Source organism: Rhinoderma darwinii, chromosome 5, assembly GCF_050947455.1.
Source record: "Rhinoderma darwinii isolate aRhiDar2 chromosome 5, aRhiDar2.hap1, whole genome shotgun sequence".
NCBI classification, from domain to species: Eukaryota; Metazoa; Chordata; class Amphibia; order Anura; family Rhinodermatidae; genus Rhinoderma; species Rhinoderma darwinii.
In genome coordinates, this window is record NC_134691.1 from 154,724,990 (window position 1) to 154,797,078 (window position 72,089).

Sequence of the window (72,089 nt, forward strand, 5' to 3'; positions counted from 1 at the left end):
AGACTAATTCCAATGAATTCAGCAAAACAACTGTGGGGTCAAAATGCTAACTTTACCCCTAGAAAAATTCCTTGAGGGGTGTAGTTTCCAAAATGGGGTCACTATTGGGGGGGGTTTCCACGGTTTTCATCCCTCCAGTGCATTGCAAACGCGACACGGCACTGAAAACTATTCCAGCAAAATCAGAAATCTAAATCCAAATGGTGCTCCTTCTCTTCTGAGGCCTGCTGTGGGTCCAAACATATGGGGTATTGCTATAATCGGAAGAAATTGCTTTACATATCTTTGGGTGTTTTTTCTACTTTATTCCTTGCAAAAATTAAAAATTTCTACGTTTTTTCACAAAAAAAGCTGATTTTCATCTTCACATACTAATTCAAATAAATTTAGCAAATAAACTGTGGGTTCAAAATCCTAACTATACCCATAGATAAATTCCTTGAGGGGTATAGTTTCCAAAATGGGGTCACTTTTGGGGGGTCTTTACTGTTTTGGTACCACAAGACCTCTTGAAACCTGACATGGTGCCTAAAATATATTCTAAAAAAGAGAGGCCACAAAATCCACTAGGTGCTCCTTTGCTTCTGAGGCCTGTGTTTCAGTCCATTACCGCACTAGGGCCACATGTGGGATATTTCTAAAAACTGCAGAATCTGGGCAATAAATATTGAGTTGCATTTCTTGGGTAAAACCTTCTGTGGTACAGAAAAAATGTATTACAAATGAATTTTCGAAAAAAAAAATTACATTTGTAAATTTCACCTCTACTTTGCTTTAATTCCTGTGAAACACCTAAAGGGTTAAAACCACTTTCTGAATGCTATTTTGAATACCTTGAGGGGTGCAGTTTTCAAAATGGGGTGATTTATGGGGACTTTCTAATATATAGGGCCCTCAAAGCCACTTCAGAACTGAAGTGGTCCCTGAAAAAATAGGCTTTTGAAATTTTCTTGAAAATATGAGAAATTGCTGCAAAAGTTCTAAGCCTTGTAACGTCCTAGAAAAATAAAAGAATGTTCAAAAAACGATGCCAAACTAAAGTAGACCTATGGGAAATATAAACTAGTAAGTATTTTGTGTGGTATTACTATCTGTTTTACAAGTAGATACATTTAAATTTAGAAAAATGCAAATTTTTGCTAATTTTCTCTAAATCTTGGTGTTTTTTACAAATAAATATTGAATTTATCGACCAAATTTTTTCCCTAACATAAAGTACAATATGTCACGAGAAAACAATCTCAGAATCGCTTGGATAGGTAAAAGCATTCCGGAGTTATTACCACATAAAGTGACACATGTCAGATTTGAAAAATCGGCTTCGTCCTGAAGGCCAGAACAGGCTCAGTCCTAAAGGGGTTAAGGGGTTAATGCGCACTGTGAACGCCGTAGAAAGTGAAAAATACAAAACGGCGAAATCATAGTTTTTTGGTCACTTAATGCCCCCAAAACAATTTAATAAAAAGTGATCAAAAAGTCTCATGTAGCCCAAAATGGTACTACTAAAAACTAGAGCTCGTCCTGCAAAAACGGAGCCCTAATACCGCTCAATCGACTGAAAAATTAAAAAAGTAATGGCGACAAAACACAAATTTTATTTTTAACAATTAGTTTCTTCCTTATAAACATAGTAAAACATGAAAAAATAAATATAAGTTTGCTTTCGTGGTAATCGTATTGACTGGTAGAATAGAGATGACATTCCATTTTTACCGTATGGTGAAAGCCGTAAAAACAAACCCCTCAAAAGAACGAGGAATCTCAGGTTTTTTTCTATACCACCCCACAAATAATTTCTTTCCAGTTTCCCAATACATTATATGGTACAATAAATAGTGCCTTGAAAAACTGCAACTCATCCTACAAAAAACTAAGTCCTCATATAGCTATATAGACAGCAAAAAAACAACAAAATTATGACTTTTGGAAGGTGGGGAGCAAAAAATTAATATGAAAATCTAAAGAATGGCTGCGTCCTGAAAGGTTTAATCTGTTAGAATTATTGGATTATTTTATTCCCAACTATACAGTACAGGCATTTGTTTCCCTGGGGTACATTTTTGACCTTTGGCAGTATAGAGCCAGGCTTGTAGCGAATTGTGGGTACAGGAGGTAAGGGAGGTTTTGTATACAAGGCATGTACCAGCAGGAGAGAAACCAAGGTGCACCCCCCTTTAGATTGTTGGTATATGAGAGGCCAACTAGAGCAACAGGGACCATCAGGGGCGAAGTAGGTTGAGAATCAAGGGTTTGCGATAGCCAACCAAGATAGGTACCCCCATTACCCCTTCACTTCCGATGACAAAACAAAATAGATGATTCTATGGCTGCCTCATTATTATTATTATGGCCACTGATCTCCATATATTGGGTGGAGTTAACGATCATTACTATGGCTGCTGGTTTCTTTATACTGGGTGTAGTAACCGGTTGTTACTATGGCCGCTGATCTCCATATACTGGGTGGAGTTAACGATCATTAATATGGCCGCTGATCTCCATTTACTGGGTGTAGTAAATGGTTGTTACTATGGCTGCTGATTTCTTTATACTGGGTGGAATAACCGGTTGGTAATATGGCCACTGATCTCCATATACTGGGTGTAGTAAACGGTTGTTACTATGGCTGCGGATTTCTTTGCACAGGGTGGAATAATCGGTTGGAATATGGCCGCTGATCTCCATATACCGGGTGTAGTAAACGGTTGTTACTATGGCTGCGGATTTCTTTATACTAGGTGGAATAACCGGTTAGTAATATGGCCGCTGATCTCCATAAACCGGGTGTAGTAAACGGTTGTTACTATGGCTGCTGATCTCCATATACTGGGTGGAATAACCGGTTAGTAATATGGCCGCTGATCTCAATATACTTGGTAAAGAAAAAGATAATTTTTATGGCTTGCTGAATTCTGTATGCTAGGTGAAGTAAAGGGTCTTAACCCCTTCGCGCTCAGGTCAGTAATAGTACGTCCTGCTAAGTAGAACGTTCGCGCTCAGGTCAGTACTATTACTGACCTGAGTAAACACGGCGCCATTTAATCCCGGCGCGTGTTTGAGCTGTGATACCTGCTGTTTCCGACAGCAGGCTATCACAGCTTAGTGTGCAGGGACCGATCGCCGTGGTCCCCGCCGATTAACCCCTTAGAAGCCGCGTTCAATAGCGATCGCGGCTTCTTAGGGGTTAAGCTGCCATCGCCGGCCTGCTACACGATAGCGGGCCGTGATGGCTACTATGGCAACCAGAATCCTAACAATGGACTCTGGCTACGCCATCGACGGAAGCCTAGTGGGTCCCGACAAAGTCAGGACCCACTATGCTTGCTGTCAGCGAACAGCTGACAGCTCTAATACACTGCACTACGTATGTAGTGCAGTGTATTAGAATAGCGATCAGAGCCTCCTGCCCTCATGTCCCCTAGTGGGACAAAGTAAAAAAAGTGTAAAAAAGTAAAAAAAAGTTGTGTAAAAATAAGAAAATAAAAGATTTAAAAGTAATAAAAGTAAAAGTCCCCCTTTTTCCCTTATCAGTTCTTTATTATTAATAAAAATATATAAATAAACAAATAAACTATACATAATTGGTATCGCCGCGTCCGTAACGACCTGAACTACAAAACGATGTCGTTATTTATCCCGCGCGGTGAACGCCGTAAGAGAAAATAATAATAAACCGTACCACAATCACAATTGTTTGGTCACTTCAACTCCCAAAAAATGGAATAAAAAGAGATCAAAAAGTCGCATGTCCCTAAAAATGGTACTGATGGAAACTACAGTTCGTTACGCAAAAAATAAGTCCTCACACGACTTTCCTGATGGAAAAATAAAAACGTTATGGCTCTTAGAATAAGGTAACACAAAAAGTAAATGATTTTTTACAAAACGTATTTTATTGTGCAAACGCCATAAGACATAAAAAAAATATAAACATCTGGTATCGCCGTAATCGTATCGCCGCGCAGAATAAAGTGAATGTGTCATTTATAGCACACGGTGAACGCTGTAAAAAAAATTGAATAAAAAACAATAGTAAAATTGCTGTTTTTTTAGTCCCCACGCCACCTAAAATTAGAATAAAAACTGATCAAAAAGTCGCATGCACCCCAAGAAAACTACAATGGATTCCTCAAGGTCTCTAGTTTTCAAAAAGGGGTCACTTTTAGGGGGTTTCCACTGTTTTAGCACCACAAGACCTCTTCAAACCGGACATGGTGCCTAATAAATTAAATTAAATTAATTAAATGTCACCTCTACTTTGCTCTAAATTCCTGTGAAACACCTAAAGGGTTAATAAACTTTTTAAATGCTGTTGTGAATACTTTGAGGGGTCTAGTTTCTGAAATGGGGTGTTTGATAAGGGTGTCTAATATATGGGCCCCTCAAAGCAACTTCAGAACTGAGCTGGAAACTAAAAAATAAAATAAAAATGAGGCAATACTTCGCTTCTTACATTATACTCATAATGAGCCGTACCCACCCCGAGATAACCCCAGTTTTGACCGTTTGTATAAACGGAGACCCCTATTAGACCATTTCAGTGCCCGGTTTTCCCAGCATTCACCCCCGAGAAGTGTATTTCTATAGATGAATCCCTGGTACATTTGAAAGGGAGGCTTCAATTCCGCGAGTACCTGCCGGGTAAGAGGGCAAGGTATGGCGTGAAGATGTATGAGCTGTGCGAGAGTGCATCAGGGTATACCTACAAATTTAGGATATATAAAGGGAAGGACACCAGTGCTCAGCCCCCAGAATGCCCCCCCTTACTGGGAGTTAATACAAAAATTGTGTGGGATTTGGTGCACCCACTGCTGGACCAGGGTTACCACCTCTACCTGGATAATTTTTATACCAGCGTCCCACTCTTCAACTGCCTCGCTTCCAGAAGTCCTGCGGCATGCGGCACTGCTAGAAGAAACCTGAGAGGCCTCCCTAAGACTCTGCTTGGGCAAACACTCAGAAGAGGTGAGAGCAGGGCACATTCTAGCAGCAACATATTGTGTGTCAAGTACAAGGACAAGAGAGATGCCACACCAGTACCCATGTACCTGTACGAGGTACCAGTACAGAGACCCCCAAACCAGACTGCATCCTGGACTACAATAGGTACATGGGAGGGGTGGACTTGTCAGATCAAGTCCTGAAGCCTTACAGTACTTCTGGAAGCGGGGCCACAGGCATCGTACCAGGGCAACACTTTTTAGGAGAAGTTCCCCAAACTGGCAAGAAGGGAAAAAGTCAAAAGAGGTGCAGAGTCTGCTATAAGAGGGGGATAAGGAAGGACACAATATATCAATGTGACGCGTGTCCCGAAAAACCAGAGCTCTGTATGAAAGAGTGTTTTAAAATTTATCATACATCCCTTTATTTTTAATTTACCCCAGTTTTACTCGCTCTGATCCACTTCGCACAGCTTACCCCTCCTCATCTTTCCCCTCTGAGCCCTGCTGTGTGCCCAGGCAGCTGATAACAGCCACATGTAGGGTATTGCCGTACCCGGGAGAGCCAACATTACAGTTTATGAGGTGTATATCTCCGGTGGCGCATGCTGGGCACAATATATCGGACACTGAATTGGCATATATGTTTAGAAAATTGCAAATTTCACTCTGTACCAACTGCTGCACATTATCTTTTACACAATACCTGTGGGGTCAAAATGCTCACTACACCTCTAGATGAATGCCTTAAGGGGTGTAGATTTTAAAACAGGGTCACTTCTTGGGGGTTTCAACTGTACTGGTACCTTAGGGGCTTCTGCGTACAAGACTTAGCACCAGAAAAGCTCCAGTAGGCCAAATGGTGGTCCTTTCCTTCTGAGCCCTGCCGTGTGCCCAGGCAGCTAATAACAGCCACATGTAGGGTATTGCCGTACCCGGGAGAGCCCACATTACAGTTTATGGGGTGTATGTCTCCGGTGGCACATGCTGGGCACAATATATCGGACACTGACATGGCATATATATAGAAAATTGCAAATCTCACTCTGCACCATCTGCTGCGCATTATCTTTTACACAATACCTGTGGGGTCAAAATGCTCACTACACCTCTAGATGAATTCCTTAAGGGGTGTCGTTTTTAAAATGGGGTCACTTCTCGGGGGTTTCAACTGTACTGATACCTCAGGGGCTTCTGCACACTCGACTTAGCACCAGAAAATTTCCAGTAGGCCACATGGTGGTCCTTTCCTTCTGAGCCCTCCCATGGGCCCAAACGGCAGTTTATCACCACAAATAGGGTATTGCCACACTCAGGACAAATTGGGCAACAAAATGCGGTATTTTATTCCTTGTGAAAATAAGAAATTTTGAGCCAAAACTACCTCTTATTGGAAAAAATTTTTTTTTTTTTAATTCACAGCCCAATTCAAATAAATTCTGTGAAAAAACTGTGGGGTCTAAATGGTCACAACACCCATAAATAAATTCTTTGAGGGGTGTAGTTTCCAAAATGGGGTCACTTCTGGTGGGTTTCCATTGCTTTGATACCTTTGGGGCTCTGCAAATGCGACATGGCACCCGAAAACCAATCCAGCAAAATCTGGGCTCCAAAGAACACATAGCGCTCCTTTCCTTCTGAGGCCTCCCATGGGCCCAAACGGCAGTTTATCACCACAAATGGGCTATTGCCGCACTCAGGACAAATTGGGCAACAAATTGGGGTATTTTACTCCTTGTGAAAATAAGAAATTTTGAGCCAAAACTACCTCTTATTGGAAAAAATTTCATTTTTTTGAATTCACAGCCCAATTCAAATAAATTCTGTGAAAAAACTGTGGAGTCTAAATGGTCACAACACCCATAAATGAATTCCTTGAGGGGTGTAGTTTCCAAAATGGGGTCACTTCTGGTGGGTTTGCATTGCTTTGATACCTTTGGGGCTCTGCAAATGCGACATGGCACCCGAAAACCAATCCAGCAAAATCTGGGCTCCAAAGAACACATAGCGCTCCTTTCCTTCTAATACCTCCCATGGGCCCAAACGGCAGTTTATGGCCACAAATAGGGTATTGCCGCACTCAGGACAAATTGGGCAACAAAATGGGGCATTTTGTTCCCTGTGAAAATAAGAAATTCTGATCAAAAATGACATCTTATTGGAAAAATTGTCATTCTTTTAATTTCACAGCCCAATTCAAATACGCGCTGTGAAAAAACTACGGGGTCAAAATTGTAACAATAACCATAAATTAATTCCTTGAGGGGTGCAGTTTCCAAAATGGGGTCAGTTTTGGGGGATTCCTACTGTTTTGGCACCTCAACACCTCTTCAAACCTGGCATGCTGCCTAAAATATATGCTAATAAAAAAGCACCACCAAAATGCACTAGGTGCTTCTTTGCTTCTGGGGCTTGTGTTTTAGTCCACGAGCGCACTAGAGCCACATGTGGGACATTTCTAAAAACTGAAGAATCTGGACAATACATATTTAGTTGTGTTTCTCTGGTAAAACCTTCTTTGTTACAGAAAAAAAATAGAATAAAATTGAAATTCAGAAAGAAAAACGAAATTTGCAAATTTCACCTCCACTGTGCTTTAATTCCTGTGAAATGCCTGAAGGGTTAAAAAACTTTCTAAATGCTGTTTTGAATACTTTGAGGGGTCTAGTTTTTAAAATGGGGTGCTTTATGGGGGATTTCTAATACATAGGCCCCTCAAAGCCACTTCAGAACTGAAGAGGTACCTTAAAAAAATGGCTTTTGAAATTTTCTTAAAAATATGAGAAATTGCTGTTTATGTTCTAAGCCTTGTAACGTCCAAGAAAAATAAAATAATGTTCAAAAAACGATGCCAATCTAAAGTAGACATATGGGAAATGTGAACTAGTAACTATTTTGGGTGGTATAACCGTCTGTTTTTCAAGCAGATGCATTTAAATTCTGAAAAATGCTATTTTTTCTAAATTTTCTCTAAATTTTGCAATTTTTCTCAAATAAAGACTGAATATATCGACCAAATTTTACCACGAACATGAAGCCCAAAGTGTCACGAGAAAACAATCTCGGAATCGCTTCAATAGGTTTAAGCATTCCGACGTTATTACCACATAAAGTGAAATATGTCAGATTTGAAAAATGGGCTCTGAGCCTTAAGGCCCAAACTAGGCTGCGTCCTTAAGGGGTTAATATGGCCGGTTATCTCCTCGTACTGGGTGAAGTAATCGGTCAATATGTTCTAGGTGGAGAAAACAGTCAATAATATGGCTGCCGCTCTCCTTATATTGGGTGAACTAAACGGTCATTAATATGGCCGCTGATCTCAATAAACTGGATGATGTAACTTGTCTGTAATATAGCCGCTGCTCTCTTTATACTGGGTAAGTAAATGGTCATTAATATTGTATCTGATCTCCTTATACTGGGTGGAGTAAACAGTAATTAATATGATCGCTGATCTCCTTATACTGGGTGGAGTAAACAGTAATTGATATGGACGCTGATCTCCTTATACTAGGTGGGGTAAACAGTAATTGATATGGACGCTGATCTCCTTATACTAGGTAGGGTACATGGTCATTAATATGACTCCCATTCTCCTAGTACTGGGTAGAATAAATGGTCATTAACATGGACGCTGATCTCCTTATACTGGGTGGAATAAACGGCCATTAATATGTCCCCTGATCTTCTTATACTGGATCAAGTAAGCGGTCAATAATATGGTCACCGTTCTCCTAATACAGAGTGGAGTAAACGGTCATTAATATGGCTGCTGATCTTTTTATATAAGATACAATATAGGATATAAGTGTATTATATTATTATTGTAAATTACACTCGGTCTAAAGCCACACCCCAAAATTAACACCCTTTTTTTTTTACCAGGACCAGTATTTTTTTGTGAAAAAGGTGCCATCCCTGGTCCCATAGTCAAACCTTTATTGGGGCCACACTCTGGCTTGATAATCATCAACACCAGGTAAGTTCAGGCTTTGAATATTATATATATTATATAGGTTATAACAGATGAAGAGGGGCTGTGCTGTATAAAATATCAGTGAATTTTTCCTCATACGATAATGATCAGATTTCACCCAATCCCAAATTGGGTGAAATTTCTAACCACTAATAAGGCACATTTGGCCACTAAAGCCATTGCAAAATCCCTATATGATTCCAACATTAATCCCCTTTACATATTGTCCCTCGAAAGGAACCAATGAGCTGCTGGATGGTATTATGACATCACAAGACATCTTACCAGGGATTCCTCAGTGATGATGTCACAATTCTGCACCGGGGGTTAATATATGATAATCAGATGGCTGACTCCTTTGAAAGGAAGTGAAGGAGAGAAAATGTCAGGTAAGTGCTATGGGATGCTTGGGATTCACATATTTGCTGCTCCATTCTACAATGCCATTTACAATACTTGTACTTTGCCCAGGGGGGGGGGGGCAGGGGGGCTGCAAAATACAACTATTAATATGGGTAAACTTACAAAAAATGAATTCAGAAACCAGATTATACACCAAAATGAATTCAGTCCCCAGAACCTAAAGTTAATTCAGACCCCAGACCAGAGCCCAAAATTCATTCAGATCCCAGTCCAGACCCTTTATTAAATTCAGACCCAAGACCCCTAATTGAATTTAGACCCGACAAATTAATTCAGACCCCAGACCCATAAGTAAATTCAAATCCCAAAATTAAATCAGACCACGGACTAGACCTCAAAATTAATTAACATTCCCAAATAAATTCAGACCCCAGACCAGACGCATCCTTGAGTCCACGGGCCGCTTATCAGACGCTATTGCTGCTACATGATAGTAACCCCCTGCATGCCGGGTTCTTTTTACTATTCTTGTGAGAACTCCTTACGCTGGTCTATTGATCCAGTTACTAGTGGGAGCTGCTACCACCGGCAGTAGACAGCAGGGGAGCGACCATTGTCTTATACTTTACACTTTCCTGCAGTGGGGACAGGGCGCAGCTATAGGGGGTACAGAGGTAGGAGAGAAAATGTTGCCAGGTTTGTAATTTCAGATATTTGGGTTCACATAGTTTTTGCGGGTTTACATGGGATCCCACAGACTTGGAGACATCAGAGGACAATGCACTTAAATTGTAGCATTATCCTTTAGTTAGCACTGGTGGTAACCCCTTATAGGAGGCAAAGAGGAGCCCATAGAACTTAAAGGGGTATTCTAAAAAATATATTTAGGTGGGGTCCTTTCTATGAGACCCCAACCTATTGGGAGAACGCCAGATCCCAGTTATATAAAAAAAAGAAAAACAACCAATGGCGGCCAGAAAGGGTGGAGAAGGAGGCAGCAGGCAGAGCAAGCTTGCTGCTCCCTCTAGTAAATTCTATAGGAATATTCCTGATAGGTAGAGGTCCCAGAGGTGGGGAAGGGTGACGGGGTGTTAATTGAGCAGTTCTATAGAGTATGTATTGTATTAATATAAGTGACTCTACATAAAGATTCTCTCATCTACAGATTTTAGTAAAAAGATGATTATTCTCGCTGCGGAGCTTGTTACAGTAGCAATACTTATTATTGGATTTGTGCTGTTTCTTTACATTCGGTAAGTTCACCTCTACATGATGTTACCTATTTATCATGAAACCCATTATAATAAAGTGTCTGTGTTAAGGCCACATGTCTGTCCAGGGTGAGTCGATCCCAAAAAGAATAACATTCAGCGACCTCTCTCATTCATCGTCCTGCTCTGCCCCGGCACTACTGCTGGGTGGTGGCCCTGCTCTCTTCCACCATGCAAAGTGAATCTACTGCCAAAATATTATGTATCTCTGTTCAGGGGAGGACTGACCATTTGGGCATTAGAGCCCATGGCCAAAAGTGACCCACAGTCCCTGAGATAAATGATGCTTAAAGCCATTGTGCTAACCCGGCTCAAGTGTATTACAACTATGGTGGTTGGTAAGAGACTATGACCAATATTGCCCAGGGGACAAAACAAGACAGTTGACCACTGTCCAATTTATCTAAAGATTTGGGTACCTCCACACATAGATATGTGCCCTACAAGCCTCCCCGCTACACCCCGTGTAGCTCTTTTACAGAAGTGGACATATGCGTAGAACCTGATCATACCCTTCGTCCTTTCAGCGGAGACCCTCACTGTTTATTGTCATTGTGATGGGGCCTGGATATCAGTCTGTACTACTCGAGATATTCCAGTATCACCTCAATTCCTGTATAATACGATCAATGATCAATTGTTATTATTGTTTAGGAAGAGAAAGAAAGGTCGACAAGAAAACAGCAAACTTGAGGAAGTTGTTGTCCATAGACCAGGTAACCATCTTTATCTATACTGATGCAATTGCACAGGGACCCAATTTGCAATTGGACAGGAACCCCAGGAAAAAACTAACCCAGTGCTATTTAGCAGGGTGGTATTATTTGGGATCCATATTGCAGTATTATTTGGGTTCTTTAAAGGAGTATTATTTATATATTGCATATTTGTGCTCTATATACTAGAATTTTATGGGCTGTATATGGCAGTATTAATTTCGCACTATAGAACGGTGTTATGTCAGCTAAAGTTATGAGATAAACTGTCTTAACATGAAAGCTGGGGGAAGAACCCCTACTTTACTTGTTGCATAGGGTCCCATGTTCTATAACATTGTCCCTGCATGCATGCCAGCCTCACTAGAAGGTGCAGCTCTGGCATGGCAGTAAGTACAGCTGTAGCAGCCCTTGCAACTACTACGGGGCCCAGAGATTGATAGGGCCCACTCAGGTGCAGGAACATGGATGTTTTATTTTGTGGGTAAAGATCATGAAGGTGACATTCTGCTCTACTATGTGGATTCTGCTATGTGGGGGAGATCTGATATATGACATTACTATCCATGCTTTGGTTGCTAGTAGTTATGCTGCTGTTTACATCACTACAGTCCAGTTTACTAGCAATGAGATATAGGGCCCATTCCTGATTTTGCTTTGGGACGGAAATGTAATTGTATTTATGCCCCTTCTTCCTTGTGCTGCTTATTACCCATATAAACAGTAGGATCAGACAGGGAATAACAGGGAATAACCATCCTGGGCCTCCAGGGTTTCCCCTGATGACTGCTATATGGTGGGGGTTTGCAGGACCTATAGATAATCACCTGAATATTGCATATACATTGTAATGCTATGCACCACAGTTGTTGCTTTATGTTTAGCTCCAGCCTTAAAACATGTATGTGAAATGTATTTTTGGATCTCATTATCAGAGACTGAGACAGTGGATGAGTCTAGTACTGATGGTGATGAACCACCTTCTGAGCCACCATCTGAGCCTCCATCTGATGCTGTGATTCCCATCTGCTCAAGCGTTCCTGAGGACAACAACCCAGAGGACGACCCGGAAGAGGGACACTCACAATGGACATTTGTGAGAAAGACGGTCATTAAAATGGTGAAATGTGTGAAGATAACCATCCGCAAATAAGACCATCAATCGGTATGTACTGCTGTAGACTATGTTCACTGTTCTTTACCGTCTTGCAGATTGCTCAACATTTCTGCTCCAGCAGCTGCATTTTATCTGCTGCTGCAGGAGCAGGGACACATTAAATACATACTCCTCAATAGACATGCATAGCACTTAGGCCTATGTCTACATGCACATATCTTTATAAAATCCCTTACACGTTTTGAATGCCAACTACGTTCTTAGTTGTAGCCTCTGGCAAGCCCTAATAGACTTCCATATATGGCAGACCCGGACGCCATAGTTAGGCCTCCGGTTGCCATAACAAACTTCAGCAGCCCCGAGATGGTGTCTTGGGAGTGCCGATGGACTACAAACCACTTACACGTCGTGACCGTTAGTGACCGCAGCATCTAAAGGGTTAAATGGTCGAGATTGGACCTAGTTCTGATCCCGTCCATTATAGCAGTGTCAGCTGTAATATACAGCTGATACCCGCTGGTGATGGCGCGGGCTTATCACAGCGACGTAACTCTACTGCGCTGTGCGGCGGATGTCGGGAAGAGGTTAAATAAAACATCTTTTCAATTGGTTTTACTTAAAAAATAAATTGGGTCCGTTTGACTTCTGCAATGCCAGCTTAGATAAACATTTAGCAAAAAAAAAAAACTGTTTCAAATTTGTAATTAAAACCGATTGTAAGTATATTTTATTTAATAAAATACATACAATACAATAACATCATGTCTGCAAAGTTGTCCATAGCCGTTAAGATATCAAATCTGAGCTCTGACTGGTTGCTATGTGCGATAAGGCCAAATTTTAAGTTAGTCAATTTAGATAAATGAGGCTCATGAGTGACTTTAATATTTCCCAATATGTAAATATGTTATCGACAGCCAGTGTTATAAAGTAGAACAGTATAAAATGTGAATGAGCTGATAATGTATTCCTACCATATCATTTTGTCTTATCTCAACAGGATAAAGCCATGGACATTTTATTATACCTTACCATTCCTCAAGATCAGGAGATGTCATCTTAGATCGTCCATGGCTGCAGTGGTTCTAGAGAACACAGGACGCTGGCCTTATTTTTCACACAATGACATATATGGATTCAAAAAACAAATGCAAATATTTTCGAGCTCTTCAGACTTTCACCATAATGAGCAGCAGGGCTCTGCTGCCATTCCTGGAGTCTATGTGATGCAACCTCTCAAAGAATGGTCTCTGCCTGTGTCTTGGCTGAGTCACAGTGCCAACCCAGAAAAGGAGTCATTGTGAAATAGCCTCACAAAGAATGAAAAATGTCGCTGCCTGTGGCTCGGCTGAGTCACAGTGCCATTCCTAGCGTCTTTGTGATGAAGTCCCTTAGAAGAACGTCTCTGCCTGTCGGCTAAGTCACGGTGCCGATCAAGAACCGTTGTTTTTGCAAAATAACCTTACAAAGAATGAAAATGTTGCTGCCTGTGGCTCGGCTTAATCATAGTGCCAATTTACATCCAGAGTCTTTGAGAAAAACCTCACAAAGAATTACAAATGCCGCCGCCTGTGACTCGGCTGAGTCACAGTGCCAACTCAGACTTGAACAATCTTTCGACTATTGTATTTGTGATGTAACCTCTCAAAATATGGTCTCTCTACCTGTGGCTCGGCTGAGTCACATTGCCACCCTAGACATGATGAGAGCCAATTGCCACCGATTTCTGGCAATTACCAACATGACTCAACCAACATGAAAAATATTATATAGTCATGCTATACAAATAAAAACATTAAAACCTAAATATAGCGTATTATCATAAAAATAGAACATTACTATAGTAAACTTTCTCTACCTTGAAACTTGCTAGTATATCACACATTCTGGATTATTAGATAGACATAAGGTAATGCTGCTAAAAGTCAGAAAACTCAATCAGACGAACATTGGTCCTGCTCCTTACTTCTCTCTTAAATATGTAATCCACATTGTCAACACAACAAGAAATAAATATGTGGAACAGAGTAACACCTGATTACACACTCAGGTAAAGGCACACATTTGCTGTTTCAGTCAGTGACAAGTGTGCGTTACTACTATACATAGACCAATATAACCAATAAAACCGCCACACAGTGACTAGAAAGTGGTCAGATACCAGTTCTACATGGACAGTGTATCATCTCGCTGCTGACTATACAAGAAGATAGAGTACAGATCAGATACTGGCAGAATAAACAACAATAAAATCCAGTGACTCATAGGTGACGTCTTCTTTGACTGGAGTCATTCTCTTTCCTTTTCTTTGTTATCCGGCCAAAAATACTATGGTGATTTCTCCTGATAACTGAAGAGTTTAATGCTTAGACATCTTTGGTCCCTCGTTTCTACAGCCCATCCCTGCCCTCTATAGCAGGGGTCTCAAACTCGGCCGGTTAAGTGGGCCACATATAGAAAAAATGGGAAGTTGACGGGCCGCATTACTTTCAAATTTGATACAATACAAAATTATTGTTAATCAATTAGTTATTTGAACTACTATAACACTATATTACTATAATAATACCGCTAGGTTTAAAATTTGAGATATTTCTCCACGTGCTTATTTCAACAATCCAGCTTTCCAGTTTAAGTGTCGCTAAATTCAGATGCTGCCGCTGTCCTCCGTAGATGCTGCCTCAGAGCCCTCCGCAGATGCTGCCGCAGAGCCCTCCGCAGATGCTGCCGCAGAGCCCTCCGCAGATGCTGCCGCAGAGCCCTCCGCAGATGCTGCCGCAGAGCCCTCCGCAGATGCTGCCGCAGAGCCCTCCGCAGATGCTGCCGCAGAGCCCTCCGCAGATGCTGCCGCAGAGTCCTCCGCAGCTGCTGCCGCAGTGTGCCCTCCGCAGGTGCTGCCGCAGTGTGCCCTCCGCAGGTGCTGCCGCAGTGTGCCCTCCCCAGGTGCTGCCGCAGTGTGCCCTCCGCAGATGCTGCCGCAGTGTGCCCTCCGTAGATGCTGCCGCAGTGTGCCCTCCGTAGATGCTGCCGCAGTGTGCCCTCCGTAGATGCTGCCGCAGTGTGCCCTACGTAGATGCTGCCGCAGTGTGCCCTCCGTAGATGCTGACGCAGTGTGCCCTCCGTAGATGCTGCCGCAGTGTGCCCTCCGTAGATGCTGCCGCAGTGTGCCCTCCGTAGATGCTGCCGCAGTGTGCCCTCCGTTGATGCTGCCGCAGTGTGCCCGGTTGATGCTGCCGCAGTGTGCCTTCCGTTGATGCTGCCGCAGTGTGCCCTCCGTTGATGCTGCCGCAGTGCCCTCCGCAGATGCTGCCACAGTGCCATCAGGGGCTTGCCTAGAGCTGGCGTCCCGGAGCTGAGCCGCTTCTGGCACTCTGCCTGGGATTCCAGCTCTGCTCCTGACATCACTGTCCATATATAGACAGAGATGTCAGGGGCAACCCCAGAGCTGGAGTCCCGGGCAGAGCGCTAGTAGACTCTTCCTGGGACTCCAGCTGGGCTCCTGACATCACTGGGACTCCTGTCTGGGGAAGCCCCTGACATCATTGTCGATGTATGGACAGCGATGTCAGAGGCTTCCCCAGAGTCCCGGAGCAGAGCCGATAATAGAGCTCTGCCCGGGACTCCGCTCTGGGGAAGACCCTGACACACTGTCCACATATGGGCAGCGATGTCAGGGAATTCCACAGAGTCCAGGAGCAGAGCCGACACCAGCGCTCTGCTCGGGACTCCGGCTCTGGGGAAGCCCCAGACATCGCTGTTCATATGTGGACAGCGATGTCAGGGAATTCCACAGAGTCCAGGAGCAGAGCTGACACCAGCGCTCTGCTCCGCTCTGGGGAAGACCCTGACACACTGTCCACATATGGGCAGCGATGTCAGGGAATTCCACAGAGTCCCGGAGCAGAGCCGACACCAGCACTCTGCTCGGGACTCCGGCTCTGGGGAAGCCCCAGACATCGCTGTTCATATGTGGACAGCGATGTCACGGGATTCCACAGAGTCCCGGAGCAGAGCCGACACCAGCGCTCTGCTCGGGACTCCGGCTCTGGGGAAGCCCCAGACATCGCTGTTCATATGTGGACAGCGATGTCAGGGAATTCCACAGAGTGCAGGAGCAGAGCCAACACCAGCGCTCTGCTCCGCTCTGGGGAAGAACCTGACACACTGTCTATATATGGGCAGCGATGTCAGGGAATTCCACAGAGTCCAGGAGCAGAGCCTGTACTAGCGCTCTGCCCGGGACTCTAGCTCTGGGGAAGCCCCAGGCATCGCTGTTCATATGTGGACAGCGATGTCACGGAATTCCACAGAGTCCCGGAGCAGAGCCGACACCAGCGCTCTGCTCAGCACTCCGGCTCTGGGGAAGCCCCAGACATCGCTGTTCATATGTGGACAGCGATGTCAGGGAATTCCAGAGTCTCGGAGCAGAGCCGATACTAGCGGCTCTGTGTCCCGCGGGCCGCAGATGACAGCTCCAGGGGCCGCATGCGGCCCGCGGGCCGCGTGCTTGAGACCCCTGCTCTATAGCAACAAAAATTCACACCCAAGACGAAACAATGAATAAATCTAGACGCCAAAACCATAAATAAATTCAAAGACCACACCCCCAAATTACTTCAGGCCCCAGAACGAACACCTAAATTAATTCAGACTCAAGACCAGAGGCCTAAATTAGTTCAGACCTCAGACCCCTACATTACTTCAGATACTAGACCAGACCCATAAATGAATTCAGACCTAAGATCAGACCCCTTCATTCATTTAGACTCCAGATCACACCTGACCTCTACATTAATTAAAACTCCAGAACAGACCAGATCCCTAAATAAATGTCAGACCCCAGGTCAGACCCATTACATAATCAGACATCAGGTCAAACCCCTCTATATAATCACCTCCCTTTGTACACTACGTCCTGATGCGGGACAGCGCCAGGATCTAGTAAGATGAGCCCACCCTGAGCTTAATCAAACATAACGACTGATTGAAAAATAAAAACAACGATGATGTTTAGGGGAGGGCAATTGCCTCCATGGCTCACCTAAATCCACCCATGACCCAATCATTATGACATGATGATTATGGGCCCCTTACAACAAAATGCAAGTGATTTATTTTTCCCATCAATACTTTTTTTTACGGAGTCATGGAAGAGATCATCTTTATGAGTGACCTCACAGAAGAAAATGAGGGAGATTTCCAATTTTTAGCTAATTAAAGGGGTTTTCCCATCAGGGACATATATAACATATCAACAGGATATGTTATAAATGTCAGCTAGATGTGGGTCCCACCTCTGGGACCCGCACCTTACTCTAGAATGGGGCCCCCTAAATCCAATTCTACTGCTCTGTTGTGTGGCCGAATTTTGTGATTTCCGACCAAGAACTACGTAATCAGCGTAGCTTGCTGAGATACACTTCGTCCGTAAGTCCCATAGAATTGAATGGTAATTACGGAAACAGTGTAGCTCGCATGCCATGTCAATGTCCTTTGTCCATGTCCTTTGCTCCAATTCAATAAGTGTGTCACGTTGGAAATCTCCACGTCTCCTATTAACACAATATAAATGCACCTTGCATTTTTTAGATCGGACATACAGTGAAGGAAATAAGTATTTGATCCCTTGCTGATTTTGTACGTTTGCCCACTGTCAAAGTCATGAACAGTCTAGAATTTTTAGGCTAGGTTAATTTTACCAGTGAGAGATAGATTATAAAAAAAAAAGAAAAGAAAATCACATAGTCAAAATTATATATATTTATTTGCATTGTGCACAGAGAAATAAGTATTTGATCCCCTACCAACCATTAAGAGTTCAGCCTCCTCCAGACCAGTTACACGCTCCAAATCAACTTGGTGCCTGCATTATAGACAGCTCTTACATGGTCACCTGTATAAAAGACTCCTGTCCACAGACTCAATTAATCAGTCTGACTCTAACCTCTACAACATGGGCAAGACCAAAGAGCTTTCTAAGGATGTCAGGGACAAGATCATAGACCTGCACAAGGCTGGAATGGGCTACAAAACCATAAGTAAGACGCTGGGTGAGAAGGAGACAACTGTTGGTGCAATAGTAAGAAAATGGAAGACATACAAAATGACTGTCAATCGGCATCGATCTGGGGCTCCATGCAAAATCTCACCTCGTGGGGTATCCTTGATCCTGGGGAAGGTGAGAGCTCAGCCGAAAACTACACGGGGGGAACTTGTTAATGATCTCAAGGCAGCTGGGACCACAGTCACCAAGAAAACCATTGGTAACACATTACGCCGTAATGGATTAAAATCCTGCAGTGCCCGCAAGGTCCCCCTGCTCAAGAAGGCACATGTACTTGGGAGAAGGTGCTGTGGTCAGATGAGACTAAAATTGAGCTCTTTGGCATTAACTCAACTCGCCGTGTTTGGAGGAAGAGAAATGCTGCCTATGACCCAAAGAACACCGTCCCCACTGTCAAGCATGGAGGTGGAAACATTATGTTTTGGGGGTGTTTCTCTGCTAAGGGCACAGGACTACTTCACAGCATCAATGGGAGAATGGATGGAGCCATGTACCATCAAATCCTGAGTGACAACCTCCTTCCCTCCACCAGGACATTAAAAATGGCTCGTGGGTGGGTCACCCAGCACGACAATGACCCGAAACATACAGCCAAGGCAACAAAGGAGTGGCTCAAAAAGAAGCACGTTAAGGTCATGGAGTGGCCTAGCCAGTCTCCAGACCTTAATCCCATCGAAAACTTATGGAGGGAGCTGAAGATCCAAGTTGCCAAGCGACAGCCTCGAAATCTTAATGATTTACAGATGATCTGCAAAGAGGAGTGGGCCAAAATTCCATCTAACATGTGTGCAAACCTCATCATTAACTACAAAAAACGTCTGACTGCTGTGCTTGCCAGCAAGGGTTTTGTCACCAAGTATTAAGTCTTGTTTGCCAAAGGGATCAAATACTTATTTCTCTGTGCACAATGCAAATAAATATATATAATTTTGACAATGTGATTTTCTGTTTGTTTTTTTATATAATCTATCTCTCACTGGTAAAATTAACCTAGCCTAAAAATTCTAGACTGCTCATGTCTTTGACAATGGGCAAATTGACAAAATCAGCAAGGGATCAAATACTTATTTCCTTCACTGTAGCTGAATTGCTAATTAAGTTGAACACTTGTTGAACTATGTTTACGTCAACATCCGGAGACACCCGTTATTTGCAAAAATTTATAGTAATCCTGTTGACAGGTTTGGGGAAAAAAGGCCTAATGTAATATCGAAGGCCTTTGCTATGCCAATCTTTAACCTGTTCGCTCACCAGGACATACTATTGCGTCGTGGTGCGGGGGGTGATGTTTGGAGCGGGCGAAGCCGCTGAGCCCGCTCTGTATGCAACAGGTGTCAGCTGTGTCTTACAGTTGACACTCGGGACTAATGGCCAGGAACAGCGGATGCGCTGTTCCTGGCCGTTTACACCCTTAGAAGCTGCGATCAAGCACGATCGCAGCATCTAAGACGTTAGAAAGAGTGGGGCCCCCCTCTGAAAGCTCATCGGCCTCACGCAATCCGATTGGGGGGTGCCAATGGTTGTCATTGCAGTCCAGGGGCCTAATGAAGGTACCCAGGACTGCCTTTTTTCATCTCCTGTTAAGCTCTGTCTCTGGCAGGGCTTAATATGAGCCTGTAAAAATGACAATATACTCCAATACATTAGTATTGCAGTGTATTGTACCAGCGATCTAAAGACCCTAGGGGAAATAATGAAATGTGTAAAAAAAAAGTTAAATAAAGTATTTAGTAGTGTAAAACATTTTTTTTTTAATTAAAACTTCAAAAGACCTCCATTTCCCATTTTTCCACTGAAGTAATGGAAAAAATGGAAAAAAGATACAATATTGGTATCGCTGCATCTGTAAAAGTCTGAACTATTACAACATAGCATTAGTTAACCTGTTAACGCAAAAGGACGGATATATCCGTCATCTGCAGCTGCTACTTCGCGCAGAACGACAGATATATCCGTCCTGTGATGGCGCGGGTACTGACAGTGTACCCACGCGATCAGTGGCAGAAGCACGATTGTTATACACAGCCTGGCTCCTGCTGCAACTGCCGGAATCGAAGCGCGCTCCGATTCCGGCAGTTTAACCCATTAAATGCCGCTGTCAACAGCGACAACGACATCTAATGTGTTTGACAGAGGGAGAGAGCTCCCTCTGTCACCCCATCAGCACCCCCGCAAACAAATCGTGAGTCGTCGTTGGGTTTCCATGGCAGCTGGGGGCCTAACAAAGACCCCCAGGTCTGTCTTCAGCAAATGCCTGTTAGGCCATGCCGGAGGTATGGCCTAATAGATTGCCTGTCAGTTTTACACTGACAGGCAATAATGCTTTGGTATACTAAGTATACCAAAGCATTATATATGCTATCAGCAGATCGCATAGTGAAGTCCCCTAGTGGGACTAAAAAAAAAAAAATGTAAATCAGTTAAATAAACTTTGTGAAAAAAAAACAATAAAAATTTAGTCCAAATCAATTAATACTTTTTATTGCCCAAAAAGTGGTTTTACATAGTAAAAGTGCCAAAACAAATAACACATACACATATATGGTATCCCCGCGATCTTAACAACTTGAAAAATGAAATGAACACATTAATTAAACCGCCGGATGAACGGCGTCCAAAAAAAATGCAAAAAACAACTACAAAATTCTCTCTTTTCTCCCATTCCCCCCATGAAAAATGAAATAAAAGTTAATCTATAAGTCCTATGTACCCCAAAATAGTACTAATAAAAACCACACATTGGCCCGCAAAAATCAAGCCCACATACGGCCACATTGACAGAAAAATAAAAAAATTACGTCGCTTGGAATGCGGCGATGCAAAAACAAGTAATTTTTTTCTAAAAGGGTTTTTATTGTGCAAACGTAGGAAAACATATAAAACCTTTGCTTATTTGGTATCCCCGTAATCGTGCCGACCCATAGAATAAAGTTAACATGTTATTTACGCTGCATAGTAAACGGCGTAAATTTATAACGTGAAAATCAATGATGGAATAGCTGCTTATTTTCAATGGTCTCCTAAAATAAAGTTAATAAAAGTTAATCGATATATTATAAGCATCTAAAAATGGTACAATTAATAAATACAACTCAACCCGCAAAAGACAAGCCCTTATACGGCTATGTCGACGGAATAAAAAAAAAGTTACGACTCTTGGAATGCGACCGTGAAAAAAAAAAACATAATCCTTGGTCATTAACGCGCAAAATGGCCCGGTCATTAAGGGGTTAATGCACACTGTGAACGCCGTAGAAAGTGAAAAATATAAAACTGCGAAATCGTAGATTTTTGGTCACTTAATACCCGCAAAACAATTTAATAAAAAGTGATCAAAAAGTCTCATGTAGCCCAAAATGGTACTACTAAAAACTAGAGCTCGTCCTGCAAAAACGGAGCCCTAATACTGCTCAATCGACTGAAAAATTAAAAAAGTAATGGCGACAAAACACAAATTTTATTTTTAACAATTCGTTTCTTCCGAATAAACATAGTAAAACGTGAAAAAATAAATATAAGTTTGATTTCGTGGTAATCGTATTGACTGGTAGAATAGAGATGACATTCCATTTTTACCGCATGGTGAAAGCCGTAAAAACAAACCCCTCAAAAGTACGAGGAATCTCAGTTTTTTTTCTATACCACCCCACAAATAATTTTTTTCCAGTTTCCCAATACATTATATGGTACAATAAATAGTGCTTTAAAAAACTGCAACTCGTCCTGCAAAAAACTAAGCCCTCATATAGCTATATCGACGGAAAAAAACAAAATTATGGCTTTTGGAAGGTGGGGAGCAAAAAATTAATATGAAAATCTAAAGAATGGCTGCGTCCTGAAAGGGTTAATCTGTTAGAATTATTGGATTATTTTATTCCCAACTATCAGTAGAGGCATTTGTTTCCCTGGGGTACATTTTTGACCTTTGGCAGTATAGAGCCAGGCTTGTAGCGAATTGTGGGTACAGGAGGTAAGGGAGGTTTTGTATACAAGGCATGTACCAGCAGGAGAGAAACCAAGGTGCACCCCCCTTTAGATTGTTGGTATATGAGAGGCCAACTAGAGCAACAGGGACCATCAGGGGCGAAGTAGGTTGAGAATCAAGGGTTTGCGATATCCAACCAAGTGAGGTACCCCCATTACCCCTTCACTTCGGATGACAAAACAAAATAGATGAAGCTATGGCTGCCTCATTATTATTATTATGGCCACTGATCTCCATATATTGGGTGGATTTAACGATCATTAATATGGCTGCTGGTTTCTTTATACTGGGTGGAATAACCAGTTGGTAATATGGCCGCTGATCTCCATATACTGGGTGTAGTAAACGGTTGTTACTATGGCTGCTGATTTCTTTATACTGGGTGGAATAACCGGTTGGTAATATGGCCGCTGATCTCCATATAATGGGTATAGTAACCGGTTGTTACTATGGCTGCTGATTTCATTATACTGGGCGGAATAACCGGTTAGTAATATGGCCGCTGATCTCCATATACCGGGTGTAGTAAACGGTTGTTACTATGGCTGCTGATTTCTTTATACTGGATGGAATAACCAGTTGGTAATATGGCCGCTGATCTCCATATACAGGATATAGTAAACGGTTGTTACTATGGCTGCTGATTTCTTTACACAGGGTGGAATAACCGGTTGGTAATATGGCCGCTGATCTCCATATACTGGGTGTAGTAACCGGTTGTTACTATGGCTGCGGATTTCTTTATGCTGGGTGGAATAACTGGTTGATAATATAGCCGCTGATCTCCATATACTGGGTGTAGTAAACGGTTGATACTATGGCTGCTGATTTCTTTATACTAGGTGGAATAACCGGTTAGTAATATGGCCGCTGATCTCCATATACTGGGTGTAGTAAACGGTTGATACTATGGCTGCGGATTTCTTTATACTAGGTGGAATAACCGGTTAGTAATATGGCCGCTGATCTCCATATACTGGGTGTAGTAAACGGTTGATACTATGGCTGCGGATTTCTTTATACTAGGTGGAATACCTGGTTAGTAATATGGCCGCTGATCTCCATATACTAGGTAAAGAAAAAGATAATTTTTATGGCTTGCTGAATTCTGTATGCTCGGTGGAGTAAAGGGTCTTAATATGGCCGGTTATCTCCTCGTACTGGGTGAAGTAATCGGTCAATATGTTCTAGGTGGAGAAAACAGTCAATAATATGGCTGCCGTTCTCCTTTTATTGGGTGAACTAAACGGTCATTCATATGGCTGCTGATCTCAATAAACTGGATGAAGTAACTTGTCCATAATATAGCCGCTGCTCTCTTTATACTGGGTAAGTAAATGGTCATTAATATTGCATCTGATCTCCTTATACTGGGTGGAGTAAACAGTCATTAATATGGCCGCTAATCTCCTTATAATGGGTGGAGTAAACAGTAATTGATATGGACGCTAATCTCCTTATAATGGGTGGTGTAAACAGTAATTGATATGATCGCTAATCTCCTTATAATGGGTGGAGTAAACAGTAATTGATATGGACGCTGATCTCCTTATACTGGGTGGAGTAAACAGTAATTGATATGGACGCGGATCTCCTTATAATGGGTGGCGTAAACAGTAATTGAAATGGACGCTTATCTCCTTATAATGGGTGGAGTAAACAGTAATTGATATGGACGCTGATCTCCTTATAATGGGTGGAGTAAACAGTAATTGATATGGACGCTGATCTCCTTATACTAGGTGGGGTAAACAGTAATTGATATGGACGCTGATCTCCTTATACTAGGTGGGGTACATGGTCAATAATATGACTCCCGTTCTCCTAGTACTGGGTAGAATAAATGGTCATTAACATGGACGCTGATCTCCTTATACTGGGTGGGGTACATGGTCATTAATATTGCATCTGATATCCTTATACTAGGTGGAGTAAACAGTAATTGATATGGACGCTGATCTCCTTATACTAGGTGGAGTAAACAGTAATTGATATGGACGCTGATCTCCTTATACTAGGTGGGGTACATGGTCATTAATATTGCATCTGATATCCTTATACTAGGTGGAGTAAACAGTAATTGATATGGACGCTGATCTCCTTATACTAGGTGGAGTAAACAGTAATTGATATGGACGCTGATCTCCTTATACTGGGTGGAATAAACTGTCATTAATATGTCCCCTGATCTTCTTATACTGGATCAAGTAAACGGTCAATAATATGGTCACCGTTCTCCTAATACAGAGTGGAGTAAACGGTCATTAATATGGCTGCTAATCTTTTTATATAAGATACAATATAGGATATAAGTGTATTATATTATTATTGTAAATTACACTCGGTACAAAGCCACACCCCAAAATTAACACCCTTTTTTTTTACCAGGACCAGTATTTTTTTGTGAAAAAGGTGCCATCCCTGGTCCCATAGTCAAACCTTTATTGGGGCCACACTCTGGCTTGATAATCATCAACACCAGGTAAGTTCAGGCTTTGAATATTATATATATTATATAGGTTATAACAGATGAAGAGGGGCTGTGCTGTATAAAATATCAGTGAATTTAAAGAGGCTCTGTCACCAGATTCTCAAATCCCTATTTCCTATTGCATGGGATCGGCGCTGCAATGTAGATAACAGTAACGTTTTTTGTTTTTTTTAAAACGTTCATTTTTGGCCAAGTTATGAGCAATTTTATATATATGCAAATGAGGTTTGAAATGGACAATTGGGCGTTTTTTTTTCGTTATGTCCAACTGGGCGTGTATTGTGTTTTTAACTGGGCGTGTTTAGGTGTATGACGCTGACCAATCAGTGACCAGTCAGCATCATACACTCCTCTCCATTCATTTACACAGCAGCGATGTGCAGCCGCATACACAGAGATTAACGTTAATCGAGTGTCCTGATAATGAATATACATGACCTCCAGCCTGGACGTCATGTGTATTCAGAATCCTGACACTTCTGACTCTTTTCTTTGAGATTTCCAGCAAGAGAAACGAAATTACGCGTGGCTTGCTGGAATCTCACAGAAAAGATTCAGAAGTGTCAGGATTCTGAATACACAGGACGTCCAGGCTGGAGGTCATGTATATTCATTATCAGGACACTTGATTAACGTTAATCAGTTAAAAAAAACTTTACTGTTATCTACATTGCAGCGCCGATCACATGCAATAGGAGATAGGGATTTGAGAATCTGGTGACAGAGCCTCTTGAAGGTGATTCTTTCCCCATACGATAATGATCAGATTTCACCCAATCCCAAATTGTGTGACATTTCTAATCAATAAAAAAAAGCCATTGCAAAATCCCTATATGATTCCAACCTTAGTCCCCTTTACATATTGTCCCTGGAAAGGAACCAATGAGCTGCTGGATGGTATTATGACATCACAAGACATCTTACCAGGGACTCCTCAGTGATGATGTCACAATTCTGCACCGGGGGTTAATATATGCTGATCAGATGGCTGACTCCTTTGAAAGGAAGTGAAGGAGAGAAAATGTCAGGTAAGTGCTATGGGATGCTTGGGGTTCACATATTTGCTGCGCCATTTTACTATGCCATTTACAATACTTGTACTTTGCCCAGGAGGGGGGGGGGGCTGGGGGGCTGCAAAGTACAACTATTAATATGGGTAAACTTACAAAAAATGAATTCAGAAACCAGATTATACACCAAAATGAATTCAGTCCCCAGAACCTAAAGTTAATTCAGACCCCAGACCAGACCCCAAAATTCATTCAGATCCCAGACCAGACCCTTTATTAAATTCAGACCCAAGAACCCTAATTTAATATAAACCCGAGACTAGACCCGACAAATAAATTCAGACCCCAGACCCATAAGTAAATTCAAATCCCAAAATTAATTCAGACCACGGACTAGACCTCAAAATTAATTAACATTCCCAAATAAATTCAGACCCCAGACCAGACGCCTCCTTGAGTCCACGAGCCCTTATCAGACGCTATTGCTGCTGCATGATAGTAACCCCCTGCATGCCGGGTTCTTTTCACTATTCTTGGGAGAACTCCTTAGACTGGTCTATTGATCCAGTTACTAGTGGGAGCTGCTACCACCGGCAGTAGACAGCAGGGGAGCGACCATTGACTTATACTTTACACTTTCCTGCAGTGGGGACAGGGCACACCTATAGGGGGTTCAGAGGTAGGAGAGAAAATGTTGCCAGGTTTGTAATTTCAGGTATTTGGGTTCACATAGTTTTTGCTGGTTTACATGGGATCCCACAGACTTGGACACATCAGAGGACAATGCACTTAAATTGTAGCATTATCCTTTAGTTAGCACTGGTGGTAACCCCTTTATAGGAGGCAAAGAGGAGCCCATAGAACTTAAAGGGCTATTCCAAAAAATATAGTTAGGTGGGGTCCTTTCTATGAGACCCCAACCTATTGGGAGAACACCAGATCCCAATTATATAAAAAAAAAGAAAAACAACCAATGGCAGCCAGAAAGGGAGGAGGAGGAGGAAGCAGGCAGAGCAAGCGTGCTGTTCCCTCTAGAAAATTCTATAGTAATATTCCTGATAGGTAGAGGTCCCAGAGGTGGGGAAGGGTGACGGGGTGTTAATTGAGCAGTTCTATAGAGTATGTATTGTATTAATATAAGTGACTCTACATAAAGATTCTTCTCATCTACAGATTTTAGTAAAAAGATGATTATTCTCGCTGCGGAGCTTGTTACAGTAGCAATACTTATTATTGGATTTGTGCTGTTTCTTTACATTCGGTAAGTTCACCTCTACATGATGTTACCTATCTATCATGAAACCCATTATAATAAAGTGTCTGTGTTATGGCCACATGTCTGTCCAGGGTGAGTAGATCCCAAAAAGAATAACATTCAGAGACCTCTCTCATTCACCATCCTGCTCTGCCCCGGCACTACTGCTGGGTGGTGGTCCTGCTCTCTTCCATCATGCAAAATGAATCTACTGCCAAAATATTATGTATCTCTGTTCAGGGGAGGACTGACCATTTGGGCATTAGAGCCCATGGTCAAAAGTGACCCACAGTCCCTGAGATAAATGATGCTTAAAGCCATTGTGCTAACCCGGCTCAAGTGTATTACAACTATGGTGGTTGGTAAGAGTCTATGACCAATATTGTCCGGGGGACAAAACAAGACATTTGACCACTGTCCAATTTATCTAAAGATTTGGGCACCTCCACACATAGATATGTGCCCTACAAGCCTCCCCGCTACACCCCGTGTAGCTCTTTTACACAAGTGCACATATATGTAGAATCTGATCATACCCTTCGTCCTTTCAGCGGAGACCCTCACTGTTTATTGTCATTGTGATGGGGCCTGGATATCAGTCTGTACTACTCGAAATATTCCAGTATCACCTCAATTCCTGTATAATACGATCAATGATCAATTGTTATTATTGTTTAGGAAGAGAAAGAAAGATCGACAAGAAAACAGCAAACTTGAGGAAGTTGTTGTCCATAGACCAGGTAACCATCTTTATCTATACTGATGCAATTGCACAGGGACCCAATTTGCTAAAGGACCCCTAGGACCGGAACCCCAGGAAAAAACTTACCCAGTGCTATTTAGCAGTTCAGGGTGGTATTATTTGGGATCCATATTGCAGTATTATTTGGGTTCTTTAAAGGAGTATTATTTATATATTGAATATTATTTATGCACTATATAGTGAATTTTATTGGCTGTATATGGCAGTAGTAATTTACCACTATAGAACGGTGTTATGTGAGCTAAAGATACGAGATAAACTGTCTTAACATGGAAAGCTGGGGGAAGAACCCCTACTTTGCTTGTTGCATAGGGCCCCATATTCTATAACATTCCCCCTGCATGCCAGCCTCACTAGAAGGTGCAGCTCTGGCATGGGAGTAACTACAGCTGTAGCAGCCCTAGCAACTACTACGGGGCCCAGAGATTGATAGGGCCCACTCAGGTGCAGGAACATGGATGTTTCATTTTGTGGGTAAAGATCATGAAGGTGACATTCTGCTCTACTATGTGGATTCTGCTATGTGGGGGAGATCTGAAATATGACATTACTATCCATGCTTTGGTTGCTAGTAGTTATGCTGCTGTTTACATCACTACAGTCCAGTTTACTAGCAATGAGATATAGGGCCCATTCCTGATTTTGCTTTGGGGACGGAAATGTAATTGTATTTATGCCCCTTCTTCCTTGTGCTGCTTATTACCCATATAAACAGTAGGATCAGACAGGGAATAACAGGGAATAACCATCCTGGGCCTCCAGGGTTTCCCCTGATGACTGCTATATGGTGGCGGTTTGTCAGGACCTATAGATAATCACCTGAATATTGCATATACATTGTAATGCTATGCACCACAGTTGTTGCTTTGTGTTTAGCTCCAGCCTTAAAACATGTATGTGAAATGTATTTTTGGATCTCATTATCAGAGACTGACACAGTGGATGAATCTAATACGGATGGTGATGAACCACCTTCTGAGCCACCATCTACGCCTCCATCTGATGCTGTGATTCCCATCTGCTCAAGCGTTCCTGAGGACAACAACCCAGAAGATGACCCGGAAGAGGGACACTCACAATGGACATTTGTGAGAAAGACGGTCATTAAAATGGTGAAATGTGTGAAGATAACTATCCGCAAATAAGACCATCAATCGGTATGTACTGCTGTAGACTATGTTCACTGTTCTTTACCGTCTTGCAGATTGCTCAACATTTCTGCTCCAGCAGCTGCATTTTATCTGCTGCTGCAGGAGCAGGGACACATTAAATACATATTCCTCAATAGACATGCATAGCACTTAGGCCTATGTCTACATGCACATATCTTTATAAAATCCCTTACACGTTTTGAATGCCAACTACGTTCTTAGTCGTAGCCTCTGGCAAGCCCTAATAGACTTCCATATATGGCAGACCAGGACGCCATAGTTAGGCCTCCGGTTGCCATATCAAACTTCGGCAGCCCCGAGATCGTGTCTTGGGAGTGCCGATGGACTACAAACCACTTACACGTCGTGACCGTTAGTGACCGCAGCATCTAAAGGGTTAAATGGTCGACATTGGACCTAGCTCTGATCCCGTCCATTATAGCAGAGTGTCAGCTGTAATATACAGCTGATACCCGCTGGTGATGGCGCGGGCTTATCACAGCGAAGTAACTCTACTGCGCTGAGCGGCGGATGTTGAGAAGAGGTTAAATAAAACATCTTTTCAATTGGTTTTACTTAAAAAATAAATTGGGTCCGTTTGACTTCTGCAATGCCAGCATAGATAAACATTTAGCAAAAAAAAAAAAAAAAACTGTTTCAAATTTGTAATCAAAACCCTTGGTAAGTATGTTTTATTTAATAAAATACATACAATACAATAACATCATATCTGCAAAGTTGTCCATATCCATTAAGATATCAAATCTGAGCACTGATTGGTTGCTACGTGCAATAAGGCCAAATTTTAAGTTAGTCAATTTATATAAATGAGGCTCATGAGTGACTTTAATATTTCCCAATATGTAAATATGTTATCGACAGCCAGTGTTATAAAGTAGAACAGTATAAAATGTAAATGAGCTGATAATGTATTCCTACCATATCATTTTGTTTTATCTCAACAGGATGAAGCCATGGACATTTTATTATACCTTACCATTCCTCAAGATCAGGAGATGTCATCTTGGATCGTCCATGGCTGCAGTGGTTCTAGAGAACATAGGACGCTGGCCTTATTTTTCACACAATGACATATATGGATTTAAAAAACAAATGCAAATATTTTCGAGCTCTTCAGACTTTCACCATAATGAGCAGCAGGGCTCTACTGCTATTCCTGGAGTCTATGTGATGCAACCTCTCAAAGCATGGTCTCTGCCTGTGTCTCGGCTGAGTCACAGTCCCAACCCAGACAAGGAGTCATTGTGAAATAGCCTCACAAAGATTGAAAAATGTCGCTGCCTGTGGCTCGGCTGAGTCACAGTGCCGATCAAGAACCGTTGTTTTTGCAAATTAACCTCACAAAGAATGAAAAATGCTGCTGCCTATGGCTTGGCTGAGTAACAGTGCCAACATAGACCAATGTCACCGTCTGTGCCTCGTCAGAGTCACAGTGCCATTCCTAAAGTCTTTGTGATGTAACATCTCAAAAGATTGTCTCTGACTGTGGCTCAGCTGAGTCACAGTGCCGATCAAGAACCGTTGTTTTTGCAAAATAACCTTACAAAGAATGAAAATGTTGCTGCCTGTGGCTCGGCTTAATCATAGTGCCAATTTACATCCAGAGTCTTTGAGAAAAACCTCACAAAGAATTACAAATGTCGCCGCCTGTGACTCGGCTGAGTCACAGTGCCAACTCAAACTTGAACAATCTTTTGACTATTGTATTAGTGATGTAACCTCTCAAAAGATGGTCTCTCTACATGTGGCTCGGCTGAGTAACATTGCCACCCTAGACATGAGAGCCAGTTGCCACCGATTTTGGCAATTACCAACATGACTCAACCAACATGAAAAATATTGTAGTCATGCTATACAAATAAAAACATTAAAACCTAAATATAGCGTATTATTATAAAAATAGAACATTACTATAGTAAACTTTCTCTACCTTGAAACTTGCTAGTATATCACACATTCTGGATTATTAGATAGGCATAAGGAAATTCTGCTAAAAGTCAGAAAACTCAATCAGACGAACATTGGTCCTGCTCCTTACTTCTCTCTTAAATATGTAATCCACGTTGTCAACACAACAAGAAATAAATATGTGGAACAGAGTAACACCTGGTTACACACTCAGGTAAAGGCACACACTTGCTGTTTCAGTCAGTGACAAGTGTGCGTTACTACTATACATAGACCAATATAACCAATAAAACCGCCACACAGTGACTAGAAAGTGGTCAGATACCAGTTATACATAGACAGTGTGTCATCTTGCTGCAGACTATACAAGAAGATAGAGTACAGATCAGATACTGGCAGAATAAACAACAATAAAATCCAGTGACTCATAGGTGACGTTTTCTTTGATTGGAGTCATTCTCTTTCCTTTTCTTTGTTATCCGGCCAAAACTACTATGATGATTTCTCCTGATAACTGAAGAGTTTAATGCTTAGACATCTTTGGTCCTTCGTTTCTACAGCCCATCCCTGCCCACTATAGCAACACAAATTCACACCCAAGATGAAACAATGAATAAATCTAGACACCAAAACCATAAATAAATTCAGAGACCACACCCCCATTACTTCAGGCCCCAGAACGAACACCTAAATTAATTCAGACTCAAGACCAGAGGCCTAAATTAGTTCAGACCTTAGACCCCTACATTACTTCAAATCCCAGACCAGACCCATAAATGAATTCAGACCTAAGATCAGACCCCTTCATTCATTTAGACTCCAGATCACACCTGACCTCTACATTAATAACTCCAGAACAGACCAGATCCCTAAATAAATGTCAGACGCCAGGTCAGACCCATTACATAATCAGACATCAGGTCAAACCCCTCTATATACTCACCTCCCTTTGTACACTACGTCCTGATGCGGGACAGCGCCAGGATCTAGTAAGAAGGGCCCACCCTGAGCTTAATCAAACATAACGACTGATTGAAAAATAAAAACAGCGATGATGTTTAGGGGATGGCAATTGCCTCCATGGCTCACCTAAATCCACCCATGACCCAATCATTATGACATGATGATTATGGGCCCCTTACAACAAAATGCAAGTGATTTATTTTTCCCATCAATACTTTTTTTTATGAAGTTATGGAAGAGATCATCTTTATGAGTGACCTCACAGAAGAAAATGAGGGAGATTTCCAATTTGTAGCTAATTAAAGGGGTTTTCCCATCAGGGACATTTATAACATATCAACAGGATATGTCATAAATGTCAGCTAGATGTGGGTCCCATCTCCGGGACCCGCACCTTACTCTAGAATGGGGCTCCCTAAATCCCATTCTACTGCTCTGTTGTGTGGCCGAATTTTGTGATTTCCGACCAAGAACTACGTAATTAGCGTAGCTTGCTGAGATACACTTCGTCCGTAAGTCCCATAGAACTGAGTGGTAATTACAGAAACAGTGTAGCACGCATGCCATGTCCATGTCCTTTGTCCATGTCATTTGCTCCAATTCAATAAGTGTGTCCCGTTGGAAATCTCCACATCTCCTATTAACACAATATAAATGCACCTTGCATTTTTTAGATCGGACATAGCTGAATTGCTAATTAAGTTGAACACTTGTTGAACTATGTTTACGTCCACATCCGGAGACGCCCGTTATTTGCAAAAATTTATAGTAATCCTGTTGACAGGTTTGGGGAAAAAAGGCCTAATGTAATATTGAAGGCCTTTGCTATGCCAATCTTTAACCTGTTCGCTCACCACGACATACTATTGCATCGTGGTGCGGGGGGTGATGTTTGGAGCGGGCGAAGCAACAGGTGTATGCAACAAGTGTATGCAACACGTGTCAGCTGTGTCTTACAGTTGACACTCGGGACTAATAGCCAGGAACAGCGAACGCGCTGTTCCTGGCCGTTTACACCCTTAGAAGCTGCGATCAAGCACGATTGCAGCATCTAAGACGTTAGAAAGAGGGGGCCCCCCTCTGAAAGCTCATCGGCCTCACGCAATCCGATTGGGGGGTGCCAATGGTTGTCATTGCAGTCCAGGGGCCTAATGAAGGTACCCAGGACTGCATTTTTTCATCTCCTGTTAAGCACTGTCTCTGGCAGGGCTTAATATGAGCCTGTAAAAATGACAATATACTCCAATACATTAGTATTGCAGTGTATTGTACCAGTGATCTAAAGACCCTAGGGGAAATAATGAAATGTGTAAAAAAAAAAGTTAAATAAAGTTTTTAGTAGTGTAAAATATTTTTATTTTTTTTTATTAAAATTTCAAAAGACCTCCATTTCCCATTTTTCCACGCCGCCGGGGAGGAGAGGACGGCACCGCCCGCGCCCCGGATCCAAACGCAGGCGCGTCCTCCGTATTCGCCCCTGAACCAGGGGGCTCTACTTCCTCCTCTCCTCGTCCGCTCACCGCCCCAGCCCCTCCGCTAGCCAGGCCATGTCTCTTTCCGCTACTGCCGCCTGGAGCTGGGTAAGTAGTGCATCCATTTTAAAGTCCTGGACAAGCTTCCCGTGCTGCTACAATCTTCCCTGTGCTGTTACTAAAGATGGCGTCCTTCCTCTCTCCTACCCTTAAAGGAACAGTGTCATCACAGAAAAAATTTTCATATGTTCAAGATGTTAGTGCTTTATTAAAAACGTTTATATTTATTTGTGTGTTTGTGTTTTACTTTTTCTTATTTTTACACTTTTTCTTCCCTATGGGGGCTGCCATTTTTGGTTCCATTTCTGTGTGTGTCGATTAACGACACATACAGACATGGAATACGGCAGCCACAGTCCCATAGGGACGACGAACGGCTCCCGTCCCATTCACTTGTGTGTACGGCGTCTGTGTGGGAACTGCGCATCCGCCGCTCCCACACAGTCCAACTTGAAATTGGCGCCGTCCGGCGCCATTTTCCTGTGGACCGGAAGTCGCGGCCGGACAGTAATATTACTACTTCCGGTCGCGGCTTCCGGACTTGTGCTCTCGGACCAGCGGCAGCAGACGGAGCGGACGGGCCGGAGGGAGCCGCGGCGGCAGGAGCAGGTAAGAGATTTCAATGTATGTTCGTGTTTGTGTGTGTTTACTACTGTATGTAAACCTACTACACTGTGTGTTAGCTCAAAAAATGGCGACACACAGTGTAGGAGGTTAGACCGTTCAAACCCCTCGTTTATCCCGGCACTAGCCAGGATAAAGGAGGGGGGGATGCTGAGAGCTCACTAGAGCGAGGGCTTTTTACCCAATTTTGCAATGCTGCAATTTTGGGAATAGCTCCATCTAGTGACCAGAAATGGGAAATACTATAAATTAGAATTAATTTATAATATTTCCTGACTCGTGAAAAAAATAAAAAAAATTTGAACAATGTTTAATCACCCACACACTAAATGTTTAATTAAAAAAAAAAAAACATGTTTTTCTGGTAACACATTGCCTTTAAGTAACCTGACCTCGCCCCACTCACATACGCCCCCTCCTAACCACCCCCCCCCCCACTAACTCCTTAACTCCTTCCCTTCCTAACATCCCTGATCATGGTGGCCTCCCCCTATGGCATTCTGCCGGGTCCAGCCTGTACTTTAGTATTGCAGTGTATTGTACCAGCGATCTAAAGACCCTAGGGGAAATAATGAAATGTGTAAAAAAAAAGTTAAATAACGTTTTTAGTAGTGTAAAACATTTTTTTTTTTAATTAAAACTTCAAAAGACCTCCATTTCCCATTTTTCCGCTGAAGTAATGGAAAAAATTGAAAAAAGATACAATATTGGTATCACTGCATCTGTAAAAGTCTGAACTATTACAATATAGCATTAGTTAACCTGTTAACGCCGAAGGAACTGATATATCCGTCCTCTGCAGCTGCTAGTTCGCGCAGGAGGACGGATATATCCGTCCTGTGATCGAACGGGTACTGACAGTGTACCCACGCGATCAGCGGCAGGAGCACGGCTGTTATACACAGCCTGGCTCCTGCTGCAACTGCCGGAATCGAAGCGCGCTCCGATTCCGGCTTTTTAACCCATTAAATGCCGCTGTCAATAGCGACAGCGACATCTAATGTGTTTGACAGAGGGAGGGAGCTCCCTCTGTCACCCCATCGGTGCCCACGCAAAGAAATCGTGGGTCGTCGTCGGGTTTTCATGGCAGCCGGGGGCCTAACAAAGACCCCCAGGTCTGTCTTCAGCAAATGCCTGTTAGGCCATGCCGGAGGTATGGCCTAATAGATTGCCTGTCAGTTTTACACTGACAGGTATACTAAGTATACCAAAGCACTATATATGCTATCAGCAGATCGCATAGTGAAGTCCCCTGGTGGGACTAAAAAAGAAAAATGTAAAGCAGTTAAATAAAGTATGTGAAAGAAAAAAAAAACAACATTTTGTCAAAATCAAATAAAACTTTTGTTAAGGATCTGCCAGGCACAGCTTCTGTATCCACGCCCATAGGTAATCAGTCTGCACCTGCTTCTATGTCTGTGAGACTGACTCCATCTTCAACCACTCAGGATGGCAGGCTTAGGAGTGGGAGAGCCTATCACAGCCTGGCCAGACGGAGCTAGCTCCCGCCCTCTGTCTATTTATACCTGCCTTTCCTGTTCCTCCTTGCTTGTGATTCTTCTCTGTTGGTTTCCTGAACCTGCTGCAGCTTCCTGAACTACTTGACCCTGCTTCGTATTGACCCTGGCTTACTGACTACTCTTCTGCTCTGCGTTTGGTACGTCGTACACTCCTGGTTTGACTCGGCTTGTTCACTACTCTCCTGCTCTACGTTTGGCACCTCGTACTCTCCTGGTTTGACTCGGCTCGTTTACTACTCTTGTTGCTCACAGTGTTGCCGTGGGCAACTGCCCCGTTTCCCTTGTTCTGTGTTTCCTTGTCTGTTTGTCTGTTGTGCACTTATTGAGTGTAGGGACCGTCGCCCAGTTGTACCCCGTCGCCTAGGGCGGGTCGTTGCAAGTAGGCAGGGACTGAGTGGCGGGTAGATTAGGGCTCACTTGTCTGTTTCCCTATCCCTGTCATTACATAATCACAAGCCCATATACCTACTCTACCCTGGTCCCTCACACCACTATGGACCCCCTTGAGACCCTGGTTCAGCAAATGCAGGGTCTCTCCCTACAGGTCCAGGCCCTGGCTCAGAGGGTCAACCAGCCTGATGCTACCATGGTAGTACCCCTCACCTCACCTCTTGAACCCCACCTCAAGTTGCCTGACCGGTTCTCAGGGGACCGGAAGACTTTTCTCTCCTTTCGGGAGAGTTTTAGGCTCTATTTTCGTTTAAAGCCCCACTCCTCAGGTTCTGAGAGCCAGCGGGTGGGTATAATTATGTCCCGGCTCCAGGAAGGGCCCCAAGAATGGGCCTTCTTCTTGGCTCCTGACGCCCCTGAACTTTCCTCCGTTGATCTTTTCTTTTCTGCTCTCGGACTCATTTATGAAGAGACTGACAGGACTGCCTTTGCCGAGAGTCAGCTGGTGACCTTACGTCAGGGTAAGAGACCTGTTGAGGAGTATTGCTCTGACTTTAGGAAGTGGTGCGTAGCTTCTCGGTGGAATGACCCTGCCTTAAGGTGCCAGTTTAGGTTGGGTCTGTTGAACGCCCTGAAAGACCTGCTAGTTAGATATCCCTCTTCTGACTCCCTAGACGAGGTTATGGCTTTAGCGGTACGACTTGACCGACGTCTCAGGGAACGACAACGTGTACGTTTATGTGTTTTCTCCTCTGACTCCCCCATGATGCCTCCCGAGGTTCCGTTGCTTCGTTCTTCCACAGAAGACTCGGAAGTATCTATGCAACTCGGGGCCTCCGTGTCCCCCCAACAACGTAGAGAGTTACGCAGGAAGAATGGTCTCTGCTTCTATTGTGGGGATGACAAGCATCAAGTGAACACCTGTCCTAGGCGTAAGAATAAGCAGCCGGAAAACTTCCGCGCCTAAGTGATCATCGGGGAGGTCACTTGGGCGCACAGGTATTTCCCGTAAATATGAAACGTAATAAAATCTTGCTTCCCTTTCAGGTCTCTTTTGGTGGTAGGTCTGCTACCGGCAGTGCCTTCGTGGATTCAGGGTCGTCTGCTAATATCATGTCTGTGGAATTTGCTATCTCTCCAGCTATGCCTTTGATTGATTTGCCTAAACCTGTCCCGGTAGTGGGTATCGACTCCACTGTTTTTGAACTCCTTGTTGGCTCCATGCATTTGGAGCAGTGCTCTGTACTGTTGATGCAGGGATTATCGTCCGATTTGGTTTTAGGCCTTCCCTGGTTGCAGTTGCATAATCCCACGTTTGACTGGAATACTGGGGATCTTACCAAATGGGGTAATGAATGCTTGACGTCATGTTTTTCTGTTAATTCTATTTCTCCCCCTGAGGAGGTGAACACGCTACCTGAGTTTGTTCAGGACTTCGCTGAAGTTTTCTCTAAGGAGGCCTCCGAAGTGTTACCTCCTCATAGAGAATACGATTGCGCTATCGATTTGGTACCAGGAGCTAAGCTTCCTAAGGGTAGGATATTTAATCTCTCTTGTCCCGAACGTGAAGCCATGAGAGAGTATATCCAGGAATGCCTGGCCAAGGGTTACATTCATAGTTACATAGTTACATATAGTTACATAGTTAGTACGGCTGAAAAAAGACACATGTCCATCAAGTTCAACCAAGGGACGGGAAAAGGGATGGAAAAAATTTCTACACATAGGAGCTAATATTTTTTTGTTCTAGGAAATTATCTAACCCTTTTTTAAAGCCATCTACTGTCCCTGCTGTGACTAGCTCCTGTGGTAGGCTATTCCATAGATTCACAGTTCTCACAGTAAAGAAGCCTTGTCGCCTCTGCAGCTTGAACCTTTTTTTCTACAGACGGATGGAGTGCCCCCTTGTTTTTTGAGGGGGTTTTACAAGGAACAGGATTTCACCATATTTTTTGTATGTGCCATTAATATATTTATATAAGTTAATCATGTCCCCCCTTAGTCGTCTTTTCTCAAGGCTAAATAGGTTTAATTCTTCAATCTTTCCTCATAACTTAAATTCTCCAAGCCCCTAATTAGTTTCGTTGCTCTTCTTTGTATTTTTTCCAACTCCAGGACATCCTTTCTATGAACTGGAGCCCAGAACTGAACTGCATATTCTAGATGAGGCCTCACTAATGCTTTGTAAAGTGGCAATATTACATCCCTATCCCGTGTGTCCATGCCTCTTTTAATACACGACAATATCCTGCTGGCCTTTGAAGCAGCTGATTGACACTGCATGCTGTTATTGAGTTTATGATTTACAAGAACACCCAGATCCTTCTCAACAAGTGAATCCGCCAGTGTAGCTCCCCCTAGGACATATGATGCATGCAGGTTGTTGGTACCCAGATGCATAACTTTACATTTATCTACATTAAACTTCATCTGCCAAGTGGACGCCCAAACACTTAGTTTGTTAAAATCTGCCTGCAATTCATGAACATCTTCCATAGACTGAACTATATTACATAGCTTGGTGTCATCTGCAAAAATAGAAATAGTGCTATTAATCCCATCTTCTATATCATTAATAAATAAGTTGAATAAAAGTGGTCCCAGCACTGAACCCTGGGGTACACCACTTATTACCGGGGACCATTCAGAGTAGGAATCATTGACCACAACTCTCTGGATACGGTCCTTGAGCCAATTCTCAATCCAATTACAAACTATATTTTCTAAACCTATAGTCCTTAATTTACCCAGTAGACGTCTATGAGGGACAGTGTCAAATGCCTTTGCAAAGTCCAAAAACACTAAATCCACAGCGGCCCCTCTGTCTAGACTTCTGCTCACCTCTTCATAAAAACAGATTAGGTTAGTTTGACAACTTCTGTCCTTAGTAAAACCGTGCTGGCTGTCACTTATAATACTATTTATTGTCACATAATCCTGTATATAGTCCCTCAATAGCCCCTCAAACATTTTCCCCACGATGGATGTTAAGCTTACTGGTCTATAATTACCCGGGGAAGACCTAGAGCCCTTTTTGAAAATAGGCACCACATTTGCGCTGCGCCAGTCCCTTGGCACTATACCAGTCACTAGAGATTCTCTGAATATTATGAAAAGGGGGACAGAAATAACTGAACTAAGCTCTTTAAGAACTCTAGGGTGTAACCCATCTGGTCCCGGAGCCTTGTGTACATTAATTTTATTTAATTTAGCTTGGACCATATCTACATTCATCCAATTCAGTATATCAACTGATATATTAACAGCACTGGCACCGGCTACATCAGCTGCTCTTTCTTCTGTTGTATATACAGAGCTAAAGAACCCATTTAGTAACTCTGCCTTCTCTTGATCCCCTGTGATCAACTCCCCATTACCATTATCTAGGGGTCCTACATGTTCAGACCTTGGCTTTTTAGCATTTATATACTTGAAGAAAAATAAGAATCGCCCCTCTACTTCTCCGGTAGGTGCTGGCTTCTTCTTCGTAGGGAAGAAGGATGGTGGTCTTAGGACATGCATTGACTACCGTAACTTGAATAAGGTCACTGTAAGGAACCAGTATCCCCTTCCTTTGATTCCTGATCTCTTTAATCAGGTTCAGGGGGCCCAATGGTTCTCTAAGTTTGATCTACGGGGGGCATATAACCTTATCCGCATCAAAGAGGGGGATGAGTGGAAGACTGCGTTTAACACGCCCGAATGTCATTTCGAATACCTCGTCATGCCCTTTGGGTTGTGTAATGCTCCCGCGGTCTTCCAGAATTTCATGAATGAGATTTTAAGAGATTACCTGGGGGTATTTCTTGTAGTGTACCTTGATGACATACTTGTGTTTTCCAAGGACTGGTCCTCCCACATTGAGCATGTCAGGAAGGTGCTCCAGGTCCTTCGGGAAAACAAACTGTTTGCGAAGACCGAAAAATGTGTGTTTGGGGTGCAGGAGATACCATTTTTGGGTCAAATCCTCACTCCTCATGAATTCCGCATGGACCCCGCCAAGGTCCAGGCTGTGGCGGAATGGGTCAAACCTGCCTCCCTGAAGGTGTTACAGTGTTTCTTGGGGTTCGCTAATTATTACAGGAGATTTATTGCTAACTTCTCGGTCATCGCTAAGCCTCTTACGGACCTCACTCGCAAGGGTGCTGATCTCCTCCGCTGGCCTCCTGAGGCTGTCCAGGCTTTTGAGGTCCTTAAGAAGTGCTTTATCTCGGCCCCGGTGTTGGTTCAGCCCAACCAAATGAAGCCATTTATCGTGGAGGTTGACGCGTCCGAGGTGGGAGTGGGGGCTGTCTTGTCCCAGGGTACCAGGTCCCTCACCCATCTTCGTCCCTGTGCCTACTTCTCCAGGAGTTTTCGCCCACTGAGAGTAACTATGATATTGGCAACCACGAACTCTTAGCCATTAAATGGGCATTTGAAGAGTGGCGACACTTCCTGGAGGGGGCTAGGCACCAGGTAACGGTCCTTACCGACCACAAGAATCTGGTTTTCCTAGAATCGGCCCGGAGGCTAAACCCGAGACAAGCTCGATGGGCGCTATTTTTTACCAGATTAAATTTTTTGGTTACCTATAGGGCTGGGTCTAAAAATATTAAGGCTGATGCACTGTCGCGTAGCTTCATGGCCAGCCCTCCTTCGGAGGAAGATCCTGCTTGTATTTTGCCTCCAGGTATAATCATTTCCTCTATTGAGTCTGATTTAGTCTCTGAAATTGTTGCTGATCAAGGTTCAGCTCCCGGGAACCTTCCTGAGAACAAGCTGTTTGTTCCCCTTCAATTCCGGCTAAGGGTACTTAGGGAAAATCATGACTCCGCACTATCTGGTCATCCAGGCATCCTGGGTACCAAGCACCTCATTGGCAGAAACTATTGGTGGCCTGGGTTGCCTAAAGACGTTAAGGCCTACGTCGCCGCTTGTGAGGTTTGTGCTAGGTCCAAGACTCCCAGGTCCCGACCAGCGGGCTTACTACGTTCTTTGCCCATTCCCCAGAGACCTTGGACCCATATCTCCATGGATTTTATCACCGATTTGCCTCCATCTCAAGGCAAGTCGGTGGTGTGGGTTGTAGTAGACCGCTTCAGTAAGATGTGCCACTTTGTGCCCCTCAAGAAACTACGCAATGCTAAGACGTTAGCTACCTTGTTTGTCAAACACATCCTGCGTCTCCATGGGGTTCCTGTCAATATTGTTTCTGACAGAGGGGTACAATTTGTTTCATTGTTTTGGAGAGCCTTCTGTAAAAAGTTGGAGATTGATCTGTCCTTCTCCTCTGCCTTCCATCCTGAAACTAATGGCCAAACTGAGAGGACTAATCAGTCTCTAGAACAATATTTAAGGTGTTTTATCTCTGACTGTCAATATGATTGGGTCTCATTCATTCCCCTCGCCGAATTTTCCCTTAATAACCGGGTCAGTAACTCGTCAGGGGTCTCCCCCTTTTTCTATAATTTTGGGTTTAATCCACGGTTCTCCTCCGTTTCACCTGGTAGTTCCAACAATCCCGAGGTAGAGGTCGTTCATCGGGAACTGTGCACAGTCTGGGCCCAGGTTCAGAAGAACCTAGAGGCGTCCCAGAGCATACAAAAAACTCAGGCAGATAGAAGACGTTCTGCTAACCCCTTGTTTATGGTCGGGGATCTGGTGTGGCTATCGTCAAAGAACTTGCGCCTTAAAGTCCCGTCCAAGAAGTTTGCTCCACGGTTTATAGGGCCGTACAAGGTCATTGAAGTCCTCAATCCTGTCTCCTTCCGACTGGAGTTGCCCCCATCTTTTCGAGTACACGACGTGTTTCATGCCTCCCTCCTTAAACGCTGCTCCCCGTCCTTGGCTCCCTCGAGGAAAACTCCTGTCCCCGTTCTCACCCCTGAGGGGGTAGAATTCGAGGTGGCCAAGATTGTGGACAGCAAGATGGTCCAAGGCTCCCTCCAGTACCTGGTCCATTGGAGAGGATACGGGCCTGAGGAGAGGACTTGGGTACCCGCCCGGGATGTTCACGCTGGGGTATTGGTCAGGAGGTTTCACCTTCGTTTCCCCAATAAACCAGGTCCATCTAGAAAGGGTCCGGTGGCCCCTCATAAAAGGGGGGGTACTGTTAAGGATCTGCCAGGCACAGCTTCTGTATCCACGCCCATAGGTAATCAGTCTGCACCTGCTTCTATGTCTGTGAGACTAACTCCATCTTCCACCACTCAGGATGGCAGGCTTAGGAGTGGGAGAGCCTATCACAGCCTGGCCAGACGGAGCTAGCTCCCGCCCTCTGTCTATTTATACCTGCCTTTCCTGTTCCTCCTTGCTTGTGATTCTTCTCTGTTGGTTTCCTGGCCCTGCTGCAGCTTCCTGAACTACTTGTCCCTGCTTCGTATTGACCCTGGCTTACTGACTACTCTTCTGCTCTGCGTTTGGTACCTCGTACACTTCTGGTTTGACTCGGCTTGTTCACTACTCTCCTGCTCTACGTTTGGCACCTCGTACTCTCCTGGTTTGACTCGGCTCGTTTACTACTCTTGTTGCTCACGGTGTTGCCGTGGGCAACTGCCCCGTTTCCCTTGTTCTGTGTTTCCTTGTCTGTTTGTCTGTCGTGCACTTATTGAGTGTAGAGACCGTCGCCCAGTTGTACCCCGTCGCCTAGGGCGGGTCGTTGCAAGTAGGCAGGGACTGAGTGGCGGGTAGATTAGGGCTCACTTGTTTGTTTCCCTATCCCTGTCATTACAACTTTTTATTGCCCAAAATGTGGTTTTACATAGTAAAAGTGCCAAAACAAATAACACATACACATATATGGTATCCCCGCGATGGTAACAACTTGAACAATAAAATTAACACATTAATTAAGCCGCCGGATGAACGGCGTCCAAAAAAAATGCAAAAAGAAACAACAAAATTCTCTCTTTTCTCCCATTCCCCCCATAAAATTTTTTATAAAAGTTAATCTATAAGTCGTATGTACCCCAAAATAGTACTAATAAAAACTACACATTGGCCCTCAAAAATAAAGCCCACATACGGCCACATTGACAGAAAAATAAAAAAATTACGTCGCTTGGAATGCGGCGATGCAAAAACAAGTAATTTTTTTCTAAAAGGGTTTTTATTGTGCAAACGTAGGAAAACATATAAAACCTTTACATATTTGATATCCACGTAATCGTGCCGACCCATAGAATAAAGTTAACATGTTATTTACGCTGCATAGTAAACGGCGTAAATTTATAACGTGAAAATCAATGCTGGAATAGCTGCTTATTTTCAATGCTCTCCTAAAATAAAGTTAATAAAAGTTAATCGATATATTATAAGCATCTAGTGGTCCAATCTGAAGTATCTGCCCTACGAGCTAAGGTGGGTGCAATGGAATCATGGAAGGACTCTGTGTCTGCAACTATACAACAGCTTTCTGAGGCTCAGAGAGCTTCAGGCTCACAGCAGAGACAACTGCAAGGGCAGCTTGACGACCTGGAAAACAGGAACAGGAGGAATAATATTCGTCTGAGAGGTCTGCCGGAAGCAACTAGAACTGCTGACTTAATGCCGACGCTGACAGGTATCTTTAACACCTTACTTAACCGCCCCGTGGATACCTATATTGAGATAGACAGAGCACACAGGGCATTGCGTCCGAAGAGTGCTGATGCTGCTAGACCACGCGATGTCATTTGCCGTATCCACTATTATGGCCTAAAGGAGAAGATTCTGCAGAAGGCGAGATTAAAGGCCGAGATCGATTTTGATGGGGCAAAGCTGCTCCTGTTTCCGGATTTAGTGAGACGCACCCTGAGGCAGCGTGGGCTGATGCGTCCTTTGCTCTCCGTGTTGCAACAACGGGGGATATCGTATCGCTGGGGATTCCCCTTTGCCCTGCATGTGCGAGTGGAGGACAAGACTGTCTCACTGTATACGCACGCTGAAATCTGAGGGCCCTTGGATTGCCTGTCATCTCGTTGCCGGACTGGGAGACTTTCCAAGTGGATACTTTACAGCGGCTGGAAGCGCCACAGCTTGGGAGGCCCGCGACTGGGAGGAGGGAGAGATCTGGATCACCGTTGCAGCAAGACCGCGGTGGCGACAGAGAGCATGCCCATCAAGATTTCGGGAGCGTTGATATTTTATATGCTTTCTCTTTAACCCCGTTGCATTGCAGGATTTCACCCATACAGGGATGCCCGAGTTCGTCATTCTCGTGAGTCTGTGAAATGATATGTTATTATTCCCTGTTGGGCGGATGTAGGGATCTGGTTAGGTATACTGTCAGGAGTTCGGTTCTGGGGCGGCTAGAAACGTCCCGTTGTGGGCTTATGTTAGGCATTTATGGTCCCCGTAGTTTGTTTGCGTCAGCAAATGATAGGTCTGTCCCTTCACGTAACTGGTTCAGAAGAAGGTGATAATAGAGGCTGTGGAGTTTAGTCCGATTCCTACACTTTCTGTTATCGGTAGCAGTGTACTGTTTGAAAGTAGTCTTCTGTGACCCCCACATAGGAATATCACTGAGACTAGACTGGTTCTACCCAGTGATACAGGTGCTTAGAGGCACAATATAGTATATTTGTTGTGACAGGATGTTTTACTTGTCATCTGTTTATTTTTTCCTTTCTCTCATTATCCATTTTATACTCTTTATGCTATGCTATGGTAATGCAATGTACTCATGGAATGTTTGTAATGTACTGGATGTCTCTGAAGGGATGGTGGGCACGGCGGCAGCGTCTGGCAAACACAGGTATTTTGTGATTAGATGCATTTTGGTTCGCTTTGAGTTCATGGATAATGGCTGATTTCACCATCTCATCCCTGAACGTGAAGGGATTTAATGTTCCGAAGAAGAGGTCTCAGGTCTTGTATGCTTCACATAAACAGAGGATCCAGGTACTTTGTGTTCTGGAAACCCACTTCCGGGCGGATCAGGTTCCGATTATTCGAAATAAATATTACCCGGTGGGATACCACTGTAGTAATCCGAATGGCAAGACTAGGGGGGGTGACTATTTTCCTGCATAAATCTTTTCAGGGTAGGGTGATAGATACCTATGTGGATTCTGAGGCACGATTTATTTTTCTGAAATGTGAGGTGGGGGTCCGCACGATCACGGTAGCCAATATTTATGCTCCTAACACTAACCAAGTTCCTTTTTTCCTGAAGATATTGGAAGAGTTGGGGTCCTTTTCGTCGGGCGCGCCTATCCTCTGTGGGGACTTTAATTTGGTCATTAATCCTTTGCTTGATACGTCCTCTGGGCGGACTTCCCTGGCATACAATAAGTTGAACAAATTGAGGAAGAGGCTCAGAGATATGCAACTTTGAGATGCGTGGCGGTTGACTCATCCGGACGATAGGGACTTCACCTTCTACAGCAGGATAGATTATGTTATGGTTCACCATAGTCTATTATCTTTTGTGCAGAAGACTTCTATTGGCAGTATGCTTCTCTCGGACCACGCTCCGGTGTCTTGTGTAATACGCTTTTCTCCGCAGCCTCGCAGATAATTTACCTGGCGCCTAAACTAATCTTTGTTCAAGGACCCATTGTGTTTGATAGAGTTGAAAAAAACGGTGGAGAGCTTTAGGATGGATCATGTTAGGGATGAAACCGCCCCAGCGGCGAAGTGGGAGGCTCTTAAATGTGTGCTGCGGGGGGTCCTCATCAAGCATGGTGCTCGCCTCAAGAGGGAGAGAGGGGCGAAGCTGCAGGCGCTTCTAGTTAGGGTGCAGTCCCCAGAATCCCAACATAAACAGACGCTGCAAGAACGCACTCTTCGGGAACTAACTAAGACTCGCCATGAGGTTCAAGTTTTGCTGGACAGGAATAGTGCTCGGCTCCGTCAGGTGTGCTCCCGCTATTATTATGAGTGGGGTAATAAGGCGGGGAAGGCGTTGGCGAGGGCGATGCGTGAGCGGGGGCGGCTTCCTTTATACCCTCGATACGAACTGAAGCGGGGGAGCTGGCGTTTAAGACGGAGGATATAGCATCGGCCTTCTGTGAGTATTATTCCTCTCTTTATAACCTGCCCTCTCCTTCTCTGGGTAATGTTCCTCCCGAATCACCGCTCTCTTTATCTGAGTATATTAGGGATACTGCGTTGCCTCGGTTGTCTCCAGAAGAGGCTTTGGGCCTGGATTTACCATTCATTAGAGAGGAGTTACTGCAGGTTATTAAAGCTTTACCGGCGGGAAAGAGCCCGGGGCCCGATGGGTACACGGCGGGATTTTACAAGTCCCTGGCAGAGGACTTAGTACCGTCATTGCAAGAGTCGTTTAATTCCATTTCGGAACAGGTGAGGTTCCCTGATTCGTTTTTACAGGCTCATATCACGGTCATCCCGAAGGAGGGTAGGGATCCGCAACATTGTGCGAACTATAGGCCAATCTCCCTCATGAACATAGATGATAAGATGTATGCTAAGTTGATAGCGAATAGACTGGCTGTGTTTCTGGGGTCCCTGATTCATCCGGATCAAGTGGGGTTTGTCCCAAGGCGCGAAGCGAGAGATAACACGCTGAAGACCTTCTCTCTGATTCATCACGTAACAAAGAGTGACATTCCATGTATGCTTTTGTCGCTAGATGCGGAGAAGGCCTTTGACCGGGTGGATTAGGGGTTTCTGGAGGCGGCTCTTGGCCAGATGGGAGTAGGTCGTTTAATATTGATGCGTATAATGTCCCTTTACAATCACCCCCAGGCAAGTATTAGGATTAATGGATCTCTTTCTGCTCCATTTAGGATTGGTAATGGGACTCGTCAGGGCTGCCCACTGTCTCCCCTGCTGTTTGCGGTAGTGATGGAGCATCTTTTGGTAGTAGTTCGGAATAATGCTGACATAAGGGGGGTTCAGATTGGTGACGTGCATTTTAAGGTGTCTGCGTTTGCTGACGATTTATTGTTTTATATTACGCGGCCACACCTATCATTGCCGCCTTTGATGAAAGACATCCAAACGTATAGTTATTTCAGTAATTATAAGATGAATATGTCTAAGAGCGAGGCCATGAATATCTCCTTGTCGGTGTCGGAAGCTCATCAGGTGCGTAGTAACTATTCTTTCCTGATCGTCCGTCGGCAGCACACATATGAGATGTTATCTCCCTAGATATAATTAGAAGAGAACAGGTTAACAAGCAATAACCAATTAACTAGTAATGCAAGGACCTCCTATATAAGGCCCTGGGAAACCCCACCTCCTTGTATTTTTATTTCTCTTCATGGTTAGAAGACTACAGGTGGGACTCTTTGGAGTCCTTATTTAGTTCTTTTCTTCCTTCCTACTTTATCTATCATTCCGGGCTGTATACCAGAAGAGTTTCAGGTCCCTCGGCCCGAAGAGCCATTATGCCCCTTTGTTTTTTTTATTTCTTTATTTTAATTTAAAACTCTATGGCTGTGCATGCATTTGCTGCACGAATGTGTGTGTCCAACTGGCATATTGGACACACAAATCTACCAGTGTCCTGCTTAGGCAGCCGTACCTGGTTTTCCCTTCTCAATGCACTTCCTGGGAATCGTGCAAAGAAGGTGCCGGTGTTTGACCATCTGACTCCAGGCAAAGATGGCGCGGGCACGATCTCGCTTGCCGTAAGATGACGCCATCTAAGGTAAATCCCTTGCTTGTTCTGTGTGCGGGATGTAGTCGCAGTCTGGGCTTGGATGCGCGCATAAATGGGATTTCAGAGGATATTTAAACTTTGGCGCTATGTGTTTGATTACACCATTGCCTAAGCAGCAGAATCCTCGGTTCCTGCCACGTGAGTAATGTCCCTATGGGAGTCTGATGGTCATCTGTGGAAAATGTTTGATGTATTTACTGTGTGTACTATACATTATAAACAGCGGCTGTTGCTCTTTTGTTACCAAAGCTCTTAGGGTATGTGCACACACACTAATAACGTCCGTAATTGACGGACGTATTTCGGCCGCAAGTCCCGGACCGAACACAGTGCAGGGAGCCGGGCTCCTAGCATCATAGTTATGTACGATGCTAGGAGTCCCTGCCTCTCTGCAGGACAACTGTCCCGTATTGTAATCATGTTTTCAGTACGGGACAGTAGTTCTACGGAGAGGCAGGGACTCCTAGCATCGTACATAAGTATGATGCTAGGAGCCCGGCTCCCTGCACTGAGTTCGGTCCGGGACTTGCGGCCGAAATACGTCCGTCAATTACGGACATAATTAGTGTGTGTGCACATACCCTTAGTCTAGACTTGCTGAGTTTGGTTTTCTGGGCTCTGTTTCCACTGCTATGTTGCATGTTGATTGCAGGTAAACACAGAAAAAGGCCATACTTACAAATGGACACAGCCAGGTCAGAAACGCTGATGAAGGAGTCCATGTTTCACACACTTGCACCCCATTATCCATTTATTTCTATTGAGGCACTTCACTCATTACTGCCCCCTATATTTCACTTATAGTATTACACTTGCACACACACTATTCATTTATTATTTTTTACTACACATCCCATGCACCACGCACCACTCCCCTCAAGACCAGTGGGAGTGGCTATTATTATTTAAAGCACCTGCTCATTCCTTCATCAGCGTTTCTGACCTGGCTGTGTCCATTTGTAAGTATGGCCTTTTTCTGTGTTTTCGTATATGTCCCCTTGTTTTTATCGGTCATGTTGATTGCAGGTGTTGCCTCTTATCCTAATGGCTTTCTCTCTGTTTTCTGCTAGACGTCCTCCTCCAGACATGTGGATAGAGAGAACCTAGACATAGAATGTGTGAGATGCAGCCGGCCCTGTCTGAAGACGCAGCATTAAATATATGTTCTATATGTTGTGATAGAGGAACAGGGTCCTCAGAGGGCTGAAGCCCAATCCTGCTTGTCTTGGTTTAAAGAGCAATTTTCCTCCACATTTGAAGGGGTTAAATCTTCTCATAAAAAGAGTACGCATAACCCAGCCAGAGCAACTTCCCCATCATCCTCTAGTGTATCCCCATCATCTGAAGGGGAATATATTTCTATTGATGAAGACTCTGATGATCCTGAGGATCTTTTTCTTCTCAGAGAATTTTGCCCCCTCTCATTAAAGCGGTAAAAACCACTATGGAGTCTAAAAAAGACACATAGTATAAGGCTGTGTTCACACGGAGTTTTTTGCAGGAGGAAAATTCCTCCTGCAAAAGCTGCTCCAGTAGGTTTCTGCACCAAAAAACTCGTCAAAAAACTCAGTGTGAACAGGGCCTAAGTAATAAAGAGCCGCTGTTTTACTTTCCTATCACTACAGATAAGGGTCTTCCAGGTCAGAATGGGCTAAGCCTGGAAAGAGGTTTGAGCAAAGTTTAAATCCACCTATAAAATTTATTCTCATTATGTGGATCAGTGGGACTCTGTACCAAAAATGGATGCCAAGCGCTCTAAAGAATCCATATTCCCATCAGCAGATATTACCCTGCTCCAGACCCTATGGACAGGAAGGCTAATGGGTTATTTAAAAGGAAAAATAAAATAAATAAAAAATTCCTATTTATCTGCAGATGCTGCATGTAAAATGTTTTTTCTCTGCGGTTCCGTGGCTAGAGCCGTACGTGTGTGGTTAAGCCAGTTAACCCAAGATTTAGAGGATGGGGTGCCTAGAGATGACACTTTGGAGTCACTACCTCTCATTAAAAATTAGTCTGAATTTCTTTGTGATGCTCCACTTGATATTATTAAAAATTCATGTAAAGCAATGACTGCCGCTAATTCAGCCAGAAGAGCCCTATGGCTAAAATTCTGGAATGGGGATATTCCTGCCAAGACAAATTGTTGTAATTTGCCTTTTCAGTCAGGTAATCTGTTTGGTCCACAGTTGAAAGCTCTTGCGAATGGGAAGGGTCACTCCTTTCCTCAAACGAAAATACCTAACCCCAGTTTAGGTCCTTTTCATTTTCAAAAGAAAGAGGTCCCCTAAATTCTGAAAGAATAAGCAGTGGCGGTCCAGACCTCGCCAAGACAACCCGGGTAACTTCAAAAAGAAGCAGAACCCAATGATTTATGACGCCAGAGCTGTAAAAGCGCAGGGGGGAGGAAGACTACATCTTTTTTTGTCCATTTGGTCCAAGACCTCCTCGGACGAGTGGGTGTCCTCCACAATTCAAAGGGGGTACTCCCTAGAATTCAAACGCCCCCCCCCCCCCTGTACAAATTTTTCATCAATCAAGCAACTCTAGTATTGATTGATCTGGTTCAAGAATTTATAAAGAAAGGAGCCTTGGAATTGATCCCATCCAAACAAAAAGGGAAATTGCTATATTCCAGAATTTTTTTCTTGTCATAAAACCAGAAAAAAAAAATAAAAAAAAAATGGCGCCTAATTATAGATACACATTACATATCTAAACAAGTTCTTGAAAGAAAAAAAAAAAAAAGAAATACATTTTTCTGGATGGAAACTGTTCCATCTGTCCTTGCCATTCTTCAAAAAGATAGTTTATGGCATCCATAGATCTAACAGATGCATATCTACATGTTCCCATCTTATAAAGCTACCGGAAATATCTTAGGATAGCCATCCAGAACAAGTCACAAACTCTTCACTACCAATTCAAGTGTCGCCCGTTCGGCTTCACCTCAACACCTCGGGTGTTCACCAAAATTGTGGTAGTTCTCACTGCAGCTCTTCGTCTCCAAGGGGTAACAGTGATTCCATATCTAGACGACTGGCTGATTGTCTCCCCCTCCAAAGAAGATCTAATTCTCCATCTTCAAGTGACTGAGCGCTCTGAAAGATCATGGGTTCCTGATCAATCAGGAGAAATCTCAACTCACTCCGGTCCAGGAGATAAAGTTCTTAGGGTTCCTAATCAACTCAAAATTTATGTCCCTAAGATTATCTTTAGAAAGGAGAATTGTGACAGAAGTGACTGACTTAATCTCAGACCGCAGAGTACCCGGTCATCCATGAGGGTACTGGGGCTGTTAACATCATCCATAGACGCAGTTCCCTGGGCCAGAGCCAACGTAAGATATTTACAATCAAACATACTGGCCCTATGGAACAAGAACCTGACAAGTCTAGACAAAGTCATCTCTCTCTCCACACCATGAGAGATCTACTATGGTGGCTAAATCCCCTCAGACTTTCTCTCAGGCAGAACTCTGACTCCTCATCCTCAGGTGACTCTCACAACGGATGCATCCTCTTTGGGCTTTGGTGCTCTTGTAGAAAATCATTGGATCCAACAGTTATGGTCGCCTCAGGAGAAGTCTCTTTCATCCAACCTAAGAGAATTGAAAGCAGTCAAGCTAGCACTTCATCATTTTCACTCTGTCCTTCATAATCTCAATGTCCTGGTCCAGACAGACAACCTGGCATCAGTCTACTATATAAACAAACATGGCGGCACAAGGAGTCATCAACTTTCCAAAGAGTGCAGAGCTATAATGACATGGTCCAAATCCAATCTTCTGAATATTCGGCAGCTCATATCCGGGGTTCTCTCAAAGCAGTCTGGCTAAATCGGAACACTCTACATTCAGGAGAAGGGAGCCTGAATCCAGAGATATTCAGACCGATCACCATGAGGATGGGATTACCAGATCTAGACGTGATGGCATCATGGGACAACACGAAAACAAAAATTTATTTTTGTTCTCTGTCCCCAATAGGTCACACAGTGGCCATAGACAGTGGATCAGTTGGTCCAACAAGTTGATCTATGTCTTCCTGCCTCTTCCTCTAATTCAGAAATTCATCAAGAAAATCTTAGATGAAAAAGCAGAAGCCATCGCAGTGATACCCTTCTGGCCACGCTGGGCTTGGGTTTTCTCTTGCATTATATATTTCGAGAGGCAGATTGTGGAAACTGCCAGCCCATCAAGACCTCCTCATCCAGGAAGGTTACTTTCACCAACAGGTCCGCAAATTGCATCGGACAGTTTGGAGACTGTTTTAGGGACTCCCGCTCAATCAGGCCTGTCAGAAGTGGTCATTAAAACACTGCTTGCGGCTAGAAAACCAGCCACCATTTCTGTGTACAATAGAGTCTGGAATATCTATAAATGCTGGGGTGTGTCTCAAACTCCGTCTCTATGGACGTTTTCGCATCCCTTCTTCAATTTCTCCAAGAAGGTTTCAACAAAGGCCTTAAATACAACACGCTGAAGGTGTACTGCACAGCCATAAATGCTCAATTAGAATAAAAATTTTCTAATCCGGCTCTGATCCGTAGATAATTCAAAGCTATAAGAAATCTAAAACCGAAGGTTCATAATCCTGTTCCTTCATGGGATTTGTCCTTGGGCCTCCAAGCGTTAACAGCTCCTCCGTTAGAACCTATTCTCCAAGCGAGCCTGAAACACATATCCTTCAAAACTCTATTCTTAGTGCCAATCACTTCGGTAAAGAGAGTAGGAGAACTGCAGGCCCTGTCATGCAAAGAGCCGTATCTTCGTCCTTCTGTGTCACACGTTGAATAGGAATCATCCTAGCTGTCTTTTTTTCCTGACCCAGAATTGGATCATCAAACCTCTCTACATAGTCTGGATGTAAAAAGGGCAGGGCTCTCATACCTTCAGACAACTCAACCATTCAGAATCCTTATTCTTACAATTTCATGGCAAAGCCAAAGACCAGTGAAGCTACCCTGGCTAGATGGATAAAAGACACCATCAGTCTGTTATTCTCTGTCCGGGCAGATGGCTCCGATCCATGTAAAAGCTCACTCCACTCGTTCTATTGCAACCTCATGAGCACAATTTGGTCGTATGCCCTTAGAACAGATCTGCAAAGCAGCAACTTGGGCATCACCTTCAACCTTCATCCGTCACTATAGGTTGGACGTTTCTGCTCCCGTGTGTTCAGCCTTTGACAAAATGGTGTTAAATAAAGCGACTGGATCTCCCACCCCATAAATATTGCTTTACAAATCTCATATGTGTGCTGCCGACGGACGATCAGGAAAGCTGAAATTTGCTTACTGAAATTTTCATTTCCTGGAGTCCGGAGGCAGCACAGCTTCCCACCCTAATTAATTATTTTAACTGCTACATACCATACAAGGAGGTGGGGTTTCCCAGGGCCTTATATAGGAGGTCCTTGCATTACTAGTTAATTGGTTATTGCTTGTTAACCTGTTCTCTTCTAATTATATCTAGGGAGATAACATCTCATATGTGTGCTGCCTCCGGACTCCAGGAAATGAAAATTAAGGTAAGCAAATTTCAGCTTTTTCATGGAAGTCTGGCTCGTTGAAATATTTAGGGGTGCGGATACCTTTGAATTTTGCGGACTCCTACCCTCTTAATTTTCTGCCTATTCTTCAGACCCTTAGAGCTGACCTGGATAAGTGGGAAGCCAAGGATTTTTCGTGGTTGGGTAGGATAAATGTGATAAAGATGAATATCCTGCCACGGTTGATGTATCTCTTCCAGACGGTCCCGTGTGTCTTGCCCAGGGTTTTTTTTTCTTCAGTTAAACAAAGCACTGGCTAAGTTTGTTTGGCGTGGCAGACTGCCGAGTATAGCGAAAGCTACCCTTTTCAAGAGTAAGCGGAGAGGGGGGCTAGGATTGCCTGACTGTCTGGTCTATTACTTTGCGGCGGTGAGTGCTCGGATCTTGGACTGGTTCCACCATGTGGACTCTAAGTTGTGGGTGAGACTGGAGAATCTTCTAGCGCTGGTTCCTATCACGGTACTTCCATATCTCCGGGTGCGGTACTTTAAGGGGCGGGAGAACGATCTGCTCCCTTTGGTTGCGGGACAAGTGGTACTCACGTATAAATGTTACCGAACTCTGGCTATAGGGATCCCTCCCGATGGTCCATTGGTGGCGATATCCCATAACGTGGACTTTCCACCTGGGAAGCAGCCCACCTTCTTGACCTTTGCGTCCAGACCTTCGCCACCGACATTTCAGCATGTTCTGATGAGTCGGGGCTTGAAGTCCTTTGAGGCACTTGTCCCGGAGCTAGAGAGATCATCGGTTGGGCGCTGGGACTTTTTAAGGCTGCAACATTTCTATACCGTTAACAAGGCGAGACCGTCTTTGCTCAGGGATCTAACACTGATGGAGCAGCTATGTGTTGCTTCTTCCCCTCCGGAGAGAACTATTTCCCTTATCTATGTGTTTGCAGGATTTAAATAAGAAAATTCAAAGCTATAAGAAATCTAAAACCGAAGGTTCATAATCCTGTTCCTTCATGGGATTTGTCCTTGGGCCTCCAAGCGTTAACAGCTCCTCCGTTAGAACCTATTCTCCAAGCGAGCCTGAAACACATATCCTTCAAAACTCTATTCTTAGTGCCAATCACTTCGGTAAAGAGAGTAGGAGAACTGCAGGCCCTGTCATGCAAAGAGCCGTATCTTCGTCCTTCTGCGTCACACGTTGAATAGGAATCATCCTAGCTGTCTTTTTTTCCTGACCCAGAATTGGATCATCAAACCTCTCTACATAGTCTGGATGTAAAAAGGGCAGGGCTCTCATACCTTCAGACAACTCAACCATTCAGAATCCTTATTCTTACAATTTCATGGCAAAGCCAAAGACCAGTGAAGCTACCCTGGCTAGATGGATAAAAGACACCATCAGTCTGTTATTCTCTGTCCGGGCAGATGGCTCCGATCCATGTAAAAGCTCACTCCACTCGTTCTATTGCAACCTCATGAGCACAATTTGGTCGTATGCCCTTAGAACAGATCTGCAAAGCAGCAACTTGGGCATCACCTTCAACCTTCATCCGTCACTATAGGTTGGACGTTTCTGCTCCCGTGTGTTCAGCCTTTGACAAAATGGTGTTAAATAAAGCGACTGGATCTCCCACCCCATAAATATTGCTTTACAAATCTCATATGTGTGCTCCCGACGGACGATCAGGAAAGCTGAAATTTGCTTACCGAAATTTTCATTTCCTGGAGTCCGGAGGCAGCACAGCTTCCCACCCTAAATAATTATTTTAACTGCTACATACCATACAAGGAGGTGGGGTTTCCCAGGGCCTTATATAGGAGGTCCTTGCATTACTAGTTAATTGGTTATTGCTTGTTAACCTGTTCTCTTCTAATTATATCTAGGGAGATAACATCTCATATGTGTGCTGCCTCCGGACTCCAGGAAATGAAAATTAAGGTAAGCAAATTTCAGCTTTTTCATGGAAGTCTGGCTCGTTGAAATATTTAGGGGTGCGGATACCTTTGAATTTTGCGGACTCCTACCCTCTTAATTTTCTGCCTATTCTTCAGACCCTTAGAGCTGACCTGGATAAGTGGGAAGCCAAGGATTTTTCATGGTTGGGTAGGATAAATGTGATAAAGATGAATATCCTGCCACGGTTGATGTATCTCTTCCAGACGGTCCCGTGTGTCTTGCCCAGGGTTTTTTTTTCTTCAGTTAAACAAAGCACTGGCTAAGTTTGTTTGGCGTGGCAGACTGCCGAGTATAGCGAAAGCTACCCTTTTCAAGAGTAAGCGGAGAGGGGGGCTAGGATTGCCTGACTGTCTGGTCTATTACTTTGCGGCGGTGAGTGCTCGGATCTTGGACTGGTTCCACCATGTGGACTCTAAGTTGTGGGTGAGACTGGAGAATCTTCTAGCGCTGGTTTCTATCACGGTACTTCCATAGCTCCGGGTGCGGTACTTTAAGGGGCGGGAGAACGATCTGCTCCCTTTGGTTGCGGGACAAGTGGTACTCACGTATAAACGTTACCGAACTCTGGCTATAGGGATCCCTCCCGATGGTCCATTGGTGGCGATATCCCATAACGTGGACTTTCCACCTGGGAAGCAGCCCACCTTCTTGACCTTTGCGTCCAGACCTTCGCCACCGACATTTCAGCATGTTCTGATGAGTCGGGGCTTGAAGTCCTTTGAGGCACTTGTCCCGGAGCTAGAGAGATGATCGGTTGGGCGCTGGGACTTTTTAAGGCTGCAACATTTCTATACCGTTAACAAGGCGAGACCGTCTTTGCTCAGGGATCTAACACTGATGGAGCAGCTATGTGTTGCTTCTTCCCCTCCGGAGAGAACTATTTCCCTTATCTATGTGTTTGCAGGATTTAAATAAAGAGGTTCCACCTTCCTTCGTGAAATGGTGGGAGAGGGAACTTACTTCACCTCCGTCGTCGGTTGACTGGTCAAAAGCTTTTGCCCTGTGCCACAGCTTCTCCATCTCCTGCAAGGCCCAGGAAACTAATTATAAGATCTTGTCGCGCTGGTATAGGGTCCCCGCATTGCTTCATTCCTTTTATCCAGCGGTAACCGATGAATGTTGGCGGTGTAGCAGAGATGGTGGTACGATGTTGCATATTTGGTGGGGGTGCCCGTAAATCAACTCATTCTGGACTACAGTGGTGGACCTGATACAGAAAATCACAGGTCAAGTGCTTCCCAATACTCCGGAGGTGTTGCTTCTTTCCATGCTCCCTGGAGCGATCAAAAGATACACGAAAACCCTGATTAGTTTCCTCCTGATCGTAGCACGCACGGTTATTCCGCGGTTATGGAAGACCAGTAGCGTACCAACCATTACGGAATGGTTCCAGGAGATTTTGCATCTGCAGAGAATGGAGGAGGCAACGCAGGTCCAGCAAGAACATCCAAGGTCGGGGAGAATGGTCTGGCAGGAATGGCAAGAGTTCTGTGAGTCGGACGAGTATTTCCTTTACGCGTAGGCCTCAGGATATCTCAGGGGGGGAATTGGCTTGATCCGCTGTAACGGCAGGGGGTAGGGAGACGGACAAGTGAGCCCTAATCTACCCGCCACTCTGTCCCTGCCTACTTGCAACGACCCGCCCTAGGCGACGGGGTACAACTGGGCGGCGGTCCCTGCGCTCAGTAAGTGCACGACAAACACGACAAACATACAAGGAACACGAGCAAGGAAAAGGGGCCGTTGCCCACGGCAACACCGTGAGCAACCAGAGTGGTGAACGAGCCGAGTCAAGCCAGGAGTGTGCGAGGTACAAAACGAAAAGCAGAAGAGTAGTCAGTAAGCCAGGGTCGGTATGGAGCAGGATCAAAAATAGCAGGAGCTGTAGCTGGGCCAGGAACCACAAGGAAGGAAACAAAAGCAATAACAAGCACCGAGGGACAGGAAGTGCAGGCTTAAATAGACCGAGGGCGGGAGCTAGCTGAGTCTGGCCAGGTTACGATAGGCTCTCCCACTCCTAAGCCTGCCAGCCTGAATGGTGGAAGCAGGAGTCAGTCTCAGGGATGTATTCTCAGGTGCTGACTGATTAGTTCTGGGAGTTAACCCCGCAGTGCCTGGCAGATCCTTTACAGTACCCCCCCTTTTATGAGGGGCCACCGGACCCTTTCTAAGTGGACCTGGCTTACTGGGGAAACGCAGGTGGAACCTCCTGACCAATACCCCAGCGTGAACATCCCGGGCGGGTACCCAAGTCCTCTCCTCGGGCCCGTATCCTCTCCAATGGACCAGGTACTGGAGGGAGCCTTGGACCATCTTGCTGTCCACAATCCTGGCCACCTCGAATTCCACCCCCTCCGGGGTGAGGATGGGAACAGGAGGTCTCCTCGAGGGAGCCAAGGACGGGGAGCAGCGTTTGAGGAGGGAGGCATGAAACACGTCGTGTATCCGAAAAGACGGGGGTAACTCCAGCCGGAAGGAGACAGGATTGAGGACCTCAATGACCTTATACGGCCCAATAAACCGGGGAGCAAACTTCTTGGACGGAACCTTGAGACGCAAGTTCCTAGACGACAACCACACCAGATCCCCGACCATAAACAGGGGGTTAGCAGAACGTTTTTTATCAGCCTGAGTTTTTTGTACGCTCTGGGACACCTCTAGGTTTTTCTGAACCTGGGCCCAGACTGTGCACAGTTCCCGATGAACGACCTCTACCTCAGGATTGTTGGAACTACCAGGTGAAACGGAGGAGAACCGTGGATTAAACCCAAAATTACAAAAAAAAGGAGAGACCCCAGACGAGTTACTGACCCGGTTATTAAGGGAAAATTCGGCGAGGGGAATGAAAGAGACCCAATCAAATTGACAGTCAGAGACAAAACACCTTAAGTATTGTTCTAGAGACTGATTAGTCCTCTCCGTTTGGCCATTGGTTTCAGGATGGAAGGCAGAGGAGAAGGACAGATCAATCCCCAACTTCATACAGAAGGCTCTCCAAAACAATGAAACAAATTGTACCCCTCTGTCCGAAACAATATTGACAGGGACCCCATGGAGACGCAGGATGTGTTTGACAAACAAGGTAGCCAACGTTTTGGCGTTGGGTAGTTTCTTGAGGGGCACAAAGTGGCACATCTTACTGAAGCGGTCCACCACCACCCACACCACCGACTTGCCTTGGGATGGAGGCAAATCGGTGATAAAATCCATGGAGATATGTGTCCAAGGTCTCTGGGGAATGGGCAACGAACGCAGTAAGCCCGCTGGTCGGGACCTGGGAGTCTTGGACCTAGCACAAACCTCACAAGCGGCGACGTAGGCCTTAACGTCTTTAGGCAACCCAGGCCACCAATAATTTCTGGTAATGAGGTGTTTGGTACCCAGGATGCCTGGATGGCCAGATAGTGCGGAGTCATGATTTTCCCTAAGTACCCTTAGCCGGAATTGCAGGGGAACAAACAGCTTGTTCTCAGGAAGGTTCCCGGGAGCTGCACCTTGATCAGCAGCAATTTCAGAGACTAAATCAGAATCGATCTAGGAAATGATTATACCTGGAGGCAAAATACAAGCAGGATCTTCCTCCGAAGGAGGGCTGGCCATGAAGCTACGCGAAAGTGCATCAGCCTTAATATTTTTAGACCCAGCCCTATAGGTAACCAAAAAATTGAATCTGGTAAAAAATAACGCCCATCGAGCTTGTCTCGGGTTTAGCCTCCGGGCAGATTCTAGGAACACCAGATTCTTGTGGTCGGTAAGGACCGTTACCTGGTGCCTAGCCCCCTCCAGGAAGTGGCGCCACTCTTCAAATGCCCATTTAATGGCTAAGAGTTCGCGGTTGCCAATATCATAGTTACTTTCAGTTGGCGAAAACTTCCTGGAGAAGTAGGCACAGGGGCGGAGATGGGTGAGGGACCTGGTACCCTGGGACAAGACAGCCCCCACTCCCACCTCAGATGCGTCAACTTCCACGATAAATGGCTCCATTTGGTTGGGCTGAACCAGCACCGGGGCCGAGACAAAGCACTTCTTAAGGACCTCAAAAGCCTGGACAGCCTCAGGAGGCCAGTGGAGGAGATCAGCACCTTTGCGAGTGAGGTTCGTAAGGGGCTTAGCGATGACCGAGAAGTTAGCAATAAATCTCCTGTAATAATTAGCAAACCCCAAAAAACACTGTAACGCCTTCAGGGAGGCAATGTTGGACCCATTCCGCCACAGCCTGAACCTTGGCGGGCTCCATGCGGAATTCATGAGGAGTGAGGATTTGACCCAAAAATGGAATCTCCTGTACCCCAAACACACATTTTTCGGTTTTGGCAAACAGTTTATTTTCCCGAAGGACCTGGAGCACCTTCCTGACATGCTCCACGTGGGAGGACCAGTCCTTGGAAAACACCAGTATGTCATCAAGGTACACTACCAGAAAAATCCCCAGGTAATTTCTCAAAATCTCATTTATGAAATTCTGGAAGACCGCAGGGGCATTACACAACCCAAAGGGCATGACGAGGTATTCGAAATGGCCTTCGGGCGTGTTAAACGCAGTCTTCCACTCATCCCCCTCTTTGATGCGAATAAGGTTATACGCCCCCCGTAGATCCAATTTAGAAAACCATTGGGCCCCCTGAACGTGATTAAAGAGATCAGGAATCAAAGGAAGGGGATACTGGTTCCTTACCGTGACCTTATTCAGGCTACGGTAGTCAATGCATGGCCTAAGACCACCATCCTTCTTCCCCACGAAGAAGAAGCCAGCACCTACCGGAGAAGAAGAGGGACGAATGTAACCCTTGGCCAGGGATTCCTGGATATACACTCTCATAGCTTCACGTTCGGGACAAGAAAGATTAAATATCCTACCCTTAGGAAGCTTAGCTCCTGGTACCAATTCGATAGCGCAATCGTATTCTCTATGAGGAGGTAACACTTCGGAGGCCTCCCTAGAGAAAACATCAGCGAAGTCCTGAACAAACTCGGGTAGCGTATTCGCCTCCTTAGGGGGAGAAATAGAATTAACAGAAAAACATGACGTACAACATTCATTACCCCATTTGGTTAGCTCCCCAGTATTCCAGTCAAACGTAGGATTATGCAACTGCAACCAGGGAAGACCTAGCACCAAATCGTACGATAATCCCTGCATCAACAGTACAGAGCATTGCTCCAAATGCATGGAGCCAACAAGGAGTTCAAAAACAGGGGTATGCTGTGTAAAATAACCATTAGCAAGAGGAGTGGCGTCGATACCCACTACCGGGACAGGTTTAGGCAAATCAATAAGAGGCATAGCAAGGGACATAGCAAATTCTACAGACATGATATTAGTAGAGGACCCTGAATCCACGAAAGCACTGCCGGTAGCAGACCTACCACCAAAAGAGACCTGAAAGGGAAGCAAGATCTTAGTACGTTTCATATTTATGGGAAATACCTGTGCGCCCAAGTGACCTCCCCGATGATCACTTAGGCGCGGAAGTTCTCTGGCTGCAACCTTACGCTTAGGACAGTTGTTCACTTGATGCTTGTCGTCCCCACAGTAGAAGCAGAGACCATTCTTCCTGCGGAATTCTCTACGTTGTTGGGGGGACACGGAGGCCCCGAGTTGCATAGGTATCTCTGAATCTTTCGGGGAGGAACGAAGCAACGGAGCTTCGGGAGGCATCATGGGGGAGTCGGAGGAGAAAACACATAAACGTTCACGTTGTCGTTCCCTGAGACGTCGGTCAAGTCGTATCGCTAAAGCCATAACCTGGTCTAGGGAGTCAGAAGAGGGATAGCTAACTAGCAGGTCTTTCAGGGCATTCGACAGACCCAACCTAAACTGGCACCTTAAGGCAGGGTCATTCCACCGAGAAGCTACGCACCACTTCCGAAAGTCAGAGCAATACTCCTCAACAGGTCTCTTACCCTGACTTAAGGTCACCAGCTGACTCTCGGCAAAGGCAGTCCTGTCAGTCTCGTCATAAATAAGTCCGAGAGCAGAAAAGAAACAATCAACGGAGGAAAGTTCAGGGGCGTCAGGAGCCAAGGAGAAGGCCCACTCTTGGGGCCCTTCCTGGAGCCGGGACATAATTATACCCACCCGCTGGCTCTCAGAACCTGAGGAATGAGGCTTTAAACGAAAGTAAAGCCTACAACTCTCCCGAAAGGAGAGAAAAGTCCTCCGGTCCCCTGAGAACCGGTCGGGCAACTTGAGGTGGGGTTCAAGAGGTGCGGTGCGGGGAACTACCAGGGTAGCATCAGGCTGGTTGACCCTCTGAGCCAGGGCCTGGACCTGTAGGGAGAGACCCTGCATTTGCTGAGCCAGGGTCTCACGGGGATCCATAGTGGTGTCAGGGACCAGGGGTAGACTAGGTATGGGCTTGTTATTATGTAACGGCAGGGGGTAGGGAGACGGACAAGTGAGCCCTAATCTACCCGCCACTCTGTCCCTGCCTACTTGCAACGACCCGCCCTAGGCGACGGGGTACAACTGGGCGGCGGTCCCTGCGCTCAGTAAGTGCACGACAAACACGACAAACATACAAGGAACACGAGCAAGGAAAAGGGGCCGTTGCCCACGGCAACACCGTGAGCAACCAGAGTGGTGAACGAGCCGAGTCAAGCCAGGAGTGTGCGAGGTACAAAACGAAAAGCAGAAGAGTAGTCAGTAAGCCAGGGTCGGTATGGAGCAGGATCAAAAATAGCAGGAGCTGTAGCTGGGCCAGGAACCACAAGGAAGGAAACAAAAGCAATAACAAGCACCGAGGGACAGGAAGTGCAGGCTTAAATAGACCGAGGGCGGGAGCTAGCTGAGTCTGGCCAGGTTACGATAGGCTCTCCCACTCCTAAGCCTGCCAGCCTGAATGGTGGAAGCAGGAGTCAGTCTCAGGGATGTATTCTCAGGTGCTGACTGATTAGTTCTGGGAGTTAACCCCGCAGTGCCTGGCAGATCCTTTACATCCGCCCTGATATTGGGAGTTCGGGTCCTCTGGCTTTGCCTACTTTCTTTATCCTCTCTCCGATGAGTATGGAATTTACGCCTTATCGCATGTAATGGTTCTGATGCCGTCTGTCGTGGTGCCCACTGTCCTGGATGCATTGTTAGTATTGATTGTGATGTATTGCTATGTATTTCCGATATACATGTATCTTGTCCACCTTATTTGTTTCTCCTCTGCTGGTACAGAGGAATATGTTGCATTGTATAGAGGTGTCATATGCATAATATGGATTGTTTTATTTTATTTTATTTTTACTTTCTTTTTGTTCTCATTTTGTTTTCTCTTGCCAGCTATGTATGACGGATGCGTATATTTTCTGTATTGATGTACATTTCTGGCTTGGTTTGATTTCCTCTTGTTGAAAATACCCAAAAATAAAGAATGTTATATATTATAAGCATCTAAAAATGGTACAATTACAAAATACAACTCGTCCCGCAAAAGACAAGCCCTTTTACGGCTATGTCGACGGAATAAAAAAAAAGTCACGAATCTGACCGTGAAAAAACAAAACATAATCCTTTGTCATTAACGCAAAATGGCCTGGTCATTAACCCCTTCCCGCACCTTGACGTTAACGCACGTCAATGTGAGCAGTCACTTCGCGCACCTTGACGTGCAGTAACGTCTGTGCTTTGACAGTTAACCGCCGCGCGACGCTACACCGCAGTGGCGGTTAACTGTGCAGGGTGTCTGCCCTGCATTCCCCGTTGCCGATCAGCGGCCCATCGCCGCTGATTTCGGCAGTTAACCCCTTAATTGCGGCGTTCGATTTTTTTTACGCCACAATTAAGGTGTTTAGCACCGATCGGCAGCCCCCATGTGAAATCACGGGGACTGGCGATGGTACACATGGCAACCAGATGCCAGACAATGGCTTCCGGGCTGCCATGTACAGAAGCCTATGAGGACCAATGTTTTAAAAAAAAGTGTACAAATAAAAGTTATAAGTGATATAAACAAGAACTGCTTTTTTTCCTATAATAAGTCTTTTATTATAGGAAAAAAAATGAACACGTAAAAAAAAAGTACACATATTTGCTATCACCGCGTTCGTAACGACCCCAACTATAAAACTATAATATTATTTATCCCGCACGGTGAACACCGCAAAAAACATAAACGAAAAACAATGCCAGAATCACAATTTTTTGGTCACCACCCCTCCCAAAATATACAATAAAAAGTGATCAAAAAGTCACATGTACGCCAAAATAGTACCGATACAATCTACAACCCGTCCCGCAAAAAACAAACCCTTACACAGCTTTTTTGACTGAAAAATAAAAAACTTATGGCTCTCAGAATACGGTGACACAAAAAATAAATTATTTTCTAAATAAGTAATTTTATTGCGCAAACGCTGCAAAACATAAAAAAACGATATACATATGGTATCGCCGTAATCGTACCGACCCCCAGAATAAAATATAATGGTCAGTTATAGCCCAGGGTGAACGCTGTAAAAAATAAATAAAAATCATTGTCAGAATTGATGGTTTTTGGTCACCTGGCTTGCCGAAAAATGGAATAAAAAGTGATCAAAAAAATGGCATGTACCCCAAAATGGTACCAATGAAATCTACAGATTGTCCCGCAAAGAATAAGCCCTCACACGGCTCCGGTGGTGAAAAAATAAAAAAAAGTTCTGGCTCCCAGAATATGGCGATGCAAAATGTGCAGTGTTCCAAAAGCAGATAAGATCAGGCGCCATTTATAAGTGCCACAAAGGCCACATATCTGCGGATTATTATTTATTTACCGCATTATTATACCCTCTTATTATGTCCCTGATGTACTCTGCCCAGTCTACATTTGCCCCCACATTATAAACTGAAATACCAGCAAAACGCCAGAGCTACTACCAAGCAAAATCTGCGCTCCAAAAGCCAAATGGTGTCCCTCCCTTCTGAGCCCTACAGCGTGCCCAAACAGCCGTTTACGTCCACAGATATGGCATCGCCATACCCGGGAGAACCTGGTTAAAATTTTATGAGGTATTTGTGGCACAAACTGGGCACAACATATAGTGCACTAAAATGGCACATCAGTGGAAAATTGTAATTTTCACTCTGCACCATCCGCTGGGCATTAAACCCTTCGCACACCAGGACTTAATAGCATGTCGTGGTGATATATGGAGCGTCTCACGCGCTGAGCCCGCGCCATACGCTGCAGGTGTCAGCTGTGTATTACAGCTGATACCCGGGACTAACGGACAGAAACAGCGATCATGCTGTTACAGGAGCCTGTAAAAATGACAATATACTGCAATACATTAGTATTGCAGTGTATTCTACCAGTGATCTAACGATTGCTGGTTAAAGTCTCCTAGGGGGACTAATAAAATGTGTAAAAACAAAAGTAAATAGTTATTATTAGTGGAAAAAATTAAACAAATACTTAAAGTCCAAAAAGAAACCCTTTTCATATTTTTTCTCTAAAGTAATGTAAAAAAATAAAAAAAAATACACAAAATTGGTATCGCTGCATCCGTAAAAGTCCAAGCTATTACAATATACCATTATTGAACTCGCACAGTGAACGCCGTGAAAAATAAAGAATTTTAAACTGCAAAATCAGTTTTTTGGTGACCTTCGCTCTACCAAAAAATTTAATAAAAAGTGCTCAAAAAGTCTTATGTACCAAAAAATGGTACCAATAAAAACTACAGCTCGTCCCGCAAAAAATAAGCCCTCACACCACTCTATTGACGGAAAAATAAAAAAGTTGTGGCTCTCGGAAAGCGGGGAGGAAAAACGAAAAAGAAAAAGCAAAATATGGATCAGTTCGAAAAGGGTTAATTACTTTCTAATGAAAAAAACATTTATGACCACATGTGGGGTATAGCCGTACTCGGGAGAAATCGCTTTACAAATGTCGGAGTGCATTTTCTCCTGTACCCCTTGTGAAATTGAAAAAATTCAAAATTTTATTGGAAATAATGTTGATATTAATTTTCACGGCCTAATTCTAATAAATTCTGCAATAGACGTGTGGGGCCTAAATGCTCACTATACCCCTAGATAGATTCCTTAAGTGGTGTAGTTTCTCAAATGGGGTTACTTTTGGGGGGCTTCCACTGTTTCTCAGAGGCTTTGCAAATTCGACATGACACCCAAAAAATATTCCAGCTAAATTTGAGCTCCAAAAGCCAAATAGCGCTCCTTCCCTTCTAAGACCCGGTGTGGGTCCAAACAGCAGTTTATTACCACATATGGGGTATTTACGTAATAAGGAGAAATTGCTTTACAAATGCTGGGGTGATTTTTCTCCTTTATTCCTTGTAAAAATTAAAAATGTCTAAGTTCTTACAGAAAAAAAGTAGATTTTTACCTTTACAGACTAATTCCAATGAATTCAGCAAAACAACTGTGGGGTCAAAATGCTAACTTTACCCCTAGAAAAATTCCTTGAGGGGTGTAGTTTCCAAAATGGGGTCACTATTGGGGGGGTTTCCACGGTTTTCATCCCTCCAGTGCATTGCAAACGCGACACGGCACTGAAAACTATTCCAGCAAAATCAGAAATATAAATCCAAATGGTGCTCCTTCTCTTCTGAGGCCTGCTGTGGGTCCAAACATATGGGGTATTGCTATAATCTGAAGAAATTGCTTTACATACCTTTGGGTGTTTTTTCTACTTTATTCCTTGCAAAAATTAAAAATTTCTACGTTTTTTCACAAAAAAAGCTGATTTTCATCTTCACATACTAATTCAAATAAATTTAGCAAATAAACTGTGGGTTCAAAATCCTAACTATACCCATAGATAAATTCCTTGAGGGGTATAGTTTCCAAAATGGGGTCACTTTTGGGGGGTCTTTACTGTTTTGGTACCACAAGACCTCTTGAAACCTGACATGGTGCCTAAAATATATTCTAAAAAAGAGAGGCCACAAAATCCACTAGGTGCTCCTTTGCTTCTGAGGCCTGTGTTTCAGTCCATTACCGCACTAGGGCCACATGTGGGATATTTCTAAAATCTGCAGAATCTGGGCAATAAATATTGAGTTGCATTTCTTGGGTAAAACCTTCTGTGGTACAGAAAAAATGTATTACAAATGAATTTTTGAAAAAAAAAATTACATTTGTAAATTTCACCTCTACATTGCTTTAATTCCTGTGAAACACCTAAAGCAGGGGTCAGGAACCTTTTTGGCTAAGAGAGCCGTAAACGCCACATATTTTGAAATATAATTCCGCGAGAGCCGTACAATATGTTTAAAGGGCCATTGACAGATCAATCGCTCCAATGTTCACTTAGTACAGCAAGGAATGCTCCTCCCTGCTGTATAAAGCCACAACTGGACTGAAACAATGGTAATTAGCAGTAAAAAAATTAAATAAATAACTTACATTGTGAGCTTGCGATGCATGACATCAGTCCAGCAGTCTGGCTTCTTCTTTTTCCTGCGCATGACTGGAAGCTGGCATTCTTCCCACCTGATGTTGAGAGAATGCCAGCTTTGAGGCATTCGCAGAAGAAAGAAGCTGGAATGTTGGACATGTCACACAACGCATTGTCAGTTATGTCAATTATCTATTTTATTATTTTACAGCGAATTATTGTTTAGGTCCAGCGGTGGCTTAGTGCAGCAGAGAGGAACACTCCTTTGTGTACTAAGTGACCGCTGGAGCAATTGTATCTGTCAGTGGCCCTTTTAAAAGTGTTGGTCTTACAGAAAATGAACAAAAAAGAGAGGCTCAGACCCATCTGGGAGACCTCCAGAGCTGTAATAAAGCGCTCAGAACAGATTTTTGCCCTGATAGTGGTCCTTTAAATCAGTTTCTTATGCCCACAAGAGATTAATTTAAAGCCCCCAAGAGTGTAATATGGGTGGCAGATGTTTTTTAAGGCCATATTTTTATTTTTTTTTGGGGGGGGGGGCTATATTATGGATTATGTGGGATTATTTTCAGGGGTGAAGTGGGAAGGGGGGGTTGGTGGGACACACTGTATTACACAGCCCCTTTATTGATGCAGCTCACTGCTGCTGACCATGAGGCTGTGTAACAATTTCCATGTTATAATGTTCACCTTCAAAGCAGCAGCACAGCCAGGGGTTTCTGGAACGTCCAAGGGAGACACAAGGGAGGAGGCAGATGCCGCTTCACTAGGGGACGCAGGTGCGTGCTTGCAGACGGCGCGGCTATGCAGGGAGTTATGGGAAATGTAGTCCATGCTCCCTGCCGCTCACCACTGCCGCCAATGCTTATCAGGCCATCAAAGAACTACCGTATATGTCGGCGTATAAGACGACTGGGCGTATAAGACGACCCCCAACTTTTACCCTTAAAATATAGAATTTAAGATATACTCACCATTTCGTGCAGGAGCGCTTCACTATGGCCATCGGCGGCAGGACCCAGGACTCTCTGTCTCTTTGAACTCGCGCATGCGCAGATAGGCGAGGTACATGATGGGGTTAATTACTATTAATGTGAGGAACATGGAGGGTAAATTCATCGCACCTCGCGCCTCACATTAATAAGTGAATGAAAGCCGTGTTTATTTCATTTTTTTACAGCGTACACATCATAAATGATGCAAAAACATTGTTGTCCGCGCCATTACTGAATGTGTGTATTTTATGTATTGAGACTTATTTTAATGTTTATTGTAAAAAAGGTGAAGGTGTATATTTTTTTAAAAATGTAACCATACTTTGTTTTTACTTTATTTTTAAACTTTAATGTACTGACATATATCAGATATGTGCCAGTACATTAACCTGTGGACAGATAGCACACAGGCTGTTGTTAGGACATACTTGGGTATATCCTAACAACAAGAGATATGGTCAGACAGCCCTGGGGTCCGTCAATAGACCCTGGGCTGTCTGCCCATATATGGTATGGCCCTCGATCGCGTCACAGGAATTCCCTGTGATGCGATCCAGGGGCATCCCCCCTTCTCACTTTCCCCTGAATGCTGCAGTCAGCTGTGATCGCAGCATTCACGGGAATAACGGCGGAGATGAGAGGTTCTCTGATCTCCGGCGTTATAGAGCGGGGCTGCGGCTGTGTAATACAGCCATTGCCCCGCTCCTGACAGGAAGTGCGCGCGCGGTCAGCATGAGGTGATGCGGCCAGCGCTGCACTAATGAGCGGCAGTTCAGGCACTGAAGACAACATGGGGGTGCTTTGTAGCGCGCCCGCCATGTTCTGTCTTCAATGCCGCAGATCATTAGTGCAGCGCCGGCCGCATCACATGATGCTGACCCCGCGCGCATATGTCAGGACTCAGGAGCGGGGCTGTGGCTGAATTACACAGCCGCAGCCCCGCTCTCATAGTCATGTGTACTATACTGAGCTGTGCGGCTGCAACGTGCATCCCTCCCATAGACAGGTAGGAGCCCTGTCTGCGAGCCAGATACGGCCATCAAAAGAGCCATATCTGGCTCGCGAGCCATAGGTTCCCGACCCCTGACCTAAAGGGTTAAAACCACTTTCTGAATGCTATTTTGAATACCTTGAGGGGTGCAGTTTTCAAAATGGGGTGATTTATGGGGACTTTCTAATATATAGGGCCCTCAAAGCCACTTCAGAACTGAAGTGGTCCCTGAAAAAATAGGCTTTTGAAATTTTCTTGAAAATATGAGAAATTGCTGCAAAAGTTCTAAGCCTTGTAACGTCCTAGAAAAATAAAAGAATGTTCAAAAAACGATGCCAAACTAAAGTAGACCTATGGGAAATATAAACTAGTAAGTATTTTGTGTGGTATTACTATCTGTTTTACAAGTAGATACATTTAAATTTAGAAAAATGCAAATTTTTGCTAATTTTCTCTAAATCTTGGTGTTTTTTACAAATAAATATTGAATTTATCGACCAAATTTTTTCCCTAACATAAAGTACAATATGTCACGAGAAAACAATCTCAGAATCGCTTGGATAGGTAAAAGCATTCCGGAGTTATTACCACATAAAGTGACACATGTCAGATTTGAAAAATCGGCTTCGTCCTGAAGGCCAGAACAGGCTCAGTCCTAAAGGGGTTAAGGGGTTAATGCGCACTGTGAACGCCGTAGAAAGTGAAAAATACAAAACGGCGAAATCATAGTTTTTTGGTCACTTAATGCCCCCAAAACAATTTAATAAAAAGTAATCAAAAAGTCTCATGTAGCCCAAAATGGTACTACTAAAAACTAGAGCTCGTCCTGCAAAAACGGAGCCCTAATACCGCTCAATCGACTGAAAAATTAAAAAAGTAATGGCGACAAAACACAAATTTTATTTTTAACAATTAGTTTCTTCCTTATAAACATAGTAAAACATGAAAAAATAAATATAAGTTTGGTTTCGTGGTAATCGTATTGACTGGTAGAATAGAGATGACATTCCATTTTTACCGTATGGTGAAAGCCGTAAAAACAAACCCCTCAAAAGAACGAGGAATCTCAGTTTTTTTTCTATACCACCCCACAAATAATTTCTTTCCAGTTTCAGAATACATTATATGGTACAATAAATAGTGCCTTGAAAAACTGCAACTCATCCTACAAAAAACTAAGTCCTCATATAGCTATATAGACAGCAAAAAAACAACAAAATTATGGCTTTTGGAAGGTGGGGAGCAAAAAATTAATATGAAAATCTAAAGAATGGCTGCGTCCTGATAGGTTTAATCTGTTAGAATTATTGGATTATTTTATTCCCAACTATACAGTACAGGCATTTGTTTCCCTGGGGTACATTTTTGACCTTTGGCAGTATAGAGCCAGGCTTGTAGCGAATTGTGGGTACAGGAGGTAAGGGAGGTTTTGTATACAAGGCATGTACCAGCAGGAGAGAAACCAAGGTGCACCCCCCTTTAGATTGTTGGTATATGAGAGGCCAACTAGAGCAACAGGGACCATCAGGGGCGAAGTAGGTTGAGAATCAAGGGTTTGCGATAGCCAACCAAGATAGGTACCCCTATTACCCCTCCACTTCCGATGACAAAACAAAATAGATGATTCTATGGCTGCCTCATTATTATTATTATGGCCACTGATCTCCATATATTGGGTGGAGTTAACGATCATTACTATGGCTGCTGGTTTCTTTATACTGGGTGTAGTAACCGGTTGTTACTATGGCCGCTGATCTCCATATACTGGGTGGAGTTAACGATCATTAATATGGCCGCTGATCTCCATTTACGGGGTGTAGTAAATGGTTGTTACTATGGCTGCTGATTTCTTTATACTGGGTGGAATAACCGGTTGGTAATATGGCCGCTGATCTCCATATACTGGGTGTAGTAAACGGTTGTTACTATGGCTGCGGATTTCTTTATACTGGGTGGAATAACCGGTTGGTAATATGGCCGCTGATCTCCATATACAGGGTGTAGTAAACGGTTGTTACTATGGATGCTGATTTCTTTGCACAGGGTGGAATAATCGGTTGGAATATGGCCGCTGATCTCCATATACCGGGTGTAGTAAACGGTTGTTACTATGGCTGCGGATTTCTTTATACTAGGTGGAATAACCGGTTAGTAATATGGCCGCTGATCTCCATAAACCGGGTGTAGTAAACGGTTGTTACTATGGCTGCTGATCTCCATATACTGGGTGGAATAACCGGTTAGTAATATGGCCGCTGATCTCAATATACTTGGTAAAGAAAAAGATAATTTTTATGGCTTGCTGAATTCTGTATGCTAGGTGAAGTAAAGGGTCTTAATATGGCCGGTTATCTCCTCGTACTGGGTGAAGTAATCGGTCAATATGTTCTAGGTGGAGAAAACAGTCAATAATATGGCTGCCGCTCTCCTTATATTGGGTGAACTAAACGGTCATTAATATGGCCGCTGATCTCAATAAACTGGATGATGTAACTTGTCCGTAATATAGCCGCTGCTCTCTTTATACTGGGTAAGTAAATGGTCATTAATATTGTATCTGATCTCCTTATACTGGGTGGAGTAAACAGTAATTAATATGATCGCTGATCTCCTTATACTAGGTGGAGTAAACAGTCATTAATATGATCGCTGATCTCCTTATACTAGGTGGAGTAAACAGTAATTGATATGGACGCTGATCTCCTTATACTAGGTGGAGTAAACAGTAATTGATATGGACGCTGATCTCCTTATACTGGGTGGGGTACATGGTCATTAATATTGTATCTGATCTCCTTATACTGGGTGGAGTAAACAGTAATTAATATGATCGCTGATCTCCATATACTGGGTGGAGTAAACAGTAATTGATATGGACGCTGATCTCCTTATACTAGGTGGGGTAAACAGTAATTGATATGGACGCTGATCTCCTTATACTAGGTAGGGTACATGGTCATTAATATGACTCCCGTTCTCCTAGTACTGGGTAGAATAAATGGTCATTAACATGGACGCTGATCTCCTTATACTGGGTGGAATAAACGGCCATTAATATGTCCCCTGATCTTCTTATACTGGATCAAGTAAGCGGTCAATAATATGGTCACCGTTCTCCTAATACAGAGTGGAGTAAACGGTCATTAATATGGCTGCTGATCTTTTTATATAAGATACAATATAGAATATAAGTGTATTATATTATTATTGTAAATTACACTCGGTCTAAAGCCACACCCCAAAATTAACACCCTTTTTTTTTTACCAGGACCAGTATTTTTTTGTGAAAAAGGTGCCATCCCTGGTCCCATAGTCAAACCTTTATTGGGGCCACACTCTGGCTTGATAATCATCAACACCAGGTAAGTTCAGGCTTTGAATATTATATATATTATATAGGTTATAACAGATGAAGAGGGGCTGTGCTGTATAAAATATCAGTGAATTTTTCCTCATACGATAATGATCAGATTTCACCCAATCCCAAATTGGGTGAAATTTCTAACCACTAATAAGGCACATTTGGCCACTAAAGCCATTGCAAAATCCCTATATGATTCCAACATTAATCCCCTTTACATATTGTCCCTGGAAAGAAACCAATCAGCTGCTGGATGGTACTATGACATCACAAGACATCTTACCAGGGATTCC